Source organism: Rhipicephalus sanguineus, chromosome 5 (genome assembly GCF_013339695.2).
Source record: "Rhipicephalus sanguineus isolate Rsan-2018 chromosome 5, BIME_Rsan_1.4, whole genome shotgun sequence".
In the NCBI taxonomy this organism is placed as follows: domain Eukaryota; kingdom Metazoa; phylum Arthropoda; class Arachnida; order Ixodida; family Ixodidae; genus Rhipicephalus; species Rhipicephalus sanguineus.
In genome coordinates, this window is record NC_051180.1 from 17,126,143 (window position 1) to 17,198,231 (window position 72,089).

The following is a 72,089-nucleotide window of genomic DNA, read 5'->3' on the forward strand; positions in this document are numbered from 1 at the left end:
CTCACATAGCCTGAGCCGCTGTGGGATGTTTAACCTGCGCGAAGAAGACGGGACGGAAAAAGGAACACATACACACACACAAGCGCAGAACTTCCAACTTCTTCCGTCCCGTCTTCTTCGCGCAGTTTAAACCTTTTACATTACCATGAACCGACTAGCCCAACAACAAGTATTGCTGATGTTTAACCGCATAAACCACTACAACATTTAGCAGCAAAATTTAGCAAGATTTAGCAGCTAAATAAAAGTTTATGTATTATCAACCCTTTAGCAGGGCTTGAATGTTTTCTATTCTTCCGTTCATGAAAGGGGAGGGTATAATTGCTGCCAATTATTCCTAATTAACAAGGTTTTCCGTGCTGGTGCGGACGTTGCAGCATCTGCTTAAAAAAAAACAAAAAAACTGAGAATGCCTCTTATGCATTCGCCTAAGATGACTCGAAGGCGAAAGCTATCCTCTCAGTCGATGTATTGATCTTCCTCCGCCCTCCTCCGAGAGCGTTCTGCGCCTAACGTGGTTTTACACTGCCTCCAGGATCGGAGGCATTGCAAGCTCTCTGTACCTCACCTGGTTTTGCACTGCCTCAGTGATCGGGCCACCTTTGACCAAGCGACGATGTCATGTGATGACGTCACCATGTGACGCCACGTTATGTAACGCCACGATGACATAATAGTGACGTCATGATGTGATCACATCACGTGATGATGACTTTTTGCATCACTCGTGTTGACGCCGCCGACGCGAGGCGTCACCGGTGCCCCTGACGGTCAATTTTCCCGTTTGATTAGGCATCTAAGACTTTCGTCTTAAAAAAATTTATCATTGAGAACATAAGGGGCGTGAAGAAGTTCATTCTTATACGTATTTCAGCAATGCTAAGCCTCAAAAGCGTCGCCAGTGAACGCTGGCAGACATCGTGCTTACGATGGTTGTGACAGTGAACGGCAAATCCGTTGCTCATAATGTGAAAAAGTTCGTCAACTTTGTGACGTACTGCTCAGTGTCGCACGAACGCTCTGAACGCAGAGCTAACTTTTATATAGGCTTAACACCTAATAAATAACAACAAAAAAGCGTTAAGAACAGCGCATTTTATACACTGTAAAAAATATTTTGTGAAAAAAACAGAAATTGCCTGGCAGCTCTCTTGCCACAAAATTTCTGTAAAGCTATGTTTTCTATTTTGAAGTTTTCTGTGTTTTAACAGATTTTTTCCGTTTTACTTTACAGAATTTTTCTGCATAAACACAATGTTCAGTTTTGTGTTACAGAAAAAACTTGTTTTTCTGTTTGTCTTCTTTCTGTTATTTCACTGTTACTTTCACTTTTACAGTACAGAAATTTTATGTTTAAAAACACGTTTCAGTTTTCAGACACTGAAAAAAACTGTTTTCTGTTCTCATTTATCTAGTATTTCGCTAATAGTGTCTGTTATCGTTTACAGAAACGTTATCTATAAGTAGAAGTTCGGATATCGAATCACAAAGGTTGTGTTTTCTGTTACTTCCCTCCTGCTATTTCATTACTGCATTTTAATTCTGGAACATATTTTTTATGCATAAAGATGAACTTATATATATTTTCTTAGAAAAGCATTCCTCAGTACTAAAAAGTAGTTATGTCCCTTGTACAAGCGATACGCAAAAATATTTTGTGTTGCCAAATGCAGTGGCAAAGATACCAATATATTGCGTTTGCATAATCCAAATATATTCCAATGTTTTAAAATAATATCTGGGGAATTACAAGCCAAAACCACGATATGATTTTGAGGCGCGTCGTAGTGGAGAGCTTCGGAAATTTCTACAATCTGGTGTTTCTAACGTGCACTGACATCGCACAGTACATGGGCCTCTACCATTTCGCCTCCGTCGAAATGCGACCACAGCGGCCGGGGTCGCACCCGCAACTTTCGGGTAAGCAGCCGAGCACCGAGCGGACATTGTGAACTTCTTGGAGCTACACCCGCGAGGTGTTGCCTCCAGCTCTCTAGTAAATAACGCAATAAAAACAGGCACGTTTCAGTAGATTCTTCTGTCATGATAAAAGAAACGAATCTTTATTTAAGCACAGGAAATTCTGTATGTAAACAGCTTCAAAATAATGAAAACTGCGTACATGTTGTCACCGTAGATTCAAACTGGTTGGGAAATTGTGCAGGTATACCGTATTTACTCGAATCTAGGCCGTACCTGATTATAAGCCAACCCGCGAAATTCGCAAGGCCAGAAAAAAAAGAACTTAATCGTTGTACTCGAATCTAAGCCGACCCCCCCCCCCCCCCACACACACACACTTTCGCACATCGCTTTTTCGAAAAAAACAAACAAACATCGGCTTAGATTCGAGTAAATACGGTATATTCATATTGACACTGCAAATTCGTTGTAACACTTAGCATTCATAGTCTCGCAGAGCTTTGATTAAGTTGGTCATTTGTGGTGTGAGGCGGCGCTGCTTCCTTGTCTTCTCGACCTTGCTCCCTCTGTCAGGGTTGACTTCTGCGGCTGCCCTAAAAACGAATAATGATATTTTTAGGTGCACCAGGCTGTTGCATGAATACCGCTGAACATAATGGACCACACTGAGAACAACATTGATTATGTTGGTAGAGCGCTCAAGAAACCCTCGCATTGCCACTTTAAGGTGCGTGTGGAATCAGTTAAAAAAATAACCTCATGATCCAGATGGAGATTCATTTCTATAAAATTGCATTATGGTTTATACAATGTCATTTATTGCAGTGTAAGGACTTTAAAGGAAATAGTGCTCCTCACAGAGCAAGGTTCACGTGCTTTTAAACACTCACCCAAATACAATAAAAGCTCATTAATTCGCATTTCACGGGTCCGAAAAAAAACGTCTGAATTAACCGAATGCCCAACTATCGAGAGTATCAAGAAAAAAATAAACAAATGACTATTATATCAATGCATTTTCTTTTTCTTGATGAATGCGCAAATCCAGTACCTGTTTTGCACAAGAGTAAAAGCCACCATTTCTGTCATTAGGTTCATAGTTCACAATGAGACCGCGGCCCAAGACCCCGTATATTAAGCCGAAACGTTTTCTCAACCCATCCCTTATTACGTACCTCCGCGAGCAACACCACCACGCCCACGTGATGATCATTTTGTCGCCGAAAAATCGGTCGGCAACTGATCGTTTGTCCGTCGGTATGTAACAGGCGAGTTTTATGTGAACTTGCGGAGTGCCGCTGAAGGTCCTCACCTTCAACAGCTTCCACCATGTATGAGCTTTGGGACATTGTGCGCGCATAGCCCAAAGTCGAAACAAAGGTACCATGCTATTAAACAAAACAAAGGTGTTATTAAACAATGCATGTGCTTGCTGGGACCAGAGGACACAGCCGAACTATCCGATTTTTTAAGTGCACACGCATGATTGCATGGTAGGCACTATGGGTTTCACAATTTAGATCTGCTAAAAATTACACTGAAACCATTCTAGCGCGATAGACCCGGACAAAGTGGATGATGGGACACCACAGGCACAATTTTCACCACGGATTTTACGGCATTGCCCCAGACAATCAGGAAAAGAACATACTCATCCTGTAGCGCATGCGTGCACATGTTCTCCATTGCAAACAATAAGAGATATGAAATAGTCGCGTGTAGCTATTGATGCCAAATATACTTGTAGACGTGTTGCTGATGCAATCTGAGCCCATTTTTCTTACAGGGAATTCTCGCTTGATTGCACCAATCCTCGTCGGTCCTTTGTTTATTGTGTCTCTCTTTCTGCGTTGTGCTCACAATTATGGTATACCGACTAGCCCGGACACACACCTTGCTCCGGCAGCAGAACTGCATAAAAAAGTGCTCGCTCTTATTTACTATAATGAAAATTGTCGTGTTACTTGGTGCCCCTTCCAAATCCTCATTAAACAGTGATTAAAAGTACTTCACACGTCAACCGTTTCATATACTAACGTTATTACTTAAAATCTTTCATGACCGCTCAGGATTCCCGTAAACAGTTTTACACTTAAGCTGAACATTTCCATCCGACCTTGACCGCTGGATTAGTGGACCTCACCACCGCTCGTTACTGGACTTCATACACGAAGCAAATTTGTATGTGTATTTCTGAATCAATACTTATTATGCCTATGGGCAGACTTTCGAAAAAAAATTTAGTCATACCCTCCATCAGAACCCTCATTGACTTAGCCAAATGGGAGTGTACTTAGATAAAGCCACATTAGATAGTACAAAAGTAGACAAGCACTGGTACTTGTCTACTTTTGTACTATCTAATGTGGCTTTATCTAAGTTAGTTGCATGAATCTTGTTGAAAAAGTCAGAAAAATCATTAAGTTTTACCTTTGTGTGAACACCAGGGTTAGGCTGACCTCCTTGCGGCATTCAATAGTAAATGCGAAGTGTGTAAAGAGCATCAACTTGAGTGCCTGGCACCGTGTGGTGGATTCGATCACAGCATGGGTATCAATACCGATGGTAAATACCCCGGCAGTCAGAAAGTTCTCTCCTGGAACAAAATATTTTCTGTTTAGAAATATTCAGCAATATATTGCAAATATCCATAACAATACCTCTGGCAATGATGAAAGGGGAGCACGGCACGTTTCCGACGTTTTGCCTGCAATAATAAGAGTTATGAAGTTAATTATACGATAAGTAGTCATTAAAACTCCTGTACCCTGGAGGTCAAACAAGCATGCGAAGACAATTAAAAAGTTTGACAATATTTTTATTGAACTACAGACATTGTAGATGTGATATAAAACAAAAATAAATAAATAAATTCTCTCAATAATAGAAGGTAAATTAAAGCAGCGAACAATTTGATGAAAGCAAATAGCGCGAAAGAACGTAAGACAAGACGAAGAAGGCTACAGACACAAGCGAACAATTTGAGGAGCAGGCCACTGTCAAATTGTTCTCTTACCTTCAGGTAGCTCGAGATGGAGCACCACCTTAGGGCACTATGACACCTTAGGGCTTCCATGACACAACCATATAAATCCTTTTGGACTCTTTGTTTTCTCTTCAGTCCTATTTTCGTCCTTGGTATCTCGTAGACTAGCTCAGAGAAGAAACTCTCGGAACACTTTTCTGTGCTGTTCCAATGGGCACTTCATGCAGAATAGATTCATGTTTTTGTGCAGTGCGGCATACTTCATGAAACGTGGCACAGTCGTCTTGGTGGTGCCAGAGAGACTGCAGACATACATCGCTGAAATAAATAAAAAACTGCAATTACCGAAAGAAATAGAAAAGTCTGTTATAACGGTAAGCACTTCTGTAAAGATCTAAAGAGAAAGGAAAGGAGGCTAATGCCTGACTGTAACAGACATTTTTGCCAATTCGGAGAGAATGAATCTTTAACATTAAATGCTATACCTAATTGAAACATATTCCTAATGCCAAAAGCCTTTAAAGGCATGCGCATTTGCACGGACGTGAGGCTAAGCATGCAGACGAATAACAGAGCACGTGGGCGCGCTCAGTGAACCTCCATTGCAGAAAGTGTTTACGTAAGGAATCAATAATGCATGCGCAATGACGTTCGCAATGACGGTTGCTTCGCGTCGACTATTTCATTATTTGGGCTAGCGAGCCACCAAGTTGCGATTTCCGTCGCACTTTTTCCGTTACCAGGAATTCATTTATAAATGGCACGTGGTGGGGAAATTTGTCCAATGATCTGTATCAATCTGGGAAAACTTGCCACCTGAGATGGAGCAACCTGTCCTTCGTTTTATGAAAAGCAGAGGGTCAATTGGTTTATATTTTTACTGAAAAACTCTTTCGAGTTGGGCTAAGCCATTGGGCCAGAAGACGAGTTGCACTGCCTGCAGGGCCGTAGCCAGAAATTCTTTTCGGGGGCGGGGTTCAACCGCTCTTTATGTAGTATGTTCGTGCGTGCATATTTACACATGCTAAATCTAACAATTAATTGGGGGGGGTTGAACCCCCACCCTGGTACGCCAGTTCCTGCCTATTACGTGCTGTAAACTATACATAGCATGAAATTTGCTTCTCCGCAAAAGAGCAACACAATATATATGTTCAAAATCTATAGAATATTGTGAATGTTTACAAATCGCAGAACATTTCTAATGAGCAATTCGCTTCATTCAAGTATAGAACGGATGTCCTTCTAAAGCTGTCGACCAAAACGTGCGCATGTTCTTTTTTTTTCAAATGCCCTAAACCTCACGCGCGACAGAACGTGCGCCTCAAAGAGCTAAAAAATTTTGCGTTCAGCGGCGAACACATCTCGTACACACATCTCGAACACACTTGGTTGCGTCATTAAAAATTTGTGTCGGTACTTTTGTTGGACGATGGAAGTCTAATAACTACTGCCGCCAGGCACTGGTGAACAAAACGGGCGAGAGCCAACGAAAAATTCATTCGCCCTTCAATACGCCACTAAAAACAAAGACCGCCTCCCCGAAAACCGGGATTCTTTAAAGGTAGTCACGATCGATGTCCACAATAAGCCTTCACGCACGACTAGAACAGCGGCGTCGGCGTTGGTGCTCACTGAGAGATCACAGGTGACATGTGCCACGATTCACCGCCTGTACTACTAGCGCACTTGCGCCCACTTTCCAGAGGTGTTCACGGCTTCACGCCGTTGTGTGTAAACCACGGATAACAACCGCGTATCTAACATGAGCTTCAGCAGGGAACACGTCAATCCGAAACGCGCCGAGTTTCTCCTACCGAGGAGAAGACGTGCTCCACCGCAACGCAGGTGGAATGCGATGACGCAAGGTAGCGCGTCTACACGTCAAACCCGTGCCCCATTGGCTAGTCAATCGAGGTATCAGTTTACCGAGTGGATGTGCCCCACACGTCCATTCGGTAAACTAGGTTTGCCTAGGTTATCTATCTTTCGCCAGGAACTTAAAGGGGTCAGAAGCACCCCTTGGGCTGATTGAAAAAACACATCCTGCGGAAAGCTGACACGGCTATGAACTGCTCTGCCAAATATTACAGTCGTGCGCGCCGCGTAATGGCCACAAGCGGAGCGCGAAGTTGCCGTTTCCCCAGGCACCCTCTTTTCAAACAGAGGCCGGTTCTCACTCTCGTCGGTGGGCGGGGCGTCTGTCCGCTGTACGTCGCAAGAGACATAGCATGCTTATTGGCCGATAGCCGACGTAAATCGAGAGCGGCGTTCGGATCAGATGCGCTTCTTGCCGCGGGGTGCCGCCACTTGCCGGCGCCGCACTCCTCAGTACACGGTAGCCGCACTCGCGCAAGCGAATCACAGCGGGAGAGCGATCGCGTTTCATGACGCGCGCTGGCGTAACTTCTTTCCCCCATGCCATCCCTCCCTGTCTAGCTTCCAGTGCGCTCGCCGGCACGAGAAAAGAGAGAAAGCGCTGGGAGCGTGCGCCAAACCCCCGTAACTCCGCTGATTCTTGACGGATTCGAGAAATTTTTGCGGCAATCGATTCGGGAGGCAGTACACTCCGATACTGAGGCCATTAGATCATTACTTGGAAAAGTGGTTCATGACCCCTTTAAAGCTTCGTAAGGAAGGTCATCCAATGATACTACGCCAAGAAGCTATGCGTTCGCACATTCCCGCCAGCAATGTTCAAGATACACAGCATTATACAACCAAGCAGAACTTATCATGCAATGACCATTACAAAACACGAAACGCCGTACACCAAGTCACAACATCATTGCTCAGGGCCATGTTCACTATGCAGGAGAAAGCTACCTATTACACGTAGATAGACACACAAAAAAAGGAAACGTTTGCACTTACATAAAAAAAAGAAAGTATTATATGCTCTGTAACGTTGCTCGGTTAGCTGAGTTGAGTTATACGCACTTCATTAGTTTTTAGAGGAAGTCGGTCCAAGCATCAAGAAAAAAATAGGTGCAAAAGCACAGAATACACAGGTTTGATGTTATAAGAAGCAAAGCGGGTAAGGTGAACAAATACCTCTCATTATTCTGTACAGCGAAACCTCGTTAATGGCTGCCCGCAGAAAACGCACATGAAGTGCGCTGCGAACGCTGTAGTATGCGTTCTGCAACCGTCCAAGTAGAAATTCGCATACCTTGACGTACGATGCCGTTAACAGCAAAGAAATAAATGGGGTACAACAGCAGGCGTTCCCTCAAGCACCCACTTACAAGGCCTCTTCAGTATTTCTACCAAAGCATGGAAGGAATTCCGGCTCTCGCACAACGTTGTGGTCGCGCGCGCTGCCGACGCAAAGCAGAATTAGAAACTACGCGAGAGCGAATTCGAAAGCGGGCAGGCATATCAACGAGTTCTTGTTGTAAGGAACTCTAGTTAGAAGGAAACCACTCACATTTCAATGACAGACGCACAAAACGCAGGAGCCGGATGGTGCCGCAGCCGCGCTTTACACTGCGGCCATGCGTAGCCGCGCTTCGACGTGAGCGGTAGCCATCTTGTAAATGTAGGGGCCCGCGAGGCATGAACGTAGAACCGCAGAAAAGGCTCTGAATATTAATAAATCAAAATAGCATTGTGGGAATAACCAGAAAAACATGAAATGTTATTTCATGGACATTTATAATCTTTGAAGTATTTAAAACTGTGTAGGTTCAATGTTGAGTCGTTTGTTTTGCTGAAGGTCACGAATAACAGGAAATTTCGGTTTGTCTTTTTAACAGATTTCCTTCATGGTACATTCACCGAAAGTTTCTTTCGCGGTACAGAAATTTCATGTGTTTTATCTGTAAATTTACAACTATTTTTTACAGTGTACGGTGAGCGTCGCATTTCCACGACCGATATATGTTACGTGATCGTGTGGAATTCGAGCAGAAAGTGTAATGTTACCAAAACTTTTGCAAAGAAAGAAGTTGCAAGTCGCCATGCGGCTCTTATCGCCTTCCCGTTAATTACACATTTAACTTTTTGGCAATACGCGCAATTTAAAAAAAGCGTTTACAGTAGAACACAGAGTACTTCGCGTGAGCATTCTCATGAGAAAATTATTATTATTATTATTATTATTATTATTATTATTATTATTATTATTATTATTATTATTATTATTATTATTATTATTATTATTATTATTATTATCGTCATACTTACTTTAGTTGAGTTCCTTAATTACGGAGTAATAAAGGAAATTATATAACTGAGTAACTCTGCATCGTACAGGAACATCAGTAATGCTCTCTAATGGAGGCCGTCTTGGATTGACGGGTTGAAGTAAGCGTACCAACCACAACATGGTTCACGACGTCTTATCGAGGTCTCCCCGTTATGTCTAGCGTCTGGAAAATCTACAGAAGACGCTATTGTCAGGGTTGGCAGAAGTTGGTTGTGGGAGGCATATTTCATAACTGCCACGGAAGGATCGGGGTGTAACATCTGTGACACCGTGTTGATTTAGACATCTGTATTAGTTTTTCTGTGTTATTTCAATATTGCACGTCAGCGCTTGCTTCTGAGTTTCATGTTTCTGCACCTCATGCAACTGAAAGCAATAAGATGGCATCTTTGCCATGAAGTGATCTTCGTGGAACTTCTGTATGGCACCGTGTCAATTCAGAGGTGAACATTCGCGCTCAGTGTTTCAATATTGCACATCAGCGCTTGCTTTTGAGTTGGATTTTCATGCATGGGAAATACCAAATGTGCGAACGCAAATATTAATACAAACACGGAAGTTTAGTCCAAGAAATCCTGGCGTATTCTGATAATGTACCGAGTATAAAAGAAAAGAAAGTACGTACAAATAGTCATCATCCATGCGGCGCAAGTAAACAAGAGACCTACAGAGATCACTTTAGCTGACGCAGTTAAGATTTTGCTGCGTCAGACTTCAGAAACTTGCCGGTCAAAGATAGTGAAGCTCCTCCACTTTTCTGAATTACTTCGGAAAAAGGAAACATCGCTTGCGCTATAGAACATCACAACGAGAGATGTTCAAGTTGTCAAACGTTCACATAATTATTGGTTCAGTTAATTACGTTTTCGATACATGTTGCGGATTCGGTATTGGGCTAATTGTGCCCGAGGTGCAGCTACGTTTGTTTCATTCTTCTTTTTTTTTAATTTCGAGAGTTTGCCCAACGGCATACATAGTTAAATATACAGGTAGAGGCCGGCTTCCGCTATATACGTCAACAATGCTCTATGGTGGGGCCCATAGAGCCACAAATCATAATCTGGTGGTCTTGTCGGATGAAGGCCCACTGTTCTCAGGTAGCGCCGCCGTATCTGATTCAGGCCAGGGCATGTCCACAACAGGTGCTTGATTGTAACCGCGGACTCTTCAGTGGTACAGAATGGGCAAGTATCCCCAAATGGTCCATGCAGATGTTGTGGCCAGGCATATGTGACCGACGGAGTAAGTGCCGCCCCCACACGAAGTCTCCGCAACACCACCTCCTCCTGGCGGGTAAGCTTATTGATTTTACATTGCAACAGGCAGAACCGCCGCCCGTCCAATAGATATTACACAAAGTACATTTGTAAGCACTCCAAGTGATTAAACATCGTTACTTTCCACAACAAAAAAGAAAAAGAAAATAATTCAGCACTGAACGGGGCTCTAATGAATGAATGAATGAATGAATGAATGAATGAATGAACTTTAATTGATGTCAGTCCGGCAGTTTCTTTCGGGTGGGGCGGGAAAAGAGGGATTAAAATGTTTTTTTTTTCGGTGAATCTCTGTCCTATTGAGATGCGTCCACACAACTATTCTTTGTTTTCACCGTGACGGTCATTCTGCTGCAGCCAGGAAGTAATGACGCTATTCCATTTCTATGTTATATAAAGCGATATGGGTGATAGATGCTTTAGCTTTGTTACCCGCTGCCATACTTGTTGCTGCAGTGATAGGAACATGTTAGAAGCTGACAATGTTGCTTGGTGATCTTACAACATAATGTTGGCAGGACCTAGCTGAATGCGCAGTAACTCCTCGCAGTATCTTTAGCTTAACATGAGTACCAAATGAAAGCAGATATTTGAAGGTCTAATGAAATCGGGGTTACGAAAAGTCCTGAGCTTAATGTTTGAACAACTCCGACTATTTCGCAAAAGCCACACTTTGTTATAGGCCGACGCTCAGGTGTTATCAATATATGCACAGCCCAATGCAGCTTACGGCTCAAGTGCTCTCAAAACAACGATGTGATCATGAGGGGCGCCGTAGTGGAGGACTCCGGAAATTTCGACCACCTGGGGTTCTTCCAAAGTGCACCTAAATCCACGTACACGGGCCTCAAGCATTTTCGCCTCCATCGAAAACGCGGCCGCCGAAGCCGGGATTTGATCCTGCGAACGTTTCTTGAGAAAAAAAGCTACATTTAAAGGCCTTCTTCCTAGCAAATATTGGAGATGGCGATGTTTCATGGGCGTGCCCGATTTTGCTTTTGTTGTAGACCTTACACGATTTGTTGAGTCTAAGGCAATATTTTCTGCGAAATATACATAAATGACAATCAGCTAAATTTTCTACGTGATTACAACAATAGTGCGAAAAACCTTATCAATTCGACACAATGTCACGATTTCGAGATACTGCGTTGCTTTAGAAAAAAAAACAATGATGTATTTGCTAAATGTATGCAAAAACATATAGTTGGCAAATACGTGTTCTTCATTGAGCAATTCGCATTTTCATGGAAGCGAGATGCTGGATACCCGTGTAGTTAGATTTAGGTGTACGTTAAAGAACCCCAGATAGTCGAAATTTCCAGAGCCCTCCGCTACTGCGTTCCTCATGATCATATCGTAATTCTGGCCCGTTAAACCCCAGCAATTATTATTGTTACTATTCATTGAGAAATGTGTATTTTTCGTCGGAAGGTATACGTCCAATCATTCACATTCTGCAGCAGACATTATGACAGGTCTGCTTCAGGTTGTATGTAGCGAATGGACATGTTTCAGCCTTTGTTTTTATTGAATTGTTGAATAGGAGAGGGTGCCCCCCCCCCCCCGAAAGGAATCAGCTTGGGCCGTATTCTGATGCGATAACTCATGCAGATATCGCCAAAATGTCGCTTTGGTTGAGCGTCTATTGGCTAGTTGAGGAAAGGCGGGCAAGTAGTCGCCTCAGTATGGACACGTGGCATTCTACGTCACGCGAAATGACACCGTTGCCGAAAGTGATAGTCTCAGTATACGAGCCTTTACCGCTTAGCAGACGAAACAAAAATAAAGACAAAAAATTGAGAATATCACAATATATGGTCCTCAGTATGACACTGAAATGCAAGCAGTACCACGGCCGCTGCAGTACAATATAAGAGTATATGAATCGCATAGTTTTGCGCATTGGTTCAGGTAAGATAAACAAGTAAACATGCTCATACATAATGCCAAATTTACGGATGATGTAATGGATAGACAAAAGAGGCGGGGATTGACCGAGGGCTCGTTTGTCTTGTTAGACACAACTTAATGAAACCTACAGAAAATGAAGCCAAGGAAGGGAAAGGGGACATTACTTGCAAGTCTTAACTGTAGTATAGTAATTAGGACATAAATGGAAAGGAATTAAAGTGGGTGAAAAATCAGCTTACCGTAGTCAGAAACCGAACCTACAACCTTCGGATGACGCGGACCTTTATTTCCTTTCCATTTTTGTCATAAATACTATAGACCTACTACAGTAAAAACATACAAGTAATGTCCCCTCCACGTTCCCTGGCTTCATTGTATGTTGGTTTCATTAGGTTGTCTTTCATATAATGGAACGCATGTGATTCTGCAAAACGTAATACACATGATCGTAACATAACATACATGTTTTTTAAAGCACATCTATACTTACAATAATTTATATCAATCATTCAGAATACACTGAACTTAGAATAGCATGTCTATACACGGTCATATGTGACCGCACTTTCGTGCTTCAACGTTATGCAGACGCTCCTAACGACAAAAGTATTTATGTTAATTTTGCCTCTTCATTATTTCGTTATATTGCAAGCTATAATGCTGTCATTCACACCGAGCGGTATCAGCAAAAAATGAGACACGTGCGTGCAAATATGTGTTCCGTTTCTTAGCTAGTACGAAATGGTGGAAGGTATCATTATTCTACTCATGGGCGTCGTGATATAAATTTGTAATTTATGAAAGTGATGCTGAAGCATTCACAATCTTATATTTTAAATTCCACATATTTAATTATTTAAATTAGAAATAAACGCTTTACTACTGCATCGTTAGACGACTTGATGCCCATTAATTTCACCTTCAATGTATTTATTTCGATACAAAAATTAAGCACGCTACCTTATCTGTAGGCAGGCTTCACACCATAAGCCAAAACTGAATTATTTCGTATTGCTTTATTTTACACTATATGTTTCTGGCATTGTTAAACAGTAAACTTCGTGAGAGGTATCCAAAATACATCCGCTATAGTGCAGTGTTTCACAAGGCACAATAACTGCACATGATTCATTCGAAATACGTATTGACAAAAAACAAAATTCTGCTATAGTGGGTGTGTACGCAAGTGAGAAAATTTCAACACGAATTGAATATTATCTACTATCATATTCGATTCGGGAATTCACGCATTCTTCAACGAGATTGAAAATTCGTGTCTTTCGAATACTGCAAGGGGCAAAAGAACAAGAGAGAGAAGATGAAGGCAGGGGGAAGTTGTTTCAGTCTACTATGCAGATAAAAAGATTGATGCAAATGGAGGTTTGCCTAAGTGATTCTGGTGCAAGTGAACGGCTGTGGCTGAGCTGACAACCCTGTTCCTGAATAAACACATAAGGTAGACAAACATATGCTGGAACGTGTGCCCTGTTATGCCGTTATCCTCACTTCTTTGACAAAGAAATTAAAATTTATTTATCAGTAAACAGTTAGCTGCGCCGGCCGTCCTTAAAACGCTGAAATCACGCGAATCGATTCATTAATTAGCCCTATATATTTAGTTTACCGTACGTGTGAGTGACGAATTGTAGTCGTTGAGTTTGCAAACCGTATTCACTTTTAATGTAGTCCGAGGTTGGCTCGGTTTTCGAGATATTCGCCTCTACACTTGCGGCTAAAATGCGTTGTTACAAGATGGCGAGATGGGCTAGTTGGTGAGCATTCATGTTTAAAGTAAAAGCTTTTAAGCGCACGAAAAATGAGTACAGAAGAACTAAGAACTTGACAGGACAGCGCTTCCTGTCAAGTTCTTAGTTCTTCCGTCCGCGTTTTTCTTGCGCTTCAAAGCTTTTGCTTTAAACATAAATGCGTTTTGCTTCCAGTTGCTCTTGTAGAAAAAAATAAGAAAGAAAAAAGCGTAGTCTTGTTTAGTAACAAAAGTAATTGAAACACCAATTTATTTTGTCGCACACTTTTGGAATGAATGTCTCGAAGCTGGCAAAACTTCGAAAGTTCGTTCACATTGGGTACTCCTTGCGAATTTGTCAAATAAATTTCGTCAAGTGCAGAGATGTAATTAATCAGAGAATCATTAGTGAATATAGTTAACTACCTACTAATGAGCGTGATACATTTTTTCAAGTGCAGCGAAATAAATGAAAGAATAATGAATGAATGTATTTAATCACCTTCTAATTAGCTTGCTTTCTAGGAGTTATGAAAATTTCCACCGTCTTTGAAAATTCACTTTTGAAAACGTTTTCTTTTTAATTTAGAAGCCCTACGTCTAAGAATTTTCGAAAATGGTATACCTAAAGCACACGGCATAGTACATGAGTCAATAATCCAAACTAGTTACGCCCTTTAGAGTAAATTATTTATTCAAGCGGTCGAATACATTACGTGCGTTTTGTAACGTTCATAAATCTTCACAGCGTTATATCATGTACGATGCAAATTTTAATTTGTGACTGAATCATAACCTTTGCAGTAAGTTTCAAGTGTTGTGAACTGCGTATTATGGCTGCCCATTCGCATGAAAGAACTTACCGTGGCGCTGGCTTCAGATTTGGTGGAAATGAGGACGACGTCATATCTGATCTGCACGAAACGTTTAAACTTCGGGTTAATTAATTAGCGAACCCTTCAGAGTACGTTCGTCATCGCACCTCTAGAAAGTTTTTGCATAAGTGTTATTCGCATGTTTTTCCAACGTTTTGGGAGAAAGAAATGTGAGACTATAAGTTCTCAATATCAGGAAATGAGCTCCATGTTATACGAGTGGTGTGAAGAGCTTAGAATTGGGATGGAGTTTAAAATGCTAGTAAGTATTGTGTTGCCGACTTTTAATACACGCAATAAATTATTGAATGATGAAAGCAATATGACGTAATGTCATGTCAATAAGAACGATTCGGCAATAATGGGTATGCGGGAAATGTACCTTAAACATCCAAGAAAAAAAAAACTTTATGTAATCAAACGCAAGAAATAAATCAGTTCAGTAGAATAAAACAAAATGAAAAAAAAATACACAATGACATGCTGCATGTACACAAGCGCGCACAATTTCACTTTTCATTAGGAAGAGTTATCAAGGTTTTTAATATTGATATGCTGGTATCTTACCCAATAGCCCAAGAAACTTTTCTGTATAGAAAGGGAGATTATCGAAACGATTATTTGCAGACCTCAAAGCACATCTTTTTGCAGCTCAGACGTCAGACGTCTGAATAGAATGTGCGCCATATTCTTTCACGAAAGGCCAGACCGAAAAACTCAGAGGACCCCTTATGCATTCGCCTAAGACGACTCAAAGGCGAAAATGAATCAGTGCGTCTCGGTCATGATCAGGCAATATATGAATGGTAGGGTTAAATCATGATACTGTTTCTAAACATGCGGTTTAATCATGTGCATGAAGATCGCCTTTATAACACAAAATAATAAAAAGAGTCAGCTTCACTGAAGATTGAGCGGTGGTTCCACATTGTCGCTCAAGTATGTTAAGTTACTTTTCAAGGAATCTTATTTTACGGCATCTCTATCTGTCTTATGTGTGACGTCCCTGTATACCTTAGCAATACACGGCGTCGAGTGCTCCAAACTGGCACTTATCTCAACATTCGTTCTAAATGACCATGCTACGGGCGCTTAGGGGCTTCAGTTCCGATATAGCCAACAACGGCCTCAATATAATATGTAATAATTGTTGGGGTTTTGCGTGCCAAAACCATGATGTGATTATGAGAGACGCCGTAGTGGAGGGCTCCGGAAATCTCGACCACCTAGGGTTTTTTAACGTGCACCTAAATATAAGCACACGGGCATCTAGCATTTTTGCCTACATCGAAAATGCGGCCGCCGCGGCCGGGATTCGATCCCGCGACCTTCCGGTCAGCTGTCGAGTACCATAACCACTAGACCACCGTGGCGGGTCCAACAACGGCATCAACCGAGTGAATTAATAATTTAACTCTCAATTTCGATCATTGAGATCTGCTCTGTAAGTAGCGAACAAATGCTACAGCGTTCGTAATGGCGATACTTAGCGAGTTCTGCATAAAAAGCGTATCTTATATAATAAGCTACACAATGTCATTTCACGCGAAATTTTTAATAGTCTGTCGTACAGATTTAGGTGCAGAATTGCAGGAGTAGGTATACAGTTGAACACTATTAGCTTTAAGCGAATAATCATAAAAGTGAGAATGGAATACTATTCATTCATTCCTGAAGATCTAGTTTTAAGGTGGAAGAACACTTTTCACCCTAGTTTAATTCCGCAGATTTCCGCAGTATTGTTCGTTATTGCAACAATTTCGAAAAAAAAAATATTTTTTTGCGTCCACGACAAAAAAATCACGCTGAAATTTTCCGCAATTTTTTTAAAGAACAGTCAAACTAAATTATCACTGACAGAGGTGGCCGCCTTCGAAGGCACCTAGAAAAAGCAGGTAAAGCTGCTGTGAGACCGGGAGAAAAGGAACAGTAAAATAAAAAGAAAAACTTATAATTAGGTTACTGCAAAAGGTACGCCATGTTTTGGACAGTTAAAAAGAGATAATGCTTAGTTTAATTTGCATGATGTTATAAACGACTTGAGTAGACACCTTCTGCATCACACATGGAAGACATTGCCGTGTTTTGGCGTCACTTTCAGAATAAAGCCGAAGCAGCAGTGGTCTGCTGGCTTTAATACTGCCTCACTGACCAAACAATCGAAATTTTTTCATCCTATTGCTGACAATATATGCAACCTACGTAGCTTAACTATTTATTTGCTATCACGTGCTATTTCTGATCAACAGGTTATTCATGGGCGCGCGCAGGATTCCTCATTGAGGGAGGGGGGCAAAGTTTTTTTGCCAACCCTACCCGCCCCCTCACTGTCTAGTACAAAAGACATTATTCACGATCGATAAAAAAATGAAAACGATGTGATGACGTGCCTCTCACGATGGCCTGCCTTTGGTCCCTGGCTTTCTGGGAGCAAAGAAGCGAAGTAAATGGTTCTAAGAATGCAACATCACGGGTCTTTCGCCCGCCATTATGGTCGAAAACCTGCTTGCCATAACCCTGCTCAAGTGTGCTCATTAAACAATGGTGGGGCAAGTCTGACTCTGTGACGGTATGGGGCAGGCTTTGCAGCCCACCTAAAATGATTAAGAGGAGCGGCAGCCCCCACCCCCCACAAACACACACACTCGTGCGCACGCCCCTGAACAGGTTGTGGGTTGGACACCCGCCTGCGGCTCATCGAGTTGAGAAGGGAGGCTCACGTTATGTAATTGCCCTTGACCGAAATGGTCCCGTGCGCCTCCATATATGACACGATAAAAAACCAGTAAAAAGAAAAAAACTTATCCTTACGGGCACAGAATCGCTAAGTCACTCATTACGAAGCCACGGCCAGCCATAGCAGTATATCACAAACTCCGCGGCGATCGCGCTCACTCTTCGAATATCAGCCTGAAAATTTTTTTCCTCCTCATGCTTTCATCGCGCTTTGGCTAACCGATTGAAATCTCCATTTATCATCTATCGCGCTCGTACATTTCGGCGAAAGGCGCTCGCCGCGGCTTCGATGTAGGCTTACGGCAATCGACTAAAGCGGCCGTTATTTCTCGCATTACAGTGAACCTATAGAGACTATAGGGAAGAGAAGGGGAGGGGAGGTAATAAAAAATATGAAGTAAAGAAGCGTACGCATCCATTGTCTCCAACGGCGGCAGCTCTACTGAGGTACCGCTACGTGCCTTGGTTCCAGACTCACGTTCGGAAAACGTTCGCCAATGTTAAACTGGCGGGAAATGTAATCCAACGAAAGAGAGACAGTAATGCCCCGCGTATAGTAACCGTACTAGGCTACCGGGTCGCACGGGGGTCTTAGTAGCACCTCGCGCGATTGGGGTGAAGGAAATCGCCCCTATTTGCGAATTCAAGCGACGTCACCTTCTGTAGAGAGAAAGGATGTACAGAAAACAAGAGTGGACGAGACCGAAGGAACGGGTAGATACGGTGGCCGAGCCTTTCCGCATTTGGCGACAGATCGCACGCGCAGATTGTCCCGTGCCCGGCATGTCCGGACATGCCCGTCGGATGCCTCCAGGGTGGTACAGTCGAGAGCGGGATCACGCGGCTTCGTTCGTGGCCGGTGGTACCACGGGGATCGATTGCAGTTTCGTTTTTTTTTCAAATCACTTTGAGTGGACGATGAATTACATGGCTGAGATCACAGTGCTTGACACTGAAAAATGAGCTGATGAGACTGGAACTCTTGAGGACGCATTCCGTTTATAACAGAGAGGAATAGAGAGCAGCTCTGAGGGGCGCTTAATATTATTTCCCAATATGTGTAGACTAAAATATATATATGTACAATAGCACTACAAATGAGTGTTCAATAAGAGCGACTGGTGGGCTAGTTGGTACTGCATATCTTATGTTTCAGCGCAAGGAAACACGAGGACGAAAACGAAGACACGAGGACACGTGCGCTACTAACAACTGAGGTTTATTGCACACGGTAACACCATAGATACCAATGTACAAAGAATAGGAAACGAGTGTCAAAACGCCTTTAGTTGAGGCGTTTGAAATTAACAAAAGCACAGGTTGTGTGAGCTGCCCATCGGTTTCGTAGTCTCAAAAAGAGATAGTGTTCCTGTCGCGGTAGTGGTGGCGCTGTTTCTGTAAAACGATGTGTTGGTGCGAAGGTGATTTTGACACCCCTTCCCTCTCTCTTGTAAGTTGGTATTTATGCTGTTACCGTGTACAGTAAACCTCATTAGTAGCGCTGTGTCCTCGTGTATTCCTTTTCGTCCTCGTGTTTCCGTGCGCTGAAACATAAAATAAATGTTCTTTACAATAAGATAAGTTGTTTCACTAGGGCTCTCTAGTGATGAAAGTTGTCGACTAGGGAAGTTTATGCATCTTGTCCTTGTATATTCTGTAAAGAAATTCCCAGATATTATTATCTGTAAAGAAATTGTACAAAATTCATTCAATGAAAAAGAAATGCACATCAGTCGTGATACTGTAAAATGATATGGCTCTCCACGTTGTAGCAGCTGCACCGTAACCATAACTGATATTGTATGACATAATAATTATGAAATGGGTTGGTACAAAGGTAGGTTATCTCTTTGTTATCGGTTGGAGAAGCCGAAGTTACGTGGTGGCGCGGTCACTTAGAATACCTGAAACCACAGTCTTTGAACTGGCGTGAACGCCGTTGTGAGTCGTCGGAAACTAACGATAATGCCATATAATGCTACAGCGCTGCTTGGGCAGTGGCTGCGTTGCCCGTTTTAGCGCGAGAACCTTTGGCGAAGGTGGTCGCTCGACTCAGAAGAATTACAGAAGAAGAAACCCCGTTTGCTCGGTCCAGTTCGACGCGTTCACTTCAGTCCGGTCGATCCTCGGATGCACGCGTGAACCTCCGAAGGACGTCTAGCTTACAGTTCACGCGTCGCATGCGATATCGGTTTCTGGGTGGGCAGGTGACTCCGTTTCTTTGCCTTCTTTTGAACTTGTTCAGTTGTGAAAGCTTTGATTAATGGTCACCCCAACTGACTACGAAGCGCGCGTACTGTGTTCCTAAGAAGGGGACTCCCGCGAATTTCTTGCTTCTCAGGACTGCACCGCGAGCTCTCTAGACGCTTGCCGCTGCTAGCTTGCTCGTCTTCGGTATACCGCTATACAACAAAGCGTGAAGTTGCCTATGACGCACATTCTTCGTGCGTGCGCCAAACCTGAAGCGCCTTGACAGATCCGCCTGTGTTCGCTCGTTGTTTTCGGTCTGCGCATGCGTCGGCGGCGTCACGTACTTGAAATTGTGTAATGAACGGTGGTAGGTGTTGCGCACGTATACCATTCAAGTTCGCCGGGTTGTTGACACTGCGGGGCTCTACAGGTGCCGGCTGCACAAGTGCTAGCTATAGATACGTGACTAGCGGAAGGCACGCGAGTTGTGTTGTAAGGCAAGTGCGGGCGGATTCAGAATTGGTCCGGGCATCGTGAGAGAGCGATCAATTGCTGTAATTGCTAAACGACGGCAGGTTATGAAAGAAAGTAAAATCAAACGAAGAGAGAATTCTTAGTTTGGCCTTCTTAGCGCTCTGCCTAGCTGCGTATTTGTCTTATTACGGGATGCTTGTCAATACGCACTTTGCTCGCAGCCTTGTTGCTTTGAGGTGGCCTGTGTGGGTGACGGTCGGGCGGGACTTGTACACACAATGGTGAAAGGGCGTGAGCACGGCGTCTTCGGCAGGTTGCTCATATCTCGGTGCACCAAAAGCGGCAGCCGTAACTGTATCGAATTACCAGAGCACGCACGCGTCTTGGGGAGCCGTAATTGGGCAGTATGTGACTTCGTTCAGGTGATAAGGAGATCGCTTCGGCTGCCCGGTCAGTGCAAGCGAAATCTATAAGTAAGCGTCTAGCTTGAAAGTGTCGGCTTTACGCGCACCGCTGTATCTATTAAGACAATTTCGGCCGCTATTCTTAGAAAGGGCTTGAATAGCCGCATTATCGCAGTATAGAGAAGGGTGTGAAAGGTGAAGCGAGCAATCTTCAGTTATTTTTGACCCGCTCCATTTGTGAGCCGTTGGCGCGAAGACTGCCAGATGGCGAAAAGGACTCAAACACAAAAAGCCGCCCGTATTAATATTGAAGCAAAACAGGCGGTAACGTTCTATATGAGTTCAGGTTATTGCTTTTAGCTTGCACCTTGTTTCTCAGCTCAAAGTGGCGTGCAAAGGGTGACTTTTGCGTGTGGCAGCTTCAGTTCATGTCCGCTGTGAGGGAAAGACGTTAACAAATGAGCATTTACAGCGTGGTGACGGTCTGTGTGAGGTAACAAACCACCGTCCCTTCCTGCGACAGCTACCTGAAACTGGGCTGGCGGAATTTATTCCACATATACTGTGGGCTCTCACCATATCAGGACACATCTCTGATGCCACATTCTGGAGGGAAATGCGCTTTTTAATGGTCATTTTATTGCGCAGCAATGCTTTTCAATTCGAGCCTGTCATGTTCGTGTCGTAATTTTACAGCGCCATATAATAACGGAATAATGCTTAATATGTCGCAAGCGAGATGAACGGTGTCGAAATCAGATTCCACATATCAATTTAACATGCTGGATATACGAGAAGGCTTCGCATTGGACGTCGTAAGCTGTATAGCGCGTCTCTTGAGTCGAGCAGTCCTCGCGTCGACCTGATTTCCCAACGCGACACCTTCTTCATTTTCTGAAGCACAGCGCCAAGTCAATCTTCACCCGTCCTACCGCGCTTTCGCCACAGCCTGCAAGACCAAAAAGAAACGCGGACAGAATGGCATATAGCGCGGTGGGTCTCTCTTCCCTTAGGGCATGTTTGATTTGGTATCCTGGTTTGGCTGGAGGCGATTAGAATTGCAAAGTGCGATGCTAAACGAGGAATATATAACGTGACTGTACTTCACGCGGAACGCTGCCAAGCGACGCATACTTTTTCGAGTGGCCACAAGCTCTGTTTGTCAGCGTTTGGTTTCGTATCTGCGCGGCAGGCTCCCGTTAATTCGACTCCATTTCACGCTTACGTGTTTCGTGCGCACATATTCATTTTGGCGTACGTATTCGTTGCAATACGGCCACGGCAGTCGCACTCTGCCCTGACATCGAACAGGCAGTGCTTCGACAAAGTTCTGTTTGGTCAGAGCCACTGGCATGCTCATTTTGTCAAGCTGTGACTCGTGCCATGTAATCTGTCTTTCATCTGAAAGTATATTAGAACGCTTCCATGACGTTATCCTGTCACGTTGAACAGTATGTAGTGGTGAGCTTGAGATGTCCTTCAGGCAAGTACTTGAATCCTGTGCTTTCAATAATAATTGTTGGAGTTCAACGTCCCAAAATCAAGATATGATTATGAGGGACGCCGTAGCGGAGGTCTCCGGAAATTTCGACCGTCTGGGGTTCTATAACGTGTTCCTAAATCTAAGAAAACGGTTCTCAAACATTTTCGGCTCCATCGAAAATGCGGCATGCGCGGCCGGGTTTCGATCCCACGACCTCCGAGTCGAGCACCATAACCACGAGGCCACCGTGGCGGGTGAATCCTGTACTTTCGGATCGTAGCCTAGAAAATCGACTAATATGCAGAGAAGGGGACTGTGCTCAGAGCCCGCACATTCGCCTGTACTTTGGCGGTATTCTGAGAAGTTTGCGAACACGGATGACTTGAACAGCGGTAAATTCAATTTCGGCAGTACAGCCATATTTTCTGTACAAGTCTTACGCAGATTATACTCGACACTATTCGTACGTCTTCGAATACAGTAAATTTCCTTGCCCAGTGTTATGAACGGAGGCCACATTTATTTTTTTTTTTTGGCACCACACTTTGACTTCTGACTGCTGGTGTATACAATGTAACACTCACTCACTCACTCACTCACTCACTCACTCACTCACTCACTCACTCACTCACTCACTCACTCACTCACTCACTCACTCACTCACTCACTCACTCACTCACTCACTCACTCACTCACTCACTCACTCACTCACTCACTCACTCACTCACTCACTCACTCACTCACTCACTCACTCACTCACTCACTCACTCACTCACTCACTCACTCACTCACTCACTCACTCACTCACTCACTCACTCACTCACTCACTCACTCACTCACTCACTCACTCACTCACTCACTCACTCACTCACTCACTCACTCACTCACTCACTCACTCACTCACTCACTCACTCACTCACTCACTGAATGAATGAATGAATGAATGAATGAATGAATGAATGAATGAATGAATGAATGAATGAATGTAATCTGAACGTGCCTACTTAGCTACCACATGCTTGACCTTCTGCCCAAGTGTATGCTCTGTCGGTTTATGCTACGTTTTATACTTGTCTGAGATACATAGTTAACTAGTAAATAAAGCGTACCTAAAGTTTATTAATGTGCATCATATATTAACGTACACTGTACACACAGTATTCTACGGCGCACACAAGCGTAGACCATCTATCGAGACATGATAAATTGACGTGTATGCCGAAATACAGTTAAAACACAGACACATGAGAATATTCACCCTCTCTCTTTCTCAGCAGGGCTTTTTTCCCAACGACGGTTATGATGCGAACGCCGCACGACACGACTCAGTCTGCACCGCTCGGAGGCAGGGCAGGGTTAATGGCGACGAGTGCTCCATCTTTGACCTCTGACCTTGGTCCAGTGTACTAACCGCCGTGCTATAACAAACCACGGCACGCACTGCTCGTCTGACCTTGAAAGCGAGAAGTGCGAGGTTCTTCTTTTCTTGCCTGGATCGTCCGCTCCATACGGCATACGGTTTAAAGAAAACCTTTTATAAGAAGCCAACGAGTTAATCGTCTTGGCGTGCTACGTGCGACATTGGATATTAATGGTCCGACTCCGAACAGTTCTTTATTAATATGAATTACTCAGTGTGAAGTCGCCTTGCTCTAGCAAGGCTTTGTTACTGCGCTATCTCGACTTTACATCTCTTTGCTGAGCGACTTTCAAACTGTATTTTCGCTTTTAATATGCCTTGCCCTGACGTAAGTTTAGTCGTCGTCGTGTTTAAACTCCCCCTTTGTCAGATAAGATTTTCAATTAAACTTGCTGGTATGTATGTCTTGCCTTTAAATAAATAATAATTACGTTGAATAAAAATTATACATCCCCCCTTCTCTTTCTCTCCATTTCTGGACGACACGCTTGCTGTGATGATTTTCATAACGAAGCAATACGACATTTCGTCATCAAGTTTAAAAGGCTGCCGGTATTGTTGAGCTACTGAACGTATGACGGGTTATGTGTGTCGTCACAAGACCACCAGGAAATGATTTCGCTTCTTTGTGTGATCACAGAGAACTTTCATGCATCCCTGAATGTCTCGTTATTCTGCATATGAATAGTGATACTCAAGCATGACGGGGTTAGCCACTATAGAATATACAACCATAGAAGAGCCTTACTATTGTGAGCATGCGATTGCTGCAGTGCGCATAGCTCTATGCGCAAAGGCGAACAGCGTGCTTGTGGTGGAGTTAGTGGAGAGAGAGAGAGAGAGAGAGAGAGAGAGAGAGGTGTCTCTGCACTATCTTTCTTGAGCATACTAAATTACCGTGCTCAGTTAAAATGAATCAGATCTTCTTTATGCGGATCGAGTCCTAGATTACGCGGGTACGTTTTGAGTTGTAAAACCCCGCTATTTCGACAAATTCCCTTGCGGGGAAGGAAGCGTTCGCAGCAGCAACCTATAGAGTGAACCTTCGCATGCGGGTCAGAGTTGTGAAACTAGCGCCTTGCGTAGCGACCGAAGATCGTCTTCGTCCTCCTCACCTTGGAAACACACGGGACAAACGCTGGACATTGTTCCCTGCTGCGAGAAACGGGAAACCTGATACGAGTAACCTTGATTGAGCCCATGCGACGGGACGTACAGTCGCCATTTCCACACTAATGCATATGTCGTACGTGAGTTATCTTGCCTTTATTTAATTTTTCTTTTTAGTTCGGTCTTCTTCGACCGCGTCAGTTTCGGAGATCCGCCAAGCGTTGGGCCTGATTTCTTCGCCCGATCACGACTCGCGCACTGGCATTAACATGGTCGAGGGATCGCCGCGGCAGCGACTCGTTGCGCATATAATGGGTCGCTCTTGGACTGCGCGCTCGCCATCTCCTGTGCTGTACGGCCCTGGTCTCTTCTTCCTCCTATGCTACGCTGGGTGGTAATTGGGGGCGTACACGCGCCAAACGAACTGTGAAAGCAATTAGGCTATCGTTCAATGAGTTCGTGTACAGCGCGACGCGTGTCCGCCTTTGCGCAGTCTCTGATGTTAGCCAGTGTTACGATGACCACGGGGTAACGTTCGAGTCTGTTAAAGCGAGTGGACGGTCTTGCAGTACAGCAGAAGCGCAAATATATTCCTTTCTTCGCGCATTCGTTCATGTTGTGTACCACTAGGGCATTCAACTGGCCGGGTTGGAAAGCCTGCTGTGTTACACGGACAACGGGTTGAGGCTTAATAACGTGTTTGTTGCTTTATGACTTACAGCAGCTGATTCTATTACTCAAGATACTATCAAGAATTCGGAGAATATAGCCAGACGGGCACAGACTACAGCAAACATGCTTCGCTGCATAGCACAGCGTCATCGAGAAGATGCCGCCTTGCATACTACTCTACAAGGAGAGACACCCTTCTGCCTGCACTGTTAGTGAGCATATAACAAATTAGTAAGAGTTACGTTATCTGCTTTTATGGGAGATTATACTGTATCGTGACGATTAACTCAGCTCTGTTAACTGAAAAAACAAAACGTGGTGCAAAGGACGCATGTGTAGTTCGGAGGTGTTGGTTAACATCGTATAATTAGCAGTTTTGTAAAAGGAAGTATTGATATGAGACCGATGCACGTGCAAATAGCGCACATGGGCGACAAAGTCTGGGCGACAAACAAGCCGTAAAATTCTTTGAATTTTGTATTTCTGAACACCGTGAGTTCTGGCGACCTTTCGCGTTCTTTTTTTTTTATTAAATGTGTTTAAGCAGAGGTTGGTGCATACGGCTACGGCTACTCTTCCTCTCTTGCGTAATAATTTGCGTCATGAAGTTATCAACAACAATAAAGTGATGTAAAATTCACGCACGAAAAATGTCCATTACTTTTGCATTCTATCTTCTTGCGAGTTAAACAGATTGCTTTTAAGTACTAAACGCTTTCGCGCTCTGGCTGCACGTGGTCGCGCTCTCATCGAAAATTTAATACGAGAAGAGGAGAAAACCCTCGCAGTTACGAAATTTCAAGTACGCACGGGCTGAATCGAGTCCCGACTAGCTGGTTCTCGCAACTTGTTTCGTTCCCACGTGCGAGCAGATGTGCGCTGAAATAATAACCTAGACTGCTATACAGACAAAGCTCGAAACGTAAGCGTTTTTTTTTATCATGCTTTCTTTTTACGTGTTACTTTCCCCACTTTTTGTCTGGCCAATTTTGCCGCAGGCGGCACTGTATGTTTCAGCTACGCAACCTTTTCCAAATCTACAACTAATTTCCGGCCACTTAGAGGTTAAACGGAAAGCATTTTAGTTGTGCGATGAGCATAAATCAGGTCAAATTTACGCGCTCAAGCAACGAGGTACGACGTACGTGTTGGGAAGAAGCGAGAAATCATGTCATTCAGGGCTTCTTTTTCTATTTGCGTGACTTTTTCTTTTGCTTTATTTTTCTAACTTTTATGCTAATACCTTTACTTCTTTCTCTTTTTTTCTGCGCGATCCCGCTTCTAGGCGGGGGGCCTCTGGTTGCATCGGCTGAGCAACGTGTCGTCCATATTGGCGACCACACGAGAGTGACTGTGACACCGCCATTAATTTCAGCGCGCCCTGTGTAACCTGCTACGTTCGATTCTGCCAGTTTCCGCGTCTCTGTTACCGTCGTTCATCTGAGCGCGTGTGTACGTGTCATGAGCACGTGAGCGTGTGTGCGTGACTCTGGTGCATGCGCGTGAGCGTGAGTGTATGGGTTTCGTTGGCGTAGCCTTTCGTTTTCCGCAAGAACGACTGAGAAAATGTAAATATCCGACACTTTCCTTTACGATAACGAAACGCGAATGTTAAGTCTGACGTTTATTAAACGGTGGAAATTTCCTGCATAAGGTTCGTTACCGCTTCAGCTAATTTTCTTCATGCGAAAGAACAGGCGAGATAGGAAAGGCAGAGACGTTAACCAGTTTAGAAAGACAGCTATGCTACCCTACACTGGGGAAAGGGAGTTTGAAAGTTAAAGGCAGAGAGAAAGAGAGAGAGAAAGAGCTTACAAGGGCCTGTAGCATGGTTGCAGCACCTCAACGGTATGCCAACTTGATCAGCAGTCGAAGCGCATTGCGAAATCTGGATACCTTGGAACAAGTTCGTGTATGCATTCATAACATCCCGAAATTCAGCGTACCATTTTTAATGAGACAGACGCAGGTTCTTTCTTTCTTTTTTTCTTTCTTTCTTTCTTTCTTTCTTTCTTTCTTTCTTTCTTTCTTTCTTTCTTTCTTTCTTTCTTTCTTTCTTTCTTTCTTTCTTTCTTTCTTTCTTTCTTTCTTTCTTTCTTTCTTTCTTTCTTTCTTTCTTTCTTTCTTTCTACCTCCTCGCCTCTCCCCCATTGTTGCGGGTAGCAAATCAGCTTTAGCCTGCTCCCTCTCTTTGCCTCTTTCTTTCCTTCTCCTTCTCTCTGTGCAACAGGCCTAAAGTAACAGCAAGAAGTATTGGCGTTGGTAAGCGAAAGGGTCGAGCGATTCGTGCGGGACAGAATGTGCGCAAACACCGGGCATAAAGGGTACGCTGCGCTTTCTTGTGCTTATCTATTATGCAGGCGCCGAGGTCTTACACATTTCTAAACCATAAGCGTACCAGCGACCGCACTTCCCACAAGGCCTCAGGTGTGTCTACATAATATCGGGACTGGCTGCGAGTTCTCTGGCCCGAAAACTTTTGTGACAAACACATCTTCTAGGAAACAGCGCTACAAGAAGGCCCCCCGTAAAAGTCTGCGTTGTACGAGTACTATTTTGTAACAAAAGCTGGACAGGTTTGTTGTGAGTTGACATTTTCGTTCTTGCAGACTTAGTTTCATTATAGCTAGCTCTGGTCTGTCCTGAAATGATGCTTTAAGCGAAGCGAGCGTACCGGGCTTGCTTATCTGTGCGCTCCTCCACGCGTGATTGGTCTTGCGCAGCTCTCTCACTCGTACTTGCGCAAGTAAACCTACGCGGGGGGCCATAAACTTCTAATACGAGCGCATATGCCGGGCTTTCGGGTTCACGGCATTTAGTCAAACGCTTTTTCTTATTTGGTCTTCTTTAGAGAGCGAGCGTCCGTAATCGCGGATGTCACGGCTATTGGCGCGTATGCCAGGTCGATTTCACAACGCAATTGAAAGAGAGAGGTTGACATAGAAGGTCGAGCCAATACAGAACCTTTAAGAGCTGGATGGTTGGTTGAAAACCGCATTAAACTACAGACATTTCCATTGGAAAGAGGGAGCGCTTCCTTTCTGTACTTTTGCACGGGAGTATCAAAGGCTGACGTCACGGCCTCGGAAGTGTACTTTTGGGAGTTCACGCACACTTACAACAGCCCAGAGGTCCCTATGATGGCGCCCAAGGAGACCTCATTAAAAAAATTGGGGCAGCTACGTACTAGTGCTGCGAAGACTGAAGAAGCAGCGGATCTGGTGGCGTTGCCTTCCTCCTTTCCTTCCTCCTCACAATCACTTTCCTTTCCCGCCCCTTGCTATACTATACTATACAAGACTACGTATGCTTTGCCCTCTCACCATCACTTCCCTTTCCCACCCCTTGCTACGCTATACTAAACATGGCTATGCTTGCTCTCTCTTTTTTCGATCGCTGTTTTATGTCTGTTTCTTTCTATCTCTTTCTCTCTCCGTCTATCTCTTTCTCTGTATTTCTATCGCTTTTATCCTCTTTCTTTTCTTTCGAAACACATCACATGCACGTAGGGGGTAAGCACGATCAAGCATTTTCTAGAATTTACGAGTTATTTATCAATTACTCATTGGCTATCGATTGGTTATCACAACGCATCGGTCTTCTGGGCCAGGCTAGGCTCATCCAAGCATTTTTTATTATGCATTGGCTATTCATCGATCATCGATTAGATATTGATTGGTTATCGATTGGCTATCACTAGGCTTTAACCATGTGCGCATTTGGGTCATGCTAAGCACATTCACACATTTTTATAATTTATTAGTTATTGATTGATTATCGATGAGCTATTGGTTGGCTATTGATTGGTTATCGATTGGCTATCACTGGGCGTTGGCCTGTATTTGGTTCAAGTTAAGCACATTCAAGCATTTTGTAGAATTTATTAGTTATTGATCGATTATAGATTAGCTATTGATTGGTTATCGATTGGCAGTCACTAAGCATCAATGGCTATGCTAGGAGCTGCTTGGCACATATCCGCTTTCAATGGCGCTTACCGGCCGAGTTTTTGCGAACGCCGGCGACGCAGAACGAAAAGCTTAAACAACTAAGCTGTTAAAGGTGCATAAGTGCTGTCGAGAAAACTATGCCGTGTAATGAGCACACAAGTATAGAAACGCTTCCTATACCATGCGGAGCGCTGAAGAATCGTTCCGTAGTTCTCTGTTTGTGGAATTTGTTCAAATTGCTGTCTTCCCGTTGACTATGTCATCCAGTCCTCAATATGGGTAAGCAAAAAGAAAGGTTACCATATTGCAATCCTTCGCGTGCGCCTATATCGATACGTGGCTGACCTGCGTTTGTGAGCACCAGAGAACTGTTGCCATTGCATGTGTTAACTTCTCGCACCCGGTCTATAAATTCTTCTCGCGTTTATGTCGCGTGTTCCAGGTCTCAGTGTTGCGTGTTGCATCCGAGACACGAGACCCCATGACCTAGCTCCCACTTTCCCCTTCCCTTACTATTTAATGAAGCTGCTTACTCCTGTAGTCTAAGAGATAATTTAAGCTCATTAAATTTTTCCATTCGGAATTAAAGAAACTATATGTGTTTGAACTGTGCACATTTACTCTGTGCATCATATAGGCAGGAAGAGCGTCGTTGGGATTCTTGAATACTATTTGGATCAACCACCGTCTGTAACAAAGCTCTTCCACTGGTTCGCCAACTTCACTGCACACAAAATCTCAAAAGGACTCTGAGGGTCCAGCATGATCATGATAGGCAAGAATCGTATTGCATTTTATATAAACGGATCTGCGCATGTGCGTATGCTTATCACACAACCTCGGCATTGCGCGCACGTGTGTGCCGAGGTTGTTGAATAAACTGTTGACAGCAGCGCTTTTTCCGTGCATAACCTTCTTTTGTGCCATGTCGTTTTTGCGTTCTAAAACTTTGTGAATATTGTTTTCCCACATTCGCTTCTTTCCCTCCCTTCCCCCTTCCCCCAGTGCAGGTCAAACAACGTAGTTCAGCCCAGGTTAACCTCCCACCTGTATTTCATCCGTGTCTCTCTCTCTGTAATTTTTTTTTTTTTTGCGAAATCTCTTCAATGTATATATACATCGTGCACACTACACTGCAGGTACACCTTGCTTCAAATGTTGAATAATAATAATAAAAAAAGAATTCAAAAGCGTCATGACAAGGCCAGCAGGAGTAAGGAAAATAATGTAGTTAATTTCTGACAGAAAGAAATGAGATCTGTTGCGATTCGTGGAATACAATTAAACCGGAGAAAATATAACAAGATTTGACTTTTGTCAAGTGCACGGTGCTGAGGTGTCAGGTGGCGCTCATTCTATAGAAAATCTAGTTATGTCGCAGTTTTTCCCGTTCGCATTTCTCGGTAAACGAAAGACTAGGACGTCGTCCTTTCGCCAGTAGCAGAGTGATAAAAACATTTCGCCGTCAAAACAGCGAGGTCTCGTGTAACACTCGGCTCGTCCTTAAACACGGACGCAAGGTGCACGCGGCGATCTCCTTCATCTGTGTTCTCAGTCATTGTGTTCGTAATGGATGACCAGCGAGCAGCCGTGACCGGCCCGGTATAGTCGTCGGGCGTGTTTGAAGACCCGGCGTACGGTGGATTGCGACCTTGCACGAGGATCTGTAGCTGCACGATTTCGGGGAAACGTTGCCGCAGCGCGGTGCCGCACACGTATTGCGTTGCCGAGGTTATTGCACGCCATGGTGTGATGAGGCTGCCGGTGAAAACAACTCCGAAAAGGGTCTGCTGCTCGAGAAAGTGGCAGCAGCGTATAGGCTGCAGTCTGACACATTATGTATCACTGACACGAACGCGTTGCAGTTGCATAGAGAAACTTCCCGGCAGGATGCAATGGTTAGTTATACCCTAGCTTGATGCGGCTGAGTTAGGTTGTGCCGAGTTAAACGCGTGGTCTAAAAAGAAAACAGCCGAGCATTTATATTTGAATTCGGAGAATGCTGAGGCCTCTGAGGGTGATTACTCTACGCAGTCTCCTTCTGTGCACAACGAAAAACCATTGAATGGGGCGAAACACTTTCACCGTATTTGTGCGTAGGGTGACGCTCTATATTGCCGCAGAAGTGACGTCATGCATCGCTGGCATGAACATCTCTAGTTGGGTAATGGGAAGGGCGTGCAGGCGCCCTTCGCATTGCACAATATATATATATATATATATATATATATATATATATATATATATATATATATATATATATATATATATATATATATATATATATATATATATATATATATATATATAATACAACGGAGGCGTTGTCAACAGTGATATAAATATTTAATTCCCAACAGTTTCGGGAGGGGTCCTCCCTTCTTCGGGGGATGAGTTAAAACTGATGTCGAAGTTCGGTCTTGCTTCTTGCCGCGTCGCTCTCTCGCCTTCAAGGACATTTGAGAGAGTGGGGGAGATAGATTACGAGAAAAAGAAAGAAAAGGGGAAAAAAAAAGAAAAAACGAAAAAAAAACGAAAAAAAAAGAAGAGAGAAGAACACCGACGAAGTCAGAAAACGAGGCGAGGAAAAAGAAAAAAAAAAACAACGCTAACTGTGTATGGCATGAAGTCGTGGAAGGTGTTTCTCGGTTCGCGTCGGGCGCAGGGCCACCCAAAATTGTTGCCGCGGAGGGCAGAATGAGGCACCTGAGGGAAGCGTCCCCTTAATGGGTCGGCATACCGCCTTTCATCTTCACCCGCTCCCTGTGAATAGGCTCCAAGTGGTGGAGGAGCGTAAGCACTTTACATTGTACAAGTAGTGAAAAACATGAACAAAAAATAAGCAAAAAAAAAAAACAAAAAAAGGGGAGAAAAGAAAAGCAAGAAAGTAAACGACACTGCACTCGTACGAGCCAGTCAAGAAACAGGCATGGTCCCAATTATGATTCCGTGTTGCCAAATTCATTTTGGCTTATCTCTCGGAGGCAGGAGAGTCTTCCAGGGTCCTCATTGATGCCGGCTGTTAATGTTCTAAATTTAAAGATAAAATATGCCTCACGTTGTTCGCGCGCGCGCGTGTTTTGGAAACCGGACTGTAAAAGAGTTACGCTGATATTTTCAAAGCTGTGGTTCAAAGCTGTGGTTATATATATATATATATATATATATATATATATATATATATATATATATATATATATATATATATATATATATATATATATATATATATATATATATATATATATATATATAATCCTGTTAGCCAGACTGTAAATATAAAATACGGTCGTGAGAGACAAGTCATTCTCTTGATCCACTGGAATAATTTCCCTGTTTAATCTAATGCTATAATCTCCTCCCGTATAAAGTGCTATTTTGGCTTGCGCAGCATGCTTAAATAGCAGAAAGTGCCACTGGTCGGGCGCTGGCATTTTACGTGCGGTATAATGCAAGACCGCTGAATTCATGTGCCCGCAGGAGCACTACATGAACCATTACAGTATACCGTAATGCGCAGTATACACGGCTCTTGCTGCGCAAACAAACCATAATTTTCAGCAAGTTTCTGACGTCACTCTGTGAGAGGTGCGAAGTGACTTGAAGCTTTGCGCTTGTATAAGATACTTCAGGTGCAAAAGAAAAAAAAGCTGTTTCGACGAGCGCTAATTTTCATAATGAATTCCTTTGTCTTAAAACTTATTTTGTATGTGCAGTTGCTCTTATATGTGCACCAGTAAATATGTATTTACATGTATATATACTGGCTGTTAATGAGGTTAAAACAATCTTTGGAATATTTGTGCACCGTTATGCAGGTATGTGAACATAGTGTGCTATATCCATGTTATTGTAGATCGAGTTTTATGCGGCAAATGTAAGCATTATTTTAGTTGATCATCTTCTGAAACAAAAAAAAAACAATAAGACGAAGAGACGAATAGATAGATTGATTGATTGATTGAATGAATGAATGAATGAATGAATGAATGAATGAATGAATGAATGAATGAATGAATGAATGAATGAATGAATGAATGTGCTTCAACATTTCTGTAAGCACATACTCGAAGGATTGCCGATAGAAGCATGTTTGTAAAGCGTTTTTATTTGCACAAATTTCTGGTAGATGTGGTGCTCACACGTGAAGTTGGCGGTTAAGCGCTAATACATGCCAAGGGGTTAGAGTTCCCGAATAGTTTCCACTGTGTGGAATAAAATGTGATGGCGTGTCATATTTTGCATTTTGGTTGTGCGGACGCAACCTCTGTAGGTTAAGCGGGAGGGGGAGCAACAGTTTCTTCGGCTAGCCGGCGTTACATGTCAAAACCAGTGATTAACAAAATACGAACGCTGGAAGCCTCACCACGTAGCCAGCGTTTTATCAGGGTCGTCTTGATAACTTCCAATTTATAGGTACGAACAATAACGGTTGCTTGTTTGTCTCGACATGACGCACGGCTTACGAAGATAAATAGCGAAAGTAATTAACGGCGAAGCAGTAAATGAAGATTTAGTCCAGTGCCAGCTTTTAGACTCGGGGATTTGTCTTCGTTAGGACGAAGCCAAAATGAGCGAGCAATCATTGTTTCGTATTCTCATAGATTCAAACGTGTTCTTTTTTTCCTGTTTATCGGCTTCGTCCTTGTTTCGCAGCTCCAACTTCCGCGCAAGCTGCTTCTGTGTACACTTTGCGTTCGCATATTGTATGCAATTAGGCTGACCTGCCCTCGTCATTGATTAACTTTCGCGTCCATTAACAGCGTGTGGGAGAAAGTGCATCGTCACGAATATCGCCACGGAAGCGCGCTTCGGCAAGTGGCCTCCCCTCGACTACTACGTCGTGCTCACGGGCGGCAAGTTCGGTAGGGCGCAGCGATCGTCCCTTCTTGCCTGGCCTCCAGTTCCGCTCGCTTCGAGAGGCAGCAGGCCCGCCGTCGAGTCGATCTTGGGAAATGCGTGCGGACCGAGATTTATGGAGACGCGCTTGAAACCCGACTGACCCACGACCCGCGTCTCCCAACGCGGAGGCCGCTTCAGCGGGTGCAGTGGCGGCAGCGGAGTGGGAACGGCTATGGCGACCACACTCGAGGATCGCTGGATGCTCTGCCGACGCTGCGTTTTCTTCGCGCGTCGCGGGCGTACCAGGGTGCAGGCAACTGCTTTCGCTGTGTTTTCTGTGGGACGTTGTTGGTCCTGGCCGGGCCTTCTGCGTGACGCGTCTTTTGCAAGAGGGAGGGATACGGGGAGTGGAAAGAATACGGGGTGGTGATTGGGACAGCGTATTTTGCAAAAGGAAGTGACAGACAGAGAAAATAAAAAAAAAACAACAAGAAAGAAACAGAGAATACTAAGTCGGATGCGAAGAAGTTTAAGTTTGATTTTGCAGGCGACACTTGCAGACCCGACTAAGTTTGAAGTGACCGTAACTCAAATATATGCGTGACAGAGCGAAGTAAACGCTGTACGAAGACTCTTGCGGCATATGTAGCGACACGTGTAGTTCCAGTGCACAGGCAAGTAAGGTGAAACGATGCTCGGTGTTTCAACTTGCTTCATGTCGTTGCCCCAAACCATGTTCATGATCAAACATGTGAATCAAAGTAAGAAAAATGCCTTCTCGTTTGGTTCAAGCTCCGGAACGACAACTTGTACAAGTTACTTTAGTCCACGGCGACTATATATTGTGTGCTCTGCGCGTTAAGAAAAAAATGAAGAAAACTTAGTTTGTTTCGTTGGAGTTAAGCTTTTTGCATCTGGGATTTAACATCGTTGTTAAACGGTCACTTTCGATCCCGATCAGGCCCGATTGCGATAGAATTTCTTGTTCATGGCTGGTTTCTTCACGCAAGCTGCAGAAGAGAGGCAATCACTGTTGAGAAGTTTGATCAAGTATCGGGCTTAACCGCGATCGGCAATGCACTGTGCGACATTTGTATAAATGTTGTGCTTAGCGCGCACCCCTTGCCTCTCGGCAACCACATTTAGACGGCGAATTCATAAAAGAAACATGCATTCGCTTGGAAATAAAGAAAGTGGACAGCCCTCGTAGAAGCTGTGTCACGAAGCTCTTCCTGACGTGTGTCTTCACTCGTTCAGCAACCCACGCGCAAGTCCCGCGTGCGTGGCAGCTGAGAAAACACTGTCTGCAGACCAGCTACACTGCTTCGAAAACACGTTTCATCGTACGTCATGCTGTAGGGCTCGCAACCCGCGACACTAATGCCACGTCGGTAAGTTACGGTCACTTTCGTCTTCCTTCCGCAACAACAAACGAAGCAACGCTGGGTCAACGAACATGGCTGCTTCAACGCTCACACGAAGCATTTCTCCCTCACCGCAATACGATCGGACAAGGATGTGTTCATGTGCTCCGAACGATTTCTTTCTTGTGTTCGCATTGCTGTTCCTGATAAAGGGGATGCACTCAAATAAGAATTTCTTGTAAACGATTGTTACCTACCCAAATTAGGAAGGACAACACCAAGAAAGACACACAATCGACCTCGAACTTTATTTTGTATATCATTTTGTGTTCTCCTTTTTGCTAATTTTGCGCAATAACTATCGTTTACAGGAAGGAAGGAAGGAAGGAAGGAAGGAAGGAAGGAAGGAAGGAAGGAAGGAAGGAAGGAAGAAACAAGCGGAAAGACAGGGAGGTTAGCCAGTTCTTAGACCGGCTGGCTACAATGTGCTGGGGGAAGGAGTAAGGGGGATAAAATATGATAGAAGAGAGATGTTTACAGGAATACACCAACTAGCCCCTCGAGACGCTTTAAATAAGGTTAATTTCATATAGATGAAAAATGTGTTCATTAAAAGGACACAAAAGAAAAAGTTTTTTTTTTTGACATTAGTAGGTTTCACTTTCACAGTACGAAAAAATCCTTGCAGCAAAAGGACGCCTGCTGAGCGAGAAAACACACAAAAAGAAAATGCAGGTGGTGACGCCACCTTGAAGTGTCCTCACCAGCTCGTTGTAGCGCCATAGATTTCGACGGCGTCTACGAGGGCCTACATAGCTATTAATGGGTAAAAGTGATGCGCACTGTCCTGTGAGGGTGTCAGGCTTAACGTACCAAGCTTCCGGAAATTTCGATGACCCAATTTCGTTGACCCCCTTTTAACTATACGCGAAGACATTGGAGAGGTGGAGCACCTCTGAAGTTACTTGTAGATGAAGAACGTATACTACAGGGACTACTGTATTCAGACGACGCGGCTAACATTTTTTTCGAGAGTGGGTGGAGTGGGGGACATCATGTAGTGGCGTGGTTGAGAGTGCGGAGAGCGGGGTACAAGTCCAAGTCCTAGCTTGTCATTGATACATGGCAGTGCTGCTAGGATACTTTCGCGAGGATACTACTCACATCGGAATCGTGCATATTCGCTGACTAAGGCTACGAGCGCCAAGCCATAGCCGGCGATCAGTATTGTGCCGTGACTGAACACGTCCGAGAGCTCGATGGCCTTGAAGTGGCTATGCTTCATCTTGGGTCGTACGGGTTGGTCTTGGCGTTCCCACTTGAGAAAGTGACCAGACTCGACGAGGCGCCTTGAGCTGCAGATGACACAAAGAAATATGACCAGTTCATGATGAGGTCCCTATCAGGGAACGTCATTCAGCTGTGTTCAAGTGACTCTGTATAAGTTTGCATATGCTACCGTTCACATAGGCGTGCGCAGAGTTGTTCTTTAGGGGGAGCTAAGTTTCACCGAGGCCCCACTCGGCCGTTGGTTTAGTCCAAAAGAAAACAAGCCTGGCAATGGGCGCAAAAATGCCTTGAAATAACGAGGCGTAAGAAAAAGAGTTGGATAACGAGTGACAACGTATTTCTGTGTTCTGGACCCAGGAGTATGCACAATCGTGAAACTCATTGTTGGTTTTAACTTTTAATCGCTTCCTTTTCCTAAAGCCGCGACGGAATGATTGGTCACCATTATCATCGTCAAGGTGATCATATCTGCCATTATGCAGTGGGCAGCATGTACGTGAGATATCTAACAAGAAGCAGGCGCACGTTTAGTATGGCAGATACTGCTGTACGCGGCCTTTTAGTGGTATCCCTGCAAATGAACGTGTGGGTACGCTGTCATGAACGAAGCAAAGACAAGCTCACCGCCCTCAAGCTACTTAGTTCCCGCTCCGAAAAAAAAGAAAGAAAACGATAACCAACTTAAATATCGTCTATCATCATAACCGCATAATAAATAGACAAATCACGGCTGCTTGTCTTCGTCGACGTTGTGCTCAAAATCCTGCTTTCTCAAGGGGTTGGATCGCAGATAAACGTATATTAACTCAAAAGATTTCGTTTACACATGCAGTATTTACACATGCAGTTACACATGCAGTTTACACATGCACACGCAGAAAAATACTGGGTGTTCAAAGTTAAGCTTTGTGGTTTTGTTAAAATTCAGCACTGGGAGGTACGTGAAAACCACCCTTGCCGATAAGTTTTTTACCCAGGGTGACACAAAGTGAGACAATAATTATCGCTATCAGCCGCCAACTAAGACTGAATAATGAACGTTTTGATGAGTGCAGCAAGCGGGCATGTTTGTATTGAAGAGTTGGAGGCAGTCGCATTTCTACACAGTTCCAGCTGGAAGAAGTCTTCTAGCGTGTCTGTGCCCTGACATATTCCGCTGCAAAGTTTAATTGAGGTTTACATGGTTACGCATGCAAGACGGTGAAGAGCGGCGCAGTGCCCCTCCCTGATGTGGCGAGCAGCCATTGCTTGCTATCGCCAGCCGGCAGCAATATGGTAACCGTTATCATCTTTGTCTATGCCTTCGATAGGTTGTGTCAGGTTAATTACACGCCGCACGCAACTGCCGCGGCACATCGGGGAGGAGCCTTGCGCCGGTGCTCGCTGTCTTGCATGCGTAATCATGCAAACCGCAATTAAACTTTGCAGCAGAATATCTCCGGGCACAGACATGCTAGAAGAATGCTTCCAAGTGGAACTGTGTAGAAATGCGACTGCCTCCAACTTTTCAGTACATACATGCCCGCTTGCTGCACTTATCAAAACGTTCATTATTCAACAGTATTGAAAGTTGGGCTAGTTGGTACGGCATCATGTTTGTGTACAGCGCGAGGATCGACGAAGACGGAAAGAACAGAAGGGACAGCGCTCGTCCGTGTTCTTTCCTTCTTCGTCGATCCTCGCGCTGTACACAAACATGCTGTTCATTATTCAATCTTAGTTGATTGGGCGGCTGACCGCGATAATTATTGTCTCGCTTTTTGTCCCCCCTGGATGAAAAACTTATCCGCAAAGGTGGTTTTCACGCACCTCCTGTGCTAAATTTTAAGAAAACAATAAAGCTTAGTTTTGAACACCCTGTATGCTTCCCACGACAGCTAGTAAATGCCACTTTTAATATGCGGCACATACCTCGTGGTACGCTTCGAAATAGACTCATACTACGAAATTGTTTCTTATACTTGCCCAGCGTGGGAAACAAAAGAGACGCGCACACTTACACCGTCGAGAATGCGTTCCGGTAGAAGCAGGTCTTGTGCATGGCCAGCGACATTATGGTAGTGCCGACGTGACCCGTGGAGACCTCGATAGCTGTGGCGTGCCGATCGTGCAGTGCAGCGCTCAGACCGCGCTGGGTGTCGATGTAGGCGTAGTTCTGGCGCAGTGCCCTGTCTAGGCCCTGCTGCTTGTCCGGCACCAGGTCGTCCGGGTGGCGCACCATGCACGAACGAACGGTGGCCAGCGGACCCTCACGGGCCTCCTGCGGAAGAACTCGGCAGAGTGTTGGTTTGGGTTATTAAGGCGAAAGCCTTAGATGCTTCATGAAACGCGAAAATTTACCTTCGACGGCGTTGACGTCAACACGACTGATGCAAAAAATCATAACGTGATGATGGCACCATATGACGTCATCACGACGACAAATTGTTCAAGTTTGTGGCGTCATCAAGACGTCACTATGACGTCACATAACATGACATCGTCCTTTGGTGAGAAGTGAGCCGATCACGGAGGCAGTGCAAAACCAGGTGAGGTGCAGAAAGCTTTCGGAGGGGGGCGGGGGAGGATCAAAAACATGGCTTTCGCCTTCGAGTCGTCTTAGGCGAATGCATTTAAGGGAACCTGTCAGTTTGTTTTGTTTTCTTAGTGGTACGAGCTACGAGTGACACTCTTGTTTTTCTGCCAAGCACTTCCGGTGAAGTACTTACTTTCGTTTTCCCGAATATTCAGAAAATGTGTTTTAAAAATTAAAGCTTGTATGAAATCATTGGTTCCGGTGCAAGTTAAGAGTTACATTGGATACATACGATAACGGAGCATTAAGTATTTAATATAAGGGCCAATTAACTGTCAGGTTAATTAATAAAACTTAATTGAATGATTTCATTGAAAGAGCAGACTCTTTTTTTTGTGAGCAGCTGGGATTGTTGCGGCGCATGGTGGATCAAATATCAACCACGCGCTTCTTTCTACTTGGCCTCTGAGATCCGCTTCGGCAGCGCGCGAAACACAAACTTAACTAGATGCATTCACCAGGGCACACGAACGCCTACGCGCGAGCGCCACTACCAGACACCGAGGTCGCCTCCGCACTTTTTCTGCAGCTCATGGTGACAGGTGTAGCGGCGGAAGTTCGGCAATGTTATCTTAGAGACTGGACATATTCAGAGAGACAAGCGAAAATACATACAGAATTGTTTTTAATGATACAGTGACTCTCCTAAGTGCCACCCATTAATGAACATGAGCAAATCGACGTAATCACTCGTTCCTTTCTCACACATGTTAAATCTCTGGGTGGCTGGGTCTGCTGTGGCGTTGCCAGTACAACAGACTTAAATCATCGCCCATCGGCTTCTTGATGCTAGCGCTAATTATTATTTATCGTTTGGTTCGGGTACACAAGGCACACAATGACACAGAGTAAATAGGGAGGGAACAGGCTGGCAATTTCCACCTAAAGGGGCACAACGCCTCTTTTCATCCCTTCATCCCCTTCCCCCAGCGTAGGATAGCAAATCGGACGCACGTCTGGTTGACCTTCCTGCCTTTCCTTCCTCTTTATCCTCAGGAACGACACTCAGAAACAGCACTAGTAAGCTTTCAGGCTAAAGGCCGAACGTTGGCGCTTGCCCTGTGCGTTCTTCGTACAATGATGTTACTGTGTTGTCGTTGTATTTCTTGAATAACGCGCTCAATAATTTGCGCGTTATTCAAAACACGAAGTATACGTTTGTGTGATCTTGACGAATGGGTAGTATAGTGTCACGGGGTTGTTACGGTGAAGAACGCCATTACCAAGCCCTTAAAAATGGCACTCGTTATTGGGTGAACCTGTGTCCAGAAAAAAAAAAATGAAATTAACACTCACAGTGCAAAGGGAGCGTCGGTCGTCGATAAACTGGTCATCGGTGAAACACGCCCTCTTTCATACATGCGGGATCGAACATTCCAGCTTTATCGTCAGTGCATGCTCGCGTTACCTCCAGAATAAACATGACTAGTCGCGTCGCGCGCACAGTCTTATAAGAACAGTCTAGAACAATCGCGAAGGTTCCCACCATTCCGGCGCGGCTTGCGCCGAGAGGTGGTAACACGCGTAGCAGTTTTTGTGGGTGAAACTCGGTCACATGAAGATAAGAGTAACGAGCGCGCGTACCATTATGAGCGTGTACTGTGCAGTGCCGTTGGATGTGCCCGCCGTGTATTTTCCGGCCAGGATGGCCTCCTGCAGCCGCTCGGACGTGTCGACGCGTGGCGAGAAAGCTGGCACGCTCATGAAGGAGAGCAGCAGGCAGCTGTACGAGTTGGACGCCACCAGAGATAGCAGGAGCCACGCCGTGAGCAGGCACCGGAAGCTCAGTGTGCGAAACTCGCTGCCCCAGTCACCTGGGTGGGTGTTTAGCGTGTCAGCTTATTTGATGCTTCAATGAGATTAGATAGATAGATAGATAGATAGATAGATAGATAGATAGATAGATAGATAGATAGATAGATAGATAGATAGATAGATAGATAGATAGATAGATAGATAGATAGATAGATAGATAGATAGATAGATAGATAGATAGATAGATAGATAGATAGATAGATAGATAGATAGATAGATAGATAGATAGATAGATAGATAGATAGATAGATAGATACGGTCAAAGGGCCTTTGGTTCACAAAGAAAGGCTTTGCATTTAAAATTTGCATGCGTGCATTCGCGCGAGCGTATTTCTGTGTTCATTTTGCATGGCTGGGAGGGAGAACTAGAGTTTCGGAATGCCAAAACAAGGCCATCAGGGTTTCACTAAGGTGATGCCTTCTTGTCAAACTCGCTCCCATGTGCTCATACGTGAGAATAAACATAATCGTTTCACGCGTATTCCGCATAGGGCTCTCTTCTGGGGTCTACATGGTTCCGCTACAGCTTCACGCTGCGCCATTACATCAGCGAGTCAGTTCAAACCACGTGTTCTCGGAGGATGCCACCCCGTGATAAGAAAAGAGGCGAGTGTTTTGAAGGCGCAACAAACGAGAGGTTGCCCACTTTGTCTTATGAGCGTGGCAAACAGCAGCCAAATGTCCGGCACGTCGCCGACCAGTTTGTCCCGCGGTGTCCAGCGGCGCAGTACGACCACACCTGCCCACGCCACGAGCAACGAAGCGAAGAGCGCCATCCATACCTGCGCGTATGCACACAAAGTAAGAGCTCAGCGCTCCATCTAATAACGGCATCTCGTTTACAAGATACACGAATATCTCGATATATTTTAACCCTTCCGAGAGAGATTTATTATGACAGAAAAGCTGAGAGGTCGGCCTGAATCAATTTTCTGACCTGCTAGAGAGGGAAGGTACTGACGATGAGGATGAAGGTGGTGATGAAACAAAACCTTGGATGTCTAAAAACTATTTACAGTCTTTTGTCGAGTTCTGTGTCGCGCAAACACTTGTTCAGGGCTTTTCGAATATTGCGCTGATGACGAGGTGGAAGCCCCAACAGAACTTTTACCTGTTGCTTGACAGATTTCAGCAAGAAGATGGCCATCGACTTTCTTTGCATGGACGGTATATCGCGGGCAGGCGCACAAGAGGTGTTCAGTGGTCTCAGGATGGCCACATGCCTCGCAATTCGGACTGTCTGCACGGCCGATAAGGTGTACCGTGTTGGTAACGGCGAGTGAACGCCACGCCTAGTCGTAATCTATGCAGTAAGGTATGCACTGCACCTTTTAGGCAATATTTGCTGTAAAGCATGCGCTGGTTCTTGCCTGTTGCTGAAAAGGGTAGATGATGGCTTGCGTGAGTGGGATCCGTGTGGGCGCCTTTGAAACAAAAGCGAACACGTCCGTAATGTACGGGTACACAAAGTCGACGAACAGGAACCGGAAGTAGAAGACGCTCAATCCGCCAACTGCAATATCCACGTCCTGCGTGTGGCACAGGCAAACGAACGTTTAGATTACGGGAGAGGTTGCGATCGCACACAAAAATAACACCACTGAATTACGAATAGCAGAACCAGCACAACATAACTAGACACACGGCTCATTCTATAAACGCTGGACTCCAGCCACGTGCTTGTGCAGTGAAGCGCTATTAGTTCCGTCTTTCAGTCCCCCTTTTCATTCTCCCTAGTGTAGGATGGAAAACCAGGAGGTTAAATTCCAATTACCTCTCAGCATTTCTCTCGTTTGTATCTCCCTCTCATGCAGTCAACTAAGCGAATTTTGCTGTAATAATACAAATAACGATGTACAAAGTTGGTATGTGTGTAATACATTAGCGTTGTGTGCGAATGCATGTAGCTTATTTTCGGATAGGTACTTTAGTACAATACTGGGACAAGCAATATTACCCGTAGGAAAGGTATAGAGAAACGAACTATGACATCAGAAAACGCTGTCACCCGCGTCTGCGAGCGGCTGTTCTAGCTCCCGCCAACAACAACAACAACAACAACAACAACAACAACAACAACAAGAAAGAAGAAGAAGAAGTGGCTCTGTTCGGTCGCTGTTTTTGTGCAGTGTTCGATTTTTGCTCTTTTCTTGGTCTATCACGCTGACATCCATTTCTTCCTCGGCGTGCCAACAAGACGTCGGGTGAAGACTTCGAGGGCTCGGCGCCTTACAGGTACGAGGTTCCTTTATCAAAGACTTGGCTAGTACGCGACCACTACGGTGGTTGGTAACCATCGCCACGAGCCTTATGCTCGTCCAAGTGCGTCAACCCTCATGAGTGATACTGCAGGACACAATGAAAAGCCTGGGGGCTTACAGGCGCGCCAAAACGTCATAAAGCCGGCACGTTTGCACATTCACAACCGCGAAATGGCTTCAGCGAGCCCAGCAGCAATGGACGACGATGAAGCTGAGCGCAAGAAGCTTCGCTTAGAAGAGAACCTTTTCGACGATAAAACGTCAACTTATAACCTAAGTGACGAAGAAGACATGGGCGAAGATGAACCATTTACGTTGGTTGCGTATAAGAAGAAGCGAGCAGAGGGCATCCCAGTCGTCTTTCGTCCAACAGCTGAAGGTGCTAGTTTCTGGAAAGTGCACCCCAATCGAGTGTCAGCCGAAGTAGTTTCCGCTGCTAAAGAAAAAGTGCAGTCATTCAGAACGACCAGAGATGGAAGCTTCAGTGTCAGCGTTGCTTCCTTAGCTTCAGCCAAGGGTCTTCTAATGCTTTCGAATGTAGGCGGCCTGGAAGTTAAGCCTTTCATCCCAGAGTCATACACTCGGAACGTTGGGAAAGTAAAGCATGTGCTTCTGCAGTATTCAGACGAACAACTCCTAGGGTACTTGAGAGATGCAGGGGTTATATCGGCGCGGCGGCAAATGAAATATTACCGCCAGGAAGATGGAGCAGTAACGTCGCGTCCACTTCACACAGTGATTCTGGCTTTTCGAGATGACCGCCCGATTCCAGGAAGAATCTACTTAGGATTCACCAGTCACCCAGTGGAAGAATATCTATAGCACTCCGGTGCTATAACTGCCAGCGATTCGGACACATGGCAAAAAGTTGCCGTAACACACGCCGGTGTAAGATCTGCTCAGAAGAACACCACCATAAGGAGTGCAAGTCAGTTCTTCAACCTAAGTGTGCAAACTGTGCAGGTAATCACGCTGCCTCATATTCAGGCTGCCCGCAAAGTAAAGCTGCTGCGAAAATGCGTCGGCATGAGCTCATTCATGGAAGAAAACCGCGCCCCAATGAACCCTCTCCAAACCTTGAGATTGTTCATCCTGTACGTGATCTACCTCAGCGCACACCGCAACAACAACAGCCGACAAACACACCAAGAGAACCGCCAAGAGCACACCCGAGAGACCACTCACGAGAAGTACATTTAAGTACCCCAACCTACGCGTCAAAGCTGCGAACGCCCACGCGACCTCAGCCGGAAAGTAGCAGAACCGACAGCGCCAGTGTTCACCCAAGCTACAACATCGAAACATCACGTCGTTCTCAACAGGCCTCAGAAACGGAACCATTCAAGGGGGACCATGCCTCTGCATCAGTCATGCAATTGATTCTACCAATGCTTTTCGCAGCACTTAAGGCAATCCTGTCTGCTCTACCGGAAGCAAACAACCTGCCAGAAGTAAAAGCCCTGCTGCCTCTGGAAGCACTATTGTATCAACAATCCGGGTCAGACCTGCGACAAGTAACATATGGATAAGCGCTATAAAAATGTCTCCGTACTCCAGTGGAATGCCAACAGTCTTCGAAGGAAGTGTGCTGACTTCCGTAAGCTCCTTTTGCAATATAACTTTCCAATACTTTGCATCCAAGTGGCAGGAATGAATGACGATTTCCGCCTCTCTAACTACGTGATATATAAGTCATCTCGTCGAAGTGGTCCTAGCAGAGTGCATCTGTGCGTCAGAAAGGACCTACCTTCTCACCAAGTTCACTCAAGTGATTCGGACTTCCCGGAATTCGTCGCTTGTAAGGTATCCTTTGGTGAGCAGTGCATAACAGTGATTAATTTTTACCTACAACCTTCAAGCCGCATTTCGGTGGAAGAGCTAACAAATATCTTCAATATTTCAAATTCATATACATTTGTATGTGGAGACTTTAATGCGCACAACATAATCTGGGGTAGTGATCGATGTGATGCACGTGGGAACGTTGTTGAGTGTGCCGCAGACAAATGCAATTTGACAATTTTAAATGACGGCTCCCCAACTTTTCTCCGTGAACATAATTACTCGAGTTGCATAGATGTTACCATGTGTTCCCAAGATCTAGTGAATGGTGTGGGATGGACAACGGATGTAGAAACACGTGGGAGTGACCATTTTCCCATCCTTATAAGTCACCCCTACTTGCGAAATGACGACATCAGGCGCTACAGCAAACTGACGAACTGGAAAGCTTTTCGGTACCGCCTAACAAACCAAAATAGTGAACTTACGACAGTTGAAAGCTTTACTGAATTGTTGCAAGATAATGCGAATAAATGTACAAAAAAAGTACCGATTCCAAAAGACTATGCTGCAGTCGACGGAGAGTATGAACAACTAAGACGACGTTCCGAAAGGGCATATCGACGCAGCGGAAGTTTAGAAGCATACAAAAATGCACAGAAAATCCACAGTGTAATGCGCCGACGACTAGAAAATTTAGGTAAACGACGCTGGCGTGATTTTTGTGGAACGCTCTCTCCCCACACACCTGTTCCAAGAATTTGGCTGGTAATTCGAGCATTTAGTGGCCCTGTATCACAGAGCTTCCCATTTCGTGCGCTTGCTGTAGCCTTGGACAAACGGGAAGTTGTGGTAGCAGATGAATTTTGTCAACTTATCAGTAGGCCCGCCGCATCACAATGTGCCTTATTTGATAATTCTGTCTCGTTAGCCAGCCAGAAAATTAATGCTTGCTATTGGGCCCAGCATCCTCAACTAGACCCTGTATTTACGTTAAGTGAGCTGCAATGTGCTATAGCATCATGTCGTCAAAAATCGGCCTCTGGACCGGACGGCATTACGTACAATATGCTAAAGAACCTTGGGCCGATAGGCACAACCATTCTCATAGATATTTGCAATAATCTATGAATGCAAGAAATTGTACCCGAGTCTTGGAAGTTTGCTCGCATCATTCCGATCTTGAAACTGGCTAAGACGCCCTTGAGCCTTCCGCCCAATTAGTCTGACAAGTTGTTTATGTAAAGTAATGGAAAAAATGATTGATGCAAGACTTCAGTGGTGGTGCAACAGAACCGGTGTATTCTCCAACTACTTAACAGGTTTTAGGAAACAGAGATGCACAATGGATGCAATACTTGACATAGTAACGTATGTGGAGCATGAACACGCCTGTGGTAGTTTGACGGTCGCAGTGTTCTTAGACATCGAAAATTGGGGGACGCTTAAGCTTCGCCTTTAAGAGCTGAACGCGATAGCGATATTCTGTTCCTAGTGCGCAGTTCGAACACTACGAGGGTTTAACGGAATGCGCCCACTAAGGCGTGTGCCTTATGTAATGGGTAGCATGCTTTAAACCAGGAGCAATTATGCGCGAGAAACTTCTTCGAAGTTGCGATGCACCCACTACGTGGTCTTAAGGGAATACGCGCAGTAATGTGTGTGCCTTTTCTCATGGGTGGCTGTCTTTAAACCGCCAAGTCATGATATTGACATGGTGTGACGCCCTATGGCAATGTACGCTTGTACCACGCAATATTACTGCGATATTACATCTCGTACTGTGACACCTGTATACAGGACGCGTATTTTTGGGAAGCATGAAAGTTACTTTCAGTGCAGCTCCAAGCAGAGGCGTGGCTGTGTGGTAGAACACCTGCTTGCCACGCAGACGGCCTGGGTTCGATTCTCACTCGGACCCAACATTTTTATTATTTATTTTATTTGCAGCTTTTTCGATTTTTCGGTCACGGACATGATGATGATTTTTCGCTCACAACCAACGGCCCCGACGCCGACGGCGCAATTTCTGCGATACGAGCTCTTTAACGCTATCGCGTTAAAAGGGCATTTGACACAGTCAGTCACACTCATGTTCTGCTGAGTATGTTGGAACTCGGACTGTCCGGCAGGTCTTTGCGGTGGATATCTAAATTTTTATCAGGTCGCAAAATATTCATTCAGACGAGCGAAGGAAAGAGTGCAGAACACGACGTCAGACAGGGAGTGCCACAAGGAAGCGTACTCAGCCCTTTTCTTTTCAACTGTGTTATGGCTGATTTAGCTAAAAGACTGCCTTCTAGGTTGAAATACTCTTTATATGCAGATGATGTGTGCATTTGGGCATCTGGCACGGACGTACGGTTAATTCAGATTGCATTGCAAGACGGCATAAATATTATTAACAACTTTTTAAAAGAAAGAGGAATGGTTCTGTCGCACGCAAAGACAGCTGTATTGCCCTTCACCCGTAAGAAGTTAAAAAACTTCAATCTCAATTTAGAAGGACAACCACTAATGACTGTGACGCAGCATCGGTTTCTCGGAGTAATACTTGATAGGCAGCTATCATGGGCACCTCACATAAAGAAACTCGAAAACGAGGCGAATATGCTAGTGAATATACTCCGCAGAATTGCTGGGACATCATGGGGCGGATCTGTATCATCCATGCTCGCTGTTCACAATGCGTTAATACGACAAAAAGTTGCATATTCTGCAGCAGTCTTACACGGCCTTTCCCGCACTTCAGAGGAGCGACTTCAAAGACTATTAGCTAGGGGACTGCGCGTCTGCCTAGGTGTTCCACGAGCGACTTCCAGCAGCCTTGTCATAGCTGAGACTCGACAAGCACCCTTTCCAGCCATGAAAACAATCGAAACATGCCGCCATTTTTTTCGCTTACAGACGCAACACAAGGACCACCCATTGGCACTGGAGATTTTACGAAGGGATAAAAGCAATGCTCATGCAGAAATACAGAGTAATGTACATATATTACCAAGAAATGAAATTTGGAGCTCTGAAATGGACTATCCTCCATGGCTACTTGCAATACCAAGCATTGAATTCTCAGTAGATGGCATTATCAGAAAGAGAGACATGTTCATCCAAGCTGCTCAACAACTAGCGCTTTATCAGATACACATGCGGTATCCAGGGTACATACAGGTTTACACAGATGGCTCAAGTATCACAACGTCTTCAACATCGGCATTTATCATACCACAGCTCAATATTCAGGAATCATTTAAATTATGTCGTACGACGTCATCTACTACAGCAGAGCTTTTCGCTATTCTGTATGCTATAAAATTTATAAACTCGGCAGCAGACTAGAGAAAATGGGTACTTTTCAGCGACTCACAGGCCGCATTAAGATCACTCTCGAGTACAAACACGACAGTAATTTGTGATAGCATGACATACGAAATGCTGAAAGAGCTCACCAAAGCAAGCAAGGCACAACATGAAATCAAATTCCAATGGATACCTGGCCATTGCAACATTTTTGGAAACACAGCTGCCGATGAAGCGGCACGACAAGCACATCGTAAAGATGTTACTATTTCTTTACCACTTTCGAAAAATGAATTGCGTGGTCTTATAAAGGCTACAACTTTCAGAATGAGCAAAACTGCTTGGTTCGACCAAAGTACAAAGAGCTGTGATTTATATCACATCGATCCATTCATTGAATTCAAAATTACGCTAGCATTAGATAGAAGTATGGAAACTCTTATTCACCGATTGAGGCTAGGCACCGCATACACAAAACATTTTTTGCACAGAATTGGTAGAGCTGAAACTCCCGAATGCGAATGTGGATTTATAGATGAAGACGTATGTCACCTTCTCATAGACTGTCCGCATCATGACACGCCGCGACGCTGTCTTAAATCGGAACTGTTGGCATTAGACCGCGGACCGTTTAGCTTGAGGAAACTTCTGGGCCCGTGGCCAACTAGAGTTTTACAGACGCAAGCTTTAAAAGCGTTAAAACGTTTCTTACAAGACAGCGGCATTGCTGACAAGTACTAAGAAATACCGCACTTTCATTTGTGTAACACATGTCGTACTTATTATGCGCAGTCTCATATGACACCCATCATATGTGTGTGCTGAAGTGAATAACGTATCGACTGTTATGTACTCACGAGCGAATACATCTTCTTAAAGACCAGACGTGTGCTCTGCTGTTTTGTGCTGGTCGGACCAAATATTAACGACGGACATTATCAGAGACTTCATTCGCTGTCTTTGGAACATTTCTTTATCATTTTGTTGTGATATGTGCCTATAAGTGTGTTTTTGCATATGTGTGCCCGAGTGTTCTATTTTGCATGAACTGCCTTGTATGTTTTACTTTAAGATACGTGTTCAAGTTTCACTCAAGGGCTAAGGAGTAGCCGGCGCCATAATTGTGCGCCAACATCTCCTTATATATCATATCAATAAAAAAAATCAGAAAACAACAACAACAACAACAACAACAATAACAACAATGACAATAACAACAATAACAACAACAATAATAACAACAATAACGACAACGATAACGATAACGATAACAATAACGATAACAATAACAATAACAATAACAACAATAGCAATAACAACAATAGCAATAACAACAATGACAACAACAATAACAATAACAATAGCAATAACAATAACAATAACAACAAAGGACGATGACATAGCAACACGGTATCATATTTCGCGATGACTATTCACGGGCACCTACACGAATTTCATCGCATGATTGCCTGTGAAGCCTCCCGACGTTATACTCTGATGCTGCCTAACAGCCGCCATGCGTTGGTATGGGGGTGCAAAAGGGGGACTTTTACCCCACCCAAGCCACACCAGCAGTCCTCCACTCCCCCCACGCCATGCAACACGGCCTTGCGCCACCCCACCCCCTTCCCCCCAAGACAAAATCCTGCCGACGCCCATGACAGCCGCTCACTACTTAAGCATTATTCTACCGCTTACCTAATCTCACGATCTGTTGGTCCACTGACTCTGAGTGGGCGTGTCTGCCAAGTAACTTTTACGAGCCACTTTCAAAGTCCAGCACTTGATAACAGTTGTATGCACAAAGCGCCTGAGTGAGCAATTTTTTTGTCAGAAGAACTGATATTTGGGCGAGTTTGATTCTGTTGAACATTTTGGGTGGATTCAGTGCGATACAGCGAGGACAGAGATGAAGAATACAGCGCTGGTGTTCGTGTCCCTTCTTCGTCTCTGTCCTCGTTGTATCGCGCTGAATCCACCCAATATGTTCAAGTTATGTTGTCATTGTTCACGCAGGGGTCGCATTACAACACTCGAGGTGACGGACGTCCTGTACAGGTATCAGACCCCGCGCTCCTGCGACTTGATTACATGGCCTCCGGGATCGGCCAATAAGAAATTTTGTGTTTCTATAACAAACAAAAGCCCGTTCAATGCCTTGTAAACTGCTCTCGCATTCAGTGTTGGCTCTCGGGCCTCATTTGGCTGCACCGTCTGAAACTATAGAGCACTGATACAAAAAAAAAAAAGAATGCTGCCCGGTTTTGCCAGTCCCACTCTCTCGACAGCTGACCATCTGCATACGTTATGATTTTCCGCGTGAAATACAAATTCCCTGCGCAATGTGCAGTTTCGCGTAAATCAACTTACCAGGCCGGCGCAAACACCACCTCTGTTCTTGCTGAGAGTAAAAAAACGCAATACTAACTGGTCGGCGCACTTAGCTTGCTTCTTTTTTTTTGCTTTGAATTCGAAGGGCATCAAAATAATATTTGCATGCATAACTTGTTCTTCTCACACAGAATTCTCTGAGAACACATTATATGCTCGTAGCAAAGTGAGTCGTACTCTCGGCGTACTCCAAAATGACTGCAGTGATGGGACCTGTTTACTGAGGACGCCATTGCGATAGGTCACATTAAACACTTTAACCGATCCTAACTAGCGAAAGTACATTAGTCTCCATAAAATTATACATATATAATGAATTCTTTGGCAGGCATGTCGAAGGTTGTTGTTACTGAACTTATTCTCGTGAACGTTTCACAAGTTCTTAACGTTTCACTCTTAACGTTTCATAGCTGATAAAATGTCTTGTTTTGCGTTTTGTGCAACTTTTTTACTCATTTTTTTACGCTTGACCTATTTAAACTCATGGGAACATTTATTTTCTTTTTTTTTTCTTTGAGATCCTGATTTCTGGATGGCGTGCCAAATTCGGAGACAGCGTAGTAGCAGAGGCTAGGAGGTTCTCTCACTTTGTTTTCGCCAATAATAACTATAATAAACTAATAAGATTTAGCTGCGAGATGAGGTTCGGTACCTTGTCCTTAATCGTACGTATTAACAGAGTCTGGTTGAAGTAGCTTACGGGACAGTGCCATTTTATCGCTAAATAAACTTTTCGTGCGGTTTACCTTTTGCAAACCTAGGGCGATGCCCTTTCAACTGGGACTTCTCAAGTGACGCAAGAAGAAGATGCGTTCTTTATCTCTCCAAGAAGTGATCGTTCTTTTGTGGCTGACTCCCTTAGCGGCTGCAAAAGGACAAGAAAAACGCTGCTAACTGTGAAAAATACATGGCCTAACCTTGATACTTCGGCGTACGAGTTTCACAGTCGTAGAGGATTGCGTTATAATATTAACATGTATAGAAGGTGCGAGTGTCTAATTGAACCGTCGCGCAAGTGAGACGGGCTTAGACCAGACGCCTAGCGGGGGAATGAAGGCTGCATGATCATCATTTATCATTGCTTCGTCCTGCGCACGTGCCCATGAAAGCTAATAAGTCGCGACGATTCATTGTTCGCATTAATAACCGCACCTGACAGGAGCTGCGAAGTTTTGTCGCAGAATTTCTCTGTCTCGAAGTCGAAGGCTCGTTGAACCAGTCCTTGGAGCTTCAAAACATTTCTTGAGTACTGAACGAGACCACCCACATTACGTGCAGTCTATGACGAAAGGCCCCCCACTTGCCGTTTTCGCAGAGCGCTTTCACGTTACACAGCATTATCGCCAGGGTCAGAGCTGGGCTGTTGACGACGTGAATAGATATCAGGTGAAAATGTTTCGTTTTGACGGCGGAGCAACGCTACATCATTGCTCATGCGGTTTAGGCGAACTTTGTGCGGATATTCTGCAAATCGCAGCGAGAGTAGTGATCTGAAATTGCGCGCTGAAATGTAGTTTTTGGCGAATATCTGATCACAGAGGCAAGAAACCAGAATGTGGAGTCAACGACCGTATATATCCTACAAGCCTTGTTTGACATTAGGTATGCAGCTTATGGCGCCCTTGTGGTGAATGTATAAATGTAAGTAATGATTATACATTGCCTTGCGGTGTACTTGACCGACCATGCCGCTCCACTTGTCACCGTCCAGTCCCCCAAACTTGCTTTCGGCGTCCGTGACGACGTTATACCTGTAATAGTTATGATAAACTTAACAGGGGATTTCGCTTTCAGCATGCGTGGGTGCTTGGTGCAAAAGAAGGCACCAGAATTACATTAATCTTTATTGCCCGGCTTTCTCACTTCATTTTCTTTCAATTTTTTTTATTGTAGGTGTGGTGCGTTCAGTGTTATATATTGACATAATTTACCTTTACTGTAGTTTACATAAACGCCTTGTGCTGCTTGGCCAACGCGTTCGCACGGAAAATTGCGAACAAAAACTGCATGCTTGACCAAAATTTGTTACTTATATTTTTATTCCTGCGGAGTCTATGCAGTTCTGCGGGAAAGTTGTAGGCAATCGTATTCTAAAGCAAATTTGTTTTCTGCGGCTTTTCAGCAGGTCTCCTGTTCTTGAGCATTTCCCCTAGAATTTGACATGTAAAAAGAAAGGCACGTTTTTCATTCAAAGTTATCGTTGAACTTGATATTGTTATGCTTAATCAACTGGAATGTTAGGAAGATAGGGCCCGCACTATACTATAACTTGCTGAGTTTAACACCACATCAGGATCAGTGAAAAGCTTCAGATTGCAAACCAGTGTGAAAGATTTACACGGATGAAACTGGAAATATTGGCGACCATTGCGTCACCGGCTTCCCGATAAACAATTAATCGTTCATTGATAAGAGGATGGTAGCTTGAAGTGTAATGAAAAAGCTCTCCGGTAATCGGTTCATGAGCTGTCACGTTTACAAAATGCAGATAAATCCTGTGGGCACGATTTGTAGAACATTCGAGATTGCGCAAGACGATAACTGAATTATTGCTTAACACGCACGCAAACCGGAACGGCTTTAAGTAAATTAACTGAGACAAACAACATAATCGTTCACTGAGATAAAGCAAGCACAACCTGACGGGGCAACCGCACACGCGATGGTCCTGCGCTATCTCTCTGTTCTGCTCGGTCTCGTTTATTAATTATGCAGTTTCGTAATATCCTACCGAACTTACGTGTCCTAATCTGCACAGTCAAAACTCTGCAACCACGGGACCCTTTTACTAAAAGGAAGTTTTTCAAGGCCTCTTTAGCTGTGCGTCTGTAAGAAAATCGAGGTTGCACATCGCATAGATAAAAGCGAAAAACTACACTACGGCTTCCGGGGAGTTCACGAGAAGACGTATTAAACGAACACCTACTTGAGGTCATGCGTGATGAGAAGTGCCACCGGTTTTGTACTTAAACATTTAAACGCTCCACTCAGATTGCGCAATATGCACGTGCGTCGTCAAAAGCATTGGTTGGTTAACTTAATCGCGACATCCTAGCGCTAAGAGGAGGCTTGGTTTTCTTCTTTTTTAAACGTTATAACAATAAGCGGTGATTCCAAATAGTTATTTAAAGAGCTAGCTGCGCCATAATATTTAGGTTGAAGGGGCCCTGAAACACTTTTCCAAGTAATCGTCGAATTGCTTCACTAAAAGAGCTTATTGCCTCGAGAATCGACTGCCGCAAAAAGTTTTAGAATCTGTGAAGTACGAGCGGAGTTACAGGGATTTGTCGCATGCTTCAAGTGCTTTTAACAAGAAAGTGTTTTATGCCGGGGTCCACCACGGCTACACTGACGTATTTTCGTCACGGATACGACGTTGTAAAATATACACTAACAGATGGCAAAGAAATAAAGCTGGAAGAAAAGGTTTCGCCGCCGGGAGTCGAACCTACGACCCCTCGCACCGCAGCGCGCGGCGTGACCCGACTCGGCCACAGACGACACGTTCTTCAGCATACTAAGGGCGAACTATTTATGTACCGTTGGCGGTACTCAGAGATCGGTGGCACGTGAGCGTGTTTTCGTTATCACTAGCGAGATGGCGCGAGGGGCTTGAACGGCGCGCTTTAAAGGTCCTCGCCCCGCGCGTTGCGTTGCGCGCGCGCCTCCACAGGGAGTGGTCGCACGTGCGCGCGCGCTTATCTCGTGATGGGGTGTGTTTTGTACGTCTTGTGCTCTCACCACAAGTTACAGAGAGCACGAACATCACTTCGCTCACTGCAGCGGCCGCTTTTGCGAAAGGAGCGCACTGCTCACACAGAAATAAGTTAAATTGTGACAGTTTGCGCTCATCCTGTGTATACTTGTGCGTTCGTTCAGTGCGTCCTCCTTTGTGTTTGAGCAGTGCGCTTTAACTGTCGAGCTGTGACAGTTGTTAATTCGCTCTCATCCTGTGTATGTTCTTTCCGTGCGCCCTTTCTGCTCGAGCAGCGCGTTGCGAGTTTCGAGCTGCTTGCGTTGCTTCGCGTGACATTACATTTTGTTGCTATAGCATTCATTTCTTCGCCCTTGTGCCGATACAATGCACAACAAATGTTCAACTACATCTGTGAAGACACGTTTCACTTTCGTGTTATACCGATTCCTATGACAGAGGGATCAACCATGCTTTTTTTCTCTCCTTTCGTACTAGTGAGCGGGCTGAAAGCTACGCAGGGAAGGGGGCGACAAGGGAACAAGAAGATGCGTTCCTTCGTCAGCGCGCGTCATGACCTTGAGCACTTTCTTTTTTTTCTTCGAACGCGAGGCTTACTACTTTCAGTGTGATCGCGAGCGCGCGCGCGTGTACGTGGCGGCATCCCGAGGCGGCCATGGTAACTATGCAGCTCACGATGCTCAAATCAGCCCATGGCCATAGACTTTGGATTTATGGCATCATTTGTCGAGAGAAGAGGGAACGATTTATAGCTGACTGAGAATTAGTGGCAAATTCCAGGCCGCTAGCTGCGCTATAATGTTTGGCTCTCGTGTTCACCGATCGGCAATGTTTTCTGACCATGCTGAAAAAGTGTTTGAGGGCCCCTTTAAGTTTCCTTGAATGATCTCTCTTCGCCATCTCTTTACCATCCCTTAATTATGCCATTAGCCACTCCTTGTACATCAGTCTTCTTTTTTTTTTTTGAATGAATATCCTCCATAGAGCTTTGATTTAAGTACGTACATGAAAAAGTTCACGCTGTTTGTTTATGTAATGATTGTTTTGTAAGAACTACTGCGTCATCGCTCTCATAATGCCACTAGTCAATGTGAAACGGCCAGATACTTATAGTAGGCAATAATAATACCACTTTAAAGGGGCGGCTCCTAACCCACGTAGTTTCCTAGCAACTTACATGGTGATAAGCGACGCAATGCTGAACGTCAGCAATTTTTTCGCAGGCACTTTATTGATATTACTCATCGCCACTGAAAAATTCAGAACGTATTCTAGCAATCTTGTTCTTCGAGAAACTTAGTTAAAACAGACATATTTACTTCTGGTCTCTCTGGTGAATTTTTACGTAGCGAACACGGCTAGTCTGCTTCCGATGAGAAATGTCCAATTAAAAGGCGGCATCTTTTCAAATATGTGCAACGGAAGACCCGTTGAACTATTCGATTGCATACGGAGACGTCTCAGTACAGCCTATGCTTCCCAGTGGTCACTGCTTATTTGTTTAAGTCTCATACTGACAATGTTGCCTTCGTGTAAATAAGCCGCTACCGCCTATAAAAAGGCTCATATGACTTCATCGTATGAACTCGTCCGCTTAAGGCGGGTAAGGGGCGGACCAGTGTATCTTAGTAACGCGAACTTTAAAGTGCAGGACTTCCAGAGAATATTCGGATCCTGCATCGCAAACCTTTTGCGGGTTGAAACATTTGCAGTCCTGTTTCGGTATGGAATTCGGTATTCATGTTACTGTTTAGAATGTCTGAGATTCGGATGTCAGTTCTTGTACAAACCATGATCTCACTCAATGCTTTAACCCCCCTTCCCTTTTTTTGTGGTATCTAGCCACGCAGTGGTTTTGTTACATAAAGCAATGCTTACACCTTACGTCTGCCTCGGTGGAACAGGGGTTACGGTGCTCTGCTGCTGACCCGAAGGTCGCGGGTTTGATCTTAGCCGCGGCGGTCGAATTTCGATCGAGGCGAAATGCTAGAGGCCCGTGTACAGTGCGATGTAAGTGCACGCTAAAGAACACCAGATGGTCGATTTTTCCGGAGCTCTCCACTACGGCGTGCCTCGTAATCATATCGTGGTTTTGGCACGTAAATCTTCAGATATTATTATTACGCTTACTACGTACGTGAAGTTGAAATAGCGGGACAAGGCGATGACGTAGGCCTGCTCTATCCCACCGCGGCTGTCGGTGCCGTAATGGTTGGGGAAATTCCGGAGTCTCCAATGAGGTGTGTTCTGCGGGAACAAGGTTACGAGAATTAGCAAGAAATGAAAGGCGACACAACCCAAAGTGCTCATTAGATTCTGATGAAGCTCGGATACCAACATCCTTAAGGAACGCTGAGTCTGGTGTGGACGAGACAGAGCTAATGTACGAGACCAGTTGAAATATGAAAGATAATGTGTACAGAACGATCACGTCTCCTTTAGTGTTCGCTGCTAGATTCTTTTCTTTTTTTTCTTGGTTGTATCGCATCTTTTAGTCTATCGATACTTATCATTGATGTTTTTTTTTTCATTACATATGTACCGATACATTATGTCGTGTGCGCGCACGTAAGAGGGAAATAAACAGATTGATTAAGTTTTGGATTGATATAGGGTCACTAATACTGAATGTCAGAATTGCTTGCCTGGACGTGGTACTATGGGCGCAAAAATTAAAAAAAACAAGAACTCATACCACGGGTTTGTTTGTCGTTGCGACAAACTAACCACTTGATTAGTGATGTTACATACAGAGCACCGTATTGGGAAACAGCCAGTGAAAGTTCATGGCCCAAGCAAGAACTCCGAGCTGAGGTAACAAAGCGCAAAAGAGGACGAGGACGAAGGAACACAGTACACTGGACGAGCGCTGACTGCTTCGCTTTGTTTCCTCAGCTAAGCATGTACCAACTTGCCCAAATTAAAGTCTTGCTCGAGAACTCCGAAATACGACTCCAGACAACCACAAATTTAGGCCCACTAATTAACCCTGTGCCAAAAGAATAAACCCGGTACCAAAAGAATAGTTTTTGACTGTTGCTTTGCAGCGCCACTTGAGAAAAGTACGCTTCTAAATGCATTTCAAGGTGCAAGAAGTAGCGTCTTGCGTGAATGAGAGCGCATTCATGAATGCGGGCTTTGCTGCATTGAACTTAAGCATTGCGGCAAAACGGAACTCGTGTAGTTGGATGTTGTGTCGGTAGATGGCGCCATCACACGGCTGCTCTGTACTAAGAGATGCGCAGGATGTCGTACTGAGAGTAGTGTAGTGTTATAAACCATGAGAGACAAGAATGCTCCGGAAAGGCGATAAAGACGGCGAACGCAGCAGCGCTCGTGTTGTTGCTGTTCCGCCACATTGGCTGCAGCTGCTTCTACCTCTCTCTGTATATTGTTCTTGTTCACCTTCAGTTATGGCTCACACCCACGGTGGGGGATTGGCCAAGAAATGAGTGGTTTTATAGAATGTTATATTACTTTAGAAGGGAGGTTAGAGAATAGAAACGTTACAAATTTGATAGGAAATCTTGGCGCTCGATCAAATATGTAAAGAAAAAGAGTAATATTAAAATAAAATAAATCAATACCTTTATGTATATATATATATATATATATATATATATATATATATATATATATATATATATATATATATATATAAATGAGAACTAACAGACAAAAACACCAAGGAAAGTATAGGGGGTGTTATCTGTAGTATTTAGAATATGAATGTGAAGAAAGTAAAGTGGACGAAAAGATAACTTGCCGCCGGCAGGGACCGACGACCTTCGAATAACGCGTCCGATGCTCTACCACTGAGCTACGGCGGCGGTCATCCTCCCGTCCACTTTAGGGGGTATATATGTGCATTAAACCTAGGAGTGTTAGTCAGCGCCAATCGCAGCCATGGCGGCGAGTGTGGAACACTCTTTTTCTGCCTTTCTGGCGTCACGTAGCACGTGATCTTTTTACGAGCTGGCAGCTGACCAATAATCCCTCGCATACTACCTCAAGGCATTAAGTCTGCCAGAACGAGACCCTTGCTATGAATGAAAGAAAGAAGATGACTCTTAAGGGCTCGTTTTCTTTGTTATACACAATATTAATGAGAACTAACAGACAAAAACGCCAAGGAAAGTATAGGGGGTGTTATCTGTAGTATTTAGAATATGAATGTGAAGAAAGTAAAGTGGACGAAAAGATAACTTGCCGCCGGCAAGTTATTCGAAGGTCGCAGGTTATTCGAAGGTTATTCGAAGGTCGCAGGTTCGGTCCCTGCCGGCGGCAAGTTATCTTTTCGTCCACTTTACTTTCTTCACATTCATATTCTAAATACTACAGATAACACCCCCTATACTTTCCTTGGCGTTTTTGTCTGTTAGTTCTCATTAATATTGTGTATAACAAAGAAAACGAGCCCTTAAGAGTCATCTTCTTTCCTTCATATATATATATATATATATATATATATATATATATATATATATATATATATATATATATATATATATATATATATATATATATATATATATGTGTGTGTGTGTGTGTGTGTGTGTGTGTGTGTGTGTGTGTGTGTGTGTGTGTGTGTGTGTGTGTGTGTCGACACAGGAGGGTAATAATATAGATTGGCTAGTTAAACCTATTGGTTTCATTAAGGTAATCTCTGACAGCCACGCACACCTTCCCATTGGCGAACCCCGAAATAGAGGCTTCAAAAGACAAGATCACAGGCACAGATATTTTGTAAACACATTTCTTTCTTCCTTTTACACTCTCACCCCCATGACAGCAGGACAAGAGAAAAATGGGAATCATTTTTGCGCATATGTAGGGCGAGTTATTCCGCTTGCTGTTGTAAATCGTCCCAATCTGCTAATCCAATGCGGGTAAACGAGTTGAGGTAGTCGGTTTTATATGCTACTTGCCTTCATAATGCGCATATGTTATTACGTTTATATCTACGTTTATGCCATGCAAAGTAGTTTTTTTTAATCTCCTTTTAGCCAGCATGTTGCCATTGGGTGTGTAGCGTGCCCAAGTTCGCTCACGCTGTTTGTGCGGCTTTTTTTCGTTGGTCACCCAAAGCACTGTTCTAAAAAATTCAATTCAGTTCAATTCAATTAATAACAAGTAAGTAATGAGCTCAATGGGACCCTAAGTACCAGATTAGCCGCCGCGGTGGTACAGTGGTTACGTTGCATGGTTGCTGACCCGAAGGACGCGGTTTCGATCTTGGCCGCGGCGGTAGCATTTCAATGGAGGCCAAATACCAGAGGACCGTGAACTTAGATTTAGGTGCATGTTAAAGAACCCCAGATGGTCGAAATTTTCAGAGCCTTGTGCGTGCCTCATAAACATATCGTTATTTTGGCACGTGAAAACCCTAGATATTATTGGGTACCAGTCACCACATTCGCTCTTTCTGCTACGATCCACAGAGGGACATTAGTTCTTTCTTGTAATAACATGCTTTACCGCTATAAATATCGTTTGTTTTACCGAATTAGTGCACTTTCGCCCCATAACTCCTATCTGCAGAGTAACTGTTAATTGTTCACCAGCAACCTGTCGCAAGTGAGCAAAACGTCTACAAATCAGTTACGTGTTCTTTGCTTCACCGCAATGCAGTTGTGTTGTGCAACAAAGCAAGCATAGTGCATGTATTGCGGTGCGTCATATAGAAGAGGAACAGTGAACCTCGTGCGTAGGATCACTCTTAAGGCCGAGACAGACGGTACGATTTTCCATGCGATGCGACGTCCGACACGGCGGTGGGGAAACCGGAATGGTGACCTTTCATAGCATCGGACAGCCACCATTCCCTCTCCCCCACCGCCGCGTCGGCCGGCACATCGCATGGAAAATCGTACCGTCTGTCTCATGCTTTACTGCGATCCGCAGTGGATCATGCGTTCTTTCTAGTAATAACATGATTTACGGCAATACATGGCGTTTGTTTCACGGCAACACAGCAAGTGTTCTACGGTGAAGCTTTTGAAAGCACGTTTACGACTGAATTTGCATTTATGACCCCTTTGCGTAGGTCAACAAAAAATGTGGAGCTCACTCAGACTCACTCATGAAATATATTTTGCCCTTAGAGCTCACTCGGACTCAGACTCACTGAAATTTTCCTCGACCGGACTCACTCGGACTCAAACTCACCAAAATATTGCCACGCCCGCTTCTTGTTTTATTTGTTTTATTTTGATGTATCCGGGTTTGACCCGCAAGGACGGTGAGCAACGCTCGACACAGACCGCGCCGCATTGTTTGAGAAGCTTCGCGATTGTAGTAGATCACTTTGTTAAGATTGCGCGCAGGACGCGAATAGTCTAGATTATTCCAGAGCTTGCGCGACCCCCAGCGTTAAGGCTGGAAAGTTCGATGCGTGATGTATAAAAGACGGCGCGTTCCAGCCATGATCAGTTTTTCGACGACCGACGCTCTTTTCGCCGCTATCAGTGTACAGTGTGTATTGCTGTAGTTTGACTTTCAGTTTCCCGGCCACAAGTTCTGCCAAATAAAGAGTTTCATCTTGGACACGCCGACTGCTGCCTTCGTCGACGTCACGACCCCGTGACAATATCACTCACATGGACTCACTCAGACTCACGGCTCTATCTGAATCTAAGTGAGTCGACTTCTGAGTCCGTTAGCGTATGATTAGCTTTTCCAGCCATGGTGTCTCGCGTAATTGGTGTTCTACTAGGCGCCTTTTGATCTCGTACCTTCAAATTTGAGTTACCAGTGGTTGCAATCCAGTAAGGACGTTTTTATTGAAAGAGATGACTCGCATGAGATTATTTTATCAATAATTAACTGTAAAAGTGTTTGCGCAGGGGGCGGGGGGGAGGTCACGGCAGCGGCCCCCCTCCCCCTCCCTATAATAAATAAATATTGAGCTGGCGTGTGAACACTAGTGCTTTGAAGTCTGTGTGAGTCGACGGGAGTATAAGCGTGAGCCGGCATAAGGCTGTTGATAATGCTGAAGTTGTTCAGCTAGAACTATAGGTCGGCAAAAAGTGCGGAGCTCGCTCAGACTCATTCGATGGAGGCGAAAATGTCTGAGGCCCGTGTACTTAGATTTAGGTGCACGTTAAATAACCCCAGGTGGTCGAAATTTCCGGAGCCCTCCACTACGGCGTCCCTCATAATCATATCGTGGTTTTGGGACGTTAAACCCAAGATATTATTATTATTATCGCTCAGACTCACTCAAGAAATATATTTTGCACTTAGGGCTCACTCGGACTAGGACTCACCGAAATTTTGCCCAACCGGACTCACTCGGACTCAAACTCACCAAAATATTACTCACTCGGACACACTCAGACTCACGGCTCGATCTGAGTCTGAGTGAGTCTGCTCATGAGTGAGTTTGCCGACCTATGCCCTTATGACCCTCGACTTTGAGAAAGGAATGTGCAGTTATGTTTCAACAGCTGTGTTCTGTCAGCATAAATATCAACGCGTACATTCATACCAGTTAAAAACCGCGCACGAAATACTGCGATGAATGGATGAGGCGTCTGTGGTGTAGAACACTCACGATGAACTGGCACATATGATTTTGCGTGCAACGGTGCCGACATTAACAGCGTTTAGACACTTACGTGAACGGCTCCGACGTTCAGGCGCAGTCCAGTCAGCTTCGTGTACCACTCGAGGCCGCGGTGGTTCTGAATTATTCCGCACTGACTGCAGATGGAGGACTGGTTGCTCATCGCCCACAGCCGGAAAACGTAGTCCCTTCCGTGTTCTTCGACCGCCTAAATGAGACAATGTTTCAACAGTATATACAAGGAAAACGGATAAGTAATATATTAACCGTGGTTCCCAGAATGCGCCATTCGTTCAACGCACAGGAATACATACAAGACATGTGCATCAGCTATTATCGTCCATACGTACACTCTTCTGCTAAAGTGGACTCGCATCCACAAAGCTCTTCGTAAGCGAACACAGTTAATAAGGACGTGTCTGTGTTGACTGTAATAACGAATGAAATGGTGGGTCCTAAGTACGGCGAAGTGTTGTACATTTGTTGCAAAGATATTGTTTCATACACCGATGAAACTTGGCTGCAATTAACGCTGCTATCATTGGCGTAGCCAAGGGGGGGGGGGGGGGGTGTACAACCCCCCGTTCCGGAAATTTTCAATACACGCACAGATACAAACGCACTGCACGAACATATATAAAAGGTGGTTCAATTTCACCTCCCCCCCCTCCCCTCCCCCCCTGCGAAAAAAATTTCGGCTACGCACCTTGTTAGTATACATAGTATTTTTTTTTTTCAGAACGTGTGATGGATTACATACCACTTCATGGCGACTCCCGACAGCGTCCTCGTTGTCGACTACGAGCACATTGCATCGGCTGATTTCAACGGGCGAGTTAACCGGCACGTCGATGTATCTCGCTGTCTTGAAGCTCAGCTGGCAGGCCATGCTGATTTGAGAACTTAGAAGGCTCTGTGCGTATGCAGGCAAAAGAAATAACCAAGCAAGCGGTGTATTTGTGTGTACGTGGAATTGACACAGAAGGCGAAGGATGCTGCGCGCCAAGTCGTGAGCACTGCAGCAACACTAGAAACTGCCACCTTAAACCATGAAAGGCAAATTCCTGCGGCCAGTGGTCAAGGTATCACTGAAATGTTAATTAGAAATGTTAGCTCTGCTGTTCTGTAAAAAGCTAGTGCCCGATACCGCTCCTTCATTTTACATACAACGTGAATGTGATCACCATACAAGAATACGTTGCTACAAATAAATGTTGCAATTGTCGTCCCAAGACACTAGTAATCATAGATCGGTAAAACAGCAGAAAAGAGTATCGAGATTGTATTGACGAGATTCTTTATTTATCTGCACTAAGAATAATTTCTTGCACCTCTCGTCACTGATAAGAGCGCTATTAGGTTAGTATGCAAAAGCTGTTATGGGCCGCCAAATGCTAGTAGCTTTCATTGCGTCGACATTATATTCAAAGATTAATCACTAACCGTTTGCTGCAGCACTTCCTGGAGCTTTTCAATGCTCTCCCATAGCAACATCACTTTGTATCTCTTAACTGGGTCCGGGAACAAAATCAGGTTCCAAGGCACACCTTCGCTCCTTTCTTTGAGGTTCTCTATATTTGCAGTGCCTGTGAGGCAGCCGCAAGAATGAAACATCTCACCGAAGGTCGCTGCAAAGAGCAAACAAACAAGTCATTGCATAGATTTTGTAGGTATAACCAATTTTTACAACCACCTTCCCATTTTTAACTGTTCCTTTGACTGTGGAGTTACGGTTACGCCACAATATTTACAATTGATAGCGCGTAAAGGTCAGTGAGTGATGTGAAGCTCCCATAGCGGGCGCACTTGTGCGGAAATTAGCTACAAATATTAATTCAGGCGCTGCGCAAACATTTCCGAAGCGATTCACTATACAAACGTCGCTGATACCAGGGTTATCTCTTGCTTCTTGAGCTGCATTTTCAACTACTTACGTAAGTAAGGCACGTAGCCGGGGGGGGGGGGGGGGGGGGGGGGGGCAAGGCATAATTGTCCGAAAGAAAGTATTTCCATGGCAAAAAGAAAGAAAAAAGTTGCACGGCAATATAGAAGGGTGGGCGAAGTTCGGGGGGAGGGGGGGGTCTGCCACTCCCCCCCCCCCATTGCCTACGTGCCTGACGTAAGTTACAACTAATTTGCATTGTGGAATAGCTCATGTTCGGATCTGCTCACATGAGTGTAAACCCTACATAGTACCGTATTTCCTTTATACATACCGCACGTCTCCTGCAGGGTACTATTGCTCGGGATCAGGGTTACTTCGTGCTTGCGGCAGAAGTCGCATACGATCGCGCTCATACTCGAGTAAGAAGTCGGTTGTGTGGCTTCTTGAGTAATATTGCCGGTGGCCACTGTTAAGAAAACAGAAATTAACAACATGGCTTTCAATAAAACAGAAATGTTAGCAAATCACTAAGCTGTAAGCGAAGAAATCATATAACGTATAAGCAATTTCGGGGTGACAAACTATGCCCACGACCGATACATTCGAAACGTGTCGAGATGTTCATTATTCTAGTATATTAAGGCCTGTGACCATCCTGCTGAAATGTCTGCGATTAAATTTTGTAAGGATGAGGGAGCTGATTAGAATAAAGTGACACACAAACTGAATTCTGCGTGGGTACGTTGCGTCCTGTTTCGTTCGTAGTAGTTATAGCGTACACACCTAAATAGTTAGAGAGATCTATCGAGGCTACGCGTGACCTTTTGAATTCGGGGTGATCACTTGAAGCTGAGAGGGAGAGAGAAAGAGAAATAGAAGTTTATTTAGTAAATTGTAAGGGCTATTGCCCTTAGGTTGAATTCTCTGACCTACTACTGTGCGTCGTGATAAAGTCAAGGGCAGAGAGGCGAAGTTATAAGATTTAACGATGTTGGAAGAAAGTTGTGAATAGTCTTTCAGAAAGATTTCCATGTCCACAATTCAAGGTAGATGCTGTGCAAAAATGAAAGTAATACTTGCTCTATAACTAGATTTCGTATCTGGCCAATGCCACATCAGCACTTCTGTAAGCATTCGATTGTCGATTTCGGGCAGAGAATCGGGCGGTGTATTCAGTTTATATAGGCATGAAATCCGTAATTTGAAATATCTACATTCGAGTCCACTTACTCTGAAGGAACACCATGTAACACATTGCCTTTTGCAGCAGCATACTTTCGGTTACTTTACCGCTTATGCTCTACGAGGTGATGTGGCCAGTCCCTTGCCTCGCGGCCATGATTGCGTCTTCAGCGACTGTGTCCGCAGTTGCCGAGCTGTGCGCAGCTGCTAGAGTTGTCTCTTGTGCAGAAGACTAATGCTATGTGTGAAAAAAATGCGACTCCGAAAAGAAAATTGGCAACAAACTCGCTTTCAAGGCGTGGCTCATGCTTACTCCGAACTAGCCTATGGAAGGATCTCTCATTGGTTATCGATTCTGTCAGCATCCTCAGCAGTAATCGGAAACGTCCTTCCTCCGGAAACGCGAAGTTGCTGAAATATGATTGCACAAAATAAGTGGGTGCACAGCCAAAGGCGCCTCGTAATGGGAGACATACACGTTTCGCACCGGGACTTCGAGCTTCGAGAAGGGCATATTAAGTGGTCCCGGACTGCACAAATTGTACGGTGCTTGTGCGCAACGCGCGTTGTTCCGCAGACGCTACACATTTGCGCGTCCAATAAGTTCGAAGCCTTTCTCAGTGGAAGTGCTTTCAGCACGCGAACGCGTCTCACTTGAATTCGAGCAGACCCTTTTTAGATCGAAGCGAGAGTCTTCGCAACGTGGTGGGGCACTTCAGTGTTCTGTCGATTGAAACGTCTGAAAACCATTGTTTTCATTGTTAAGTTTTTAACTTTTCAAAATCTTGTTCCAAAAATTTCAATTATGTCTAAGGTGAGGCGTTCGGCTTAAGGTGTCTACAGCTGTGGGAAAATAACAGCTACCCTTTCTAACGTTTCTATCAGGTTTGCGAGGCACGTGGTTGCTTTGGAGGCATGCGACTTATTACTACTTTCATGAAGTGCTACATTTTATTCTTTTTACTTTAGCTGTTGTCTTCCTGTAAAATAGCTAGTTTTTTTCTTTTTTCTTTTTTTATAAGCGATACTTTCCTGTCCTATACTTGGGCGCCGCTGCATCGATGTCTTACTCTGTGGGGCCGCCTGATTTGCGTTCACATTTCGGCATAGCTTGCGAACTGTGTGTGCAAAGTTATAAAATTGTATCTCATAAGTTATGAGACAGTGACCGTAAACAAGTCGCACATTATATAGGATGATCGTAGGCGAAGTATGGTGCTACTGCAATAAAAGTTCTCTTCACATAACGGAACATTTCTAAAAGTGATATGTACCTACTGACGTGCGCTTACAGCTGTGAGCTTCAAATGCTGAATATTAAACAGAGCGACGCAGCTGATACATCTGACCATAGCAGGCAAAACCGCCGAAAGACGAAGCCAACGTAACTCGAATACTAAAAGAAATACACTTTTTTGCTAGCGTACGAAGCTGTATACTGCAGGCCTACCGCTCATGTTAACAGACTGGGCATGTAAACACGGACACGAGAAAAGTCAAGACAGAAGTAGGTCGACGTTTGTGGCGTCTTGATTTCTCTCTTGCGTCCGTGTTTGAACGCCCAGTCTTTCGACATGAATACGTACCAACTAGCTCAGCTCTCTGTTAAGGCCTGCTACCTCTTGTTCAAGAGTGCAGTGGTCGGTGAATGATCTTGCAGCTTTTCTTATACTAAAATATGCCGCGAGCGGGTAATTGAACATGCGAAGTGGAACCACCTTCACGTTTGTGCCGTTATTTAATATAATGATGCCGTCCCTGTTTTGTGCTACAATTGTTCGCGAATACACGCGAATACACTCTGGTATCAGTATATTCGGCTTGAATACATAATCTTCATACACTCGTCTCCCAGAATGTTGAAACCTAAACTGCTCGGGCAGTAAAAAAAGAAAGAGAAAATGCAAACAGACAAAGGTTACGCTGTATACAGTCTAACATAAGCACAATGAAAATATCATTTAGCTTCTTTATACAACCTGCAGCACAAGTGAGAAGATCAGTGAAGTAAGCGTGTCTTGCACCATATACTGCTTACAGTTTATTTCTTGCCAAATATCTAGTATTAGTTCTTCAGCCCAAAAAGCCTCTCTTGGTGCCTCTCCGGAGAGCGCACTGTGATGTGACCGCCGGGTGCCACAGTCACCAGAAAGTGCACTTTCTGTCCGGATTCATTGGCGATGATGGCCTGCATTGAAAGGCGTCCGCAAAGGACTTCAAGTTCATCACAGGTGCGTTGCACCTTTCGCGAGACGCCGCCAATGCCCTGCTGACTGCATCCCGTCCGCTGGTCGGCATCGCGGATTGCCTACCCGTCGCCGTAGCTATCCTGCAGAACTTGAAGCAGTACATGGCAAAGAAGACCTGCTGTTCGGTCATGTTAGTGGACGGCAGAGTACGGTGTTGCAAACGCTTCGAGAACGTCTCGTAGGAGACGTGCAAGCCCACGAGGTCTGCCACGCCGCCGATTCCTGTCGTCCAATTTACGTTAGCAACGCCGCCAGTATCCGGAGCTGGGGACGAGGCATCGTTGATCGGCGAGCTCTGCTGCACACACTCGAGGTGCCTGTTGTACTGTTCCAGGACCGAACTTCCATTGCTCTCGCCGGTCCCGATCAGCGCGTTATGAAGCTTGAGAAGCATGCCATGAGCCAGGACGTGTCCGAGGCCACCGAAGTTCGTCGAAGCTAGGGCATCCGTGGAGAAGAGCGGCAGCAACAGTGCAGGTGCCGGCAGCAGGATTCTGTTCGACGTGGCAGCGGCGAGGGTCAGCGCATTGGGCGTCAACATGGTGCCTAAGTCGAGCCCGCTAGCGTTCCTCTGAGTCTCGTCGGCCAGGCGGCAAACCTTGAGCCAGGTGTCGAGGAAGCTGTCGTCTTCGCGAGCGTAAGGGTAGGCTTCGTAGAAGGCGTCCAGCTGTTCTTCCAATTGAACGCCCGACGGAAAGAACAGTGGCGTCGCTTGCAGCTCCTGAAACTCTGCGAGGGTCAACTTAGGCACAGCGTGCCATATAAAGGCCTCGTTGCTGAAAAGCCCGTTGTACGTGGCGCGCAGCTCGTTCGTCATCTTGTGAAGCCCTTCCGTCGTGTTGGGAACAAGCTTGTGGAGCAGATACGCGGCGACAGCGGGTACCTACAAGTAGAAAATTAGGGGAAACGGTTACAAAATGAGAATTCTTCGCTACGTTTTTCCTGATAGAAAACTTGAAGAATATACTTAGTCGCGTTGGTCAAGAACAAAATGCTGCTGTTTGTTAGCTAAAACCTCCTCAAGTTTCTATTCTGCTTTCTTTTCTACAGTTATTACGAGCAGACATTGTGGTTTAATAGATTTAAAGCCTTGTCACTGCGAGAAATAGTCCTCTACAAATTTCGACACAGTAAAGAAGAGCATAACCACCCTCCGGTGTATTGTGAAGCATAAGCGGTGCATTCTAGGGCTTCTTTTCATCGTCTGCCTGGGATTGCGCCCAGGCAAGGCCAGGGCTTCCCTTACATCTCATGTCTGCATGCTCCAACGGGCTGGAGCTGTTTCTAGCCTTGAATTATAATGAAATGCGTAGACACCGGTTGGCGGTAACCAAGCACCTAAAACTAAAACAGCGTCACCGATTTCCAGACTATCAAACGAATCAAACGAATCAAACGCATCGCAATCCGTGCTCTACAGTGATCGCTTGTCCTGCTTGCCACATGCGAGGTACCATTATTTTGAGTACTCACTAATGTAGTAAATAAGGTAGCGTAAGTATAACTCATGAAGTGATGCGGATGGCGAGGCACTAAAGAGGTTGAGTTCCTCATGGATACGATACACTACACGCCTTAAGTTACATAAAAGTATTGAGCGTATGTTTCAGGAGGGTAAATGCTTGAGTGGAAACTGGCTTCCGCAGCTGCTAAAACGTTTTTAGCCACATGCGCTACTGCAATGTAACTTACAATTTTAGAGAGTGGTAAATACGCTTGTTTTGCCCATTATACCTTTCAAGATGCTATTTCGCCTTTTAGCAGCGAATATGTTCCAAGTAGCAGAATCATGCTTCTACATACCCTTTGTTCGCATGATATGCAACAAGGTAATCTTACAACTGACCACTTGTGGGTGGTCGCGTCAGAAGCTACTGCAGTCTTTAAAATAGGCAAATAAAAAATCAGTGTATCAGGGTTCACTACCTTGTACGGTCAGTTAGCGATCGCAATAAGTGAAACTTGTTCTTTTTATACGATTGTACACGGGGTGGTCAGAAATAAAGGAAACAAATTATTCTATTTTTCACTGATATGAAATGGTGTTCAAGCTTTATGAGTAAATCGAGCTTAGGCTATGTCTGGTTAGGTTACGTTACGTTAGTTTAGGTTAGGCTAGGCTAGGTTACGTTAGGCTAGGCTGTCATAGCACACGTTTCAAGATGAGCGGCCTCTGACCCCGAGGCTGCGCTGGACGAGTGTCCAGCAGCGGCTGTAGCGTGTGCCTCCCTCTCCAGGCACGGTGGCGGGTGACACGAGGGGCGCCATGGTGCGCACCACATCCCACGACACCAGCAGGTGAAGCGTCTCGGCCGACAGTGACGACCGCAGGGTCGACAGGAGCGTCTTCGTTGCGCTGTTTCCGTAGTAACGAAGATCCTTGTCTTCCTGGCGAGAGTGCAGGTGGGCGTGTTTTTGAAGAAGCAACAAAGGAAACCTTTGATGATGTTTGGATTGACGTTCTAAACGAAAGAAGAATTTTTCTGAGGAGTTCGTTTCTTTGTCTGTTGGATTTATTAACGTTCTAAAGCAACTCGTTTTTCATGAGACACCGAGTTGGAGCTCTGGATTCATTATAGCAATGAACGAATATCGGGGAGGGAGGGGGGGGGTGAAGTAGCGATTTGTTCTCTGTGTCTACTTTTGAAAGAGTGAAAAAACATAAAAACTGGCATACTGTACGCGTTAGAAAAGTAGCTCTACTTTGTGGATACGACTTTTGCGTAGCTCACAGCAATCCAACAACTTCGCGCAAAGGGCAGACAAAAAGGTGGTAAGAATCAATCGCCCTTATAGTTAAAAAAAAAAGGAAAAGAAAGACTACACTATTTTTATCAGTTCGATAACTTAGATAAATTTCACAATAAATCTAAGAGCATCGATTAAACACGTTTTTATTTATACAACTACTAGAATTACTGTACATTTTACTGCATCACACTTCGATCATTCCTGGTTCACTTGCGTGGCGGGCCGCCCGCTGTCGCTTGCTGGCAAACGCGGTAAACATGTCTGTATGGATGCTATTTAATTAGCAGTACAGACAGTGAAATACTGCAGTAAGCCCGCAGTCCTTACCATAATCGGTTCCAGCGGCGTTGCATTTGCTTTGCATTGCGGACATCGCTGGGTGGCGCACAGCGTCCTCGGCGTCGCTTATGCGCTGCACGACTTTGTCTGCATTCTCCACTCTGCCGTAGACGTCCAGCAGAACGCGGTAGCTGAAGGACACGTTATCGGGCTTCTCTCCCAACCACCGCACGTAGCGCCTGTTCACCGACGCCCTGGGGACAGTAAACAGGTCAACACTGAGAAGCGCGTTATATAATCTCACCTTTATAGTAATAATAATTTGTTGCGTTTTACGTTCCAAAACCACGATATCATTATGAGGCACGCATTAGTGGAGGGCTCCGAAAATTTTGACCACCTGGGGTTCTTCAATGCGCACTGACATCGCGCAGTACACGGGCCTCTAGCATTTCGCCTCCATCGAAGTGCGACCGCCACGGCCGGGATCGAGCCCGCGTCCTCCGGGTCAGCAGCCGAGCACTACGCCCACCTTTCGTGCTTACGCTAAGCAACTACTGCACCATTTTTAGGACTTTATAACCTGTCGCCATAACAATAATCATCCTTTATATTACGTGCTTAGCTGGGGAAAAACAGCGCAATAAAAGACCAGGACGCAGGAACACAGTAGACTGGACGAGCGTTCGTCCAGTCTACTGTGTTCCTGCGTCCTCGTCTTTTATTGCGCTGTTCTTCCCCAGCTAAACATGTACCAACTCGCCCAAATCAAAGTCTTGCTCGAGTATATTACGTGCATTACCTCTCTCTACGGCTGCCTAAAGCCCCTCCATGCGTTTTCCGCGACGCGATGGAGGTGCTTTACGGCTGCCCACCCCGCTACTTCCAACGTCACGAACGACGTGCGTATTATCAAGTGAGATAGCACTCTTGACGGGAAAATAACGAGAAATAACAAAGAAAATACAAAATAATAATAGAAGTATTGTCTCAGAACAGAATAGGCTCCGATTAATGTGTTAAAAAAAATTAGTGCGGACTATAAAAAACGTTTACACCCTATGTGGCGTATGTTGTCTCTTAACAACGACGTCAAGTTATGTCCCCTCCCCCATGGCTACGCTTTCAAGCTTCGTCATTTCGTGCCTTTGCGCCGTGCCGTCTCTTGACTCGTGCTTCGGCTACCGAGCTACTCTTTTCAATCGATTCATCGATCGATTCGTGGTACATCGATTGAAACGGAAACAGCGCGTGTGGTACTGCGTCCATACCTGAGAAGCACATTGTGAGGCTTGGACATCACGGCGAGCAAGTGTGCGCCGAGGACCGACTGCACATCGTACAGGTACGATAGCCTTAACATGGTCAGCGCGGCGTCGACTGCAGCGACTTTCCCGGAAAAGCCGAGCCCTTGGCTGTCGACGAAAGCCTTCAACGGAGCAGTGGAGTCGTTGACGGGAGGCCGGATGCAAG

The 72,089-nt window shown here is 44.8% G+C and overlaps 1 protein-coding gene across 1 annotated transcript; it reads left to right on the top strand.

The window, feature by feature from the left end:
- Nucleotides 1-10,381: 10,381 nt before the first annotated feature.
- On the top strand, nucleotides 10,382-50,816 carry LOC119393298 (uncharacterized). The gene is made up of 3 exons (XM_037660239.2): nucleotides 10,382-10,412; nucleotides 41,047-41,257; nucleotides 50,614-50,816. Exons 2-3 carry the CDS (start codon nucleotides 41,085-41,087, stop codon nucleotides 50,759-50,761), a joined length of 321 nt encoding a protein of 106 aa, XP_037516167.2. The 5' UTR covers nucleotides 10,382-10,412; nucleotides 41,047-41,084; the 3' UTR covers nucleotides 50,762-50,816.
- The last annotated feature ends 21,273 nt before the right edge of the window (nucleotides 50,817-72,089 follow it).

Bases quoted from the DNA above. Each gene is read 5' to 3' on its own strand.
- LOC119393298 (XM_037660239.2), top strand. From the start codon at position 41,085: ATGGCCTCCTGCAGCCGCTCGGACGTGTCGACGCGTGGCGAGAAAGCT. The intron at 41,258-50,613 runs GTGGGTGTTTAG...TTGTTCACGCAG, and splicing joins TCGCTGCCCCAGTCACCTGG to GGGTCGCATTACAACACTCG.